Source organism: Camelus bactrianus, chromosome 21 (genome assembly GCF_048773025.1).
Source record: "Camelus bactrianus isolate YW-2024 breed Bactrian camel chromosome 21, ASM4877302v1, whole genome shotgun sequence".
NCBI lineage: Eukaryota > Metazoa > Chordata > Mammalia > Artiodactyla > Camelidae > Camelus > Camelus bactrianus.
In genome coordinates, this window is record NC_133559.1 from 29205046 (window position 1) to 29270798 (window position 65753).

Consider the following 65753-nt stretch of genomic DNA (forward strand, 5'->3'; position numbering starts at 1 on the left):
ATAAACCCTCAGAAATCATTATTAATGAATCTCAGATTTCATTAGGTGGTTCTTCAAAACTGTACATAAGACGTCAGCCATGGTAGACTAACCGGGGTGGGATTAGCTCACCTTCGGTTAACAACCATAAAACTGTATACAATGTATGAGGCAACTGTCTTCAGACACTGGGCAACAGGCAGCACAAGACTGAAATCCCTGAGGAAAGAAACCTCACGAGATGGCCCCACAACTGCCATCGCTCTCTGCCTGGGGGCAACTTCAGAGTTTGAAGAGACTGGACGGGTTAGAATCTTTAGGGCAAAGCAGGACACTAGAGAGGAAGGAGCTGCACTGAAAGGAGACTCAAAAGTCTGGGTGAGGGTTCTTCTTGAGACCTTGGCTAAGGACTGGGCTGTGTAAGTTCCAGGTGGGACCACGCTGGGTTTAACAGGGAGTGGCTGCTTATGGGATTGAGAGGGGAAGGGGGTCTTGGAGACCAAGCAGTACTGAGAAATATTAAAGAGTTGGCCAGCCAGGGTGTAGAGACCTCATTAATACCATGGGTATCCTGCTGAGACACCAGAAAGGCCACACTTTCAGAGTAAGGACCATGCTACAGAAAGGCCTACAATAGCCCACTCTAACAAAACCTAAAAACCAGACTTCAAAAGGTCTGTAGGGATAGCTGAGCTTGGAAGCTGACTCTACCCAGGTTAGAGAGTCTTAGAAAATGCCTAGCACCTTCCACATATCCACCACAGTAAAGGATAAAACAAGTCCACGTAGATTCAAGGCGTTCAGTTCATAATTGAACTACCTCTTGGAACAAAAACCAACACTCTTGAGTGGAATAAAATAGAAGCCCAAGAATCTACAATATATTACCCACAATGTCTATCGTAACATTAAAAATTACTGAAAATGCAAAGAAATAGGAAAATGTCAATCATAGTCCAGGAAAAAAGAAGCCAATAAAATTGACTACAGGATGGTCCAAATATTTGATTGGCAAAGACCTAAAGCAGCAATTATAAATATTTTCAAAGATTTAAATTACACTATGGTCTTAATGAGTGATCAGTTAGGGAATCTCAAGAGAAAAATGAAAACTATAAAAAAAAATTCTAGAACTAACATATACAATACCTGAAATGGAGAAATGTTTACTTGGAAAAGATTCATAGCTGAGTGGAGGTGGCAGAAGAAATAATCAGTGAACGTGAACACAGATTAACAGAAATTATCAAATAATGAGAACATTAAGTAAAAATATTAAAGAAAAAAATGGAGACTCAAGGATGCACAGGATAACTTAAAACAGTCTAACATATGTATAATTGAAATAGCAAAAGGAAAAAACAAGTGAGAAAGGTATACTAGAAATAATCTAAAGAAGTTAACAGTCTGAATTTTTCCAGTTTTGATGATTAACATTGACTTACAGATCCTGGAAGCAAAGTAAATTCCCAAGCAGGATGATTAGAAAGAAAACCACACTTAGACCCATTGTGGTCAAATGACTGGGTCTGATCTGTGAAAAGACAAAGCTAATGATTAGTGTTAGGAAACAGACAAGTGTTTCCCTGGAGCTGGGGGTGTGAGAGAGGGTTGAATGGAAAGGAGAACGAGAAAACTGTTGTAAAAGGATAGAAATGTGCTGATTGTAAAGGTGGTTAAATGCATCTGCCAAAGCTCACCACACCACAGGCACCTGTCAGAACTCACTTAAAATGAGTATATTTATTGTATGTAAGTTATTTGTATACAAAGTTGACTCACAACACTAGAGGTAATACTTAAGATAGCACTTCAAGTACCCTAAATTAATTATTTTCTGTCTTATTTTCCTGCCTTTGGTCTTTATATTTTTATTCAAATAAGTCTGAGGCTTGCTGCTTTCTGTAAAAGAATGAACTGGACTACAAGTGAAAATTGTAGACACTTGAGTGACATATGTTGTTTGCCTTTTTCTCCTTATTAAATAGCAGACCTCAGAGTCAAGTTTGCTCACACAAAATCCACCCTACTACTCTTTTTCTCCTGTCACTGAATATTCTATCTCTTAATAGAATGCCTTAGTTTCTGCATGTAGTCATTGGATGTTATATATTACTGTTACTATATGTTAAAGGCAGATTAAATAAAATTTCAATTGAAAACTATTCATACCTTATAAATGAATATGAAAGTGCTAGAAAAACAACATGTATTTATAATTTGCCACTTTATTTCCTGCAGAATTATTTAAAAAATTAAAACTTCAATGTTTTGGATGTGATGTAATCTTTCATCTTATTTTTTAAACACATGCTGAGAATATTATTCAATACAGACAAATTTAAGGTAATTCATGTGAGAGTGAAATGCTTTAAATTACTTAACAGCTGTAATTGTTTCTTCCCTTCCAAAGGAATGCTTTAGCTGTAGATGAAGGCAAATTCTGGTTGAGGTTTTGTGATGTAAAATTAATGTTTAGTAAAATACTAGGGGGAAAAAAAGAGGAGATATGGTCTCAATACACAAAACAATGGTGGCAACTATGCCTGTGCAGTTATTTTGGTTAGTTCTAAAAAAATTTTTTAAAGGATGACCCTATAGGAATGAGGCAAGTGATAAAGAAAGAGAAGAATAGTACATTTGATAAAGTATCTGCTGAGGTAAAGATATTTTATATTAAAAAATATAGAGCAGGAGAAGAATGATGATAAACTCAAACCATAAGGCTTACAGTAGACTGGAGGGTCTTTTTTAGCCTGGGATTTGGAACCAGGCAGGCACACTTTAAATCTTGGTTTTATTGCTTAGCACCTATTTGACTTCTCCAAGTCTCAGTTTCAAGTTTGAAAAACAGCTGTAGGAATAGCCCTTGCTGCCTAGAATTATTGTGAAAATTAAATTAAATGAGATATTACATGCAAATTGCTTAACATGATACATGACACATAGATACATCCCTCAATAGCAGACTCAAAGAAAATGACCAGTATCCTGTTAATAGATTAAATCTTGGTACATGATGTGGCAAAGGATTTTCTTTCTGTCTTCTGCAAACTTGTAAAAGTCAAGATAAATGGAAAAGATCTGTCCTTGTGCTTGTTATGCTTCAAGTGGCCCAGATGCACCAGAGGGAAGCTTATATTCTAGATTTTCTGCAATCCAACCATTTATGCCATAGAAGGAAGCTGGAGCAAGGCAAGCATCCTCTGAATAACAGACAAAATGTCTTTCTGTGCGATGATGATGATAAACAGGGGCAGCCATGTCTCTAACCAAGTTGATTCTTGATCCAAAAGTGAGATAAAAATATATACTTTTTCCTGAGTCCTGAAAAGCCTGAAGAAAGGACTAGAGGAAGGAACAGGCTTGAGACCTGGATGGTGTCCAGATCAGTGGCTACAGAATGCCCTTCTCATTGTTATGTCACTACAAACTTAATGCCCACAGTATGCCAGTGTCTGCACATCTTATTTCAGATATGACAGGCAATTAAAAATGCTGACTCTCGTTTTCTGTTTAGCAACCTGAATAGACCAATACTCAGGAGGAGGTTGAATCAGCAATCAAAAACCTCCCAACAAACAAAACTCTAGGACCAGACAGCTTCACTGGTGAATTCTACCAAATATTCAAAGAATAACTAATAGCAAAATTTCTCAAACTTGTCCCAAAAATAGGAGAGGAGGGAACTCTTGCAAACTCATTTTACAAGGCCAGTGTTATAGCCTTATACTAAAATCAAACTAGGATTCCACAAGAAAATAAAATTACAGGCCAGTCTCCCTGATGAACATAGATGCAAAATCCTCAACAAAATATTAGCAAACCAAATTCACCTACCCATGGATCATACACCACGATCAAGTGGGACTGATTCAGGGATGCAAGGATGGTTCAACATCCACAAATCAGCCAATGTGATACACCACAGTAACGAAATGAAGGATGAAAATTGTATGATCATCTTAATAGACACAGAAAAAGCATGTGACAAAATTCAACATCCATTTATGATAAAAACTCTCAACAAAGCAGGTACAGAGGGAAATTTTCTCAACAGAATAAGGACTATATATGACAAGCCCACAGCTAATGTCATTCTCAATGGTGAAATGCTGAAAGCTTTTCTTCTAAGGTCAGGAACAAGCCAAGGATGTCTAGACTCTCTACTTTTACTCAGCATAGTATTGGAAGTCCTAGCTGGAGCAATTAGGCAAGAAAAAGAAATAAAAAGCATCAAGGTTGGAAAGGAAAAAGTAAAACTGTCAGTATTTGCAGGTAACATAATATTATATATAGGAAGCCCTAAAGGTTTCCATCGAAACACTGTCAAACTAATAAATGAATTCAATTCAGTAAAGTTGCAGGGCACAAAATCAATATGCAAAAATCTGCTGCATTTCTATACACAAATAGTGAACTGTCAGAAAGAGAAATTAAGAAAACAATCCCATTTACAGTTGCATCAAAAAGAGCAGAACACCTAGAAATAAATTCAACCAACAAGGTAAAAGACTCATATGTTGAAAACTATGAGACATTAAAGAAAAATAATGAAGAAGATACAAGTAAATGAAAAGATATTCCATGCTCATGTATTGGAATAATTAACATTGTGAAAATGTCTGTACTATCCAAGACAACATACAGATTCATGTATTCCTTATCAAAGTCCCAATGACATTTTTCACAGAAATAGAACAAACAATCCCCAGATTTGTGTGAAACCATAAAAGACCCCAAATAGCCAGAGCAATCTTGAGAAAAATAAACATGGAGGCATCACAGACCCTGATTTCAAACCATGTTACAAAGACACAGTAACTAACACAGTATGGTATTAGCATAAAAACAGACACGAAGATCAGTGGAACAGAATAGAGAGCCCAGAAATAAACCCATACACACCTGGTCAATTAATTTATGACAAAAGAAGCAAGAATATACAATGGGGAACGAATAGTCTCTTCAATAAATGTTGTTGGGAAAATTGGATACCCACATGCAAAAGAATGAAACTGGACAACTATCTTATGACATAAGCAAAAATTAATTCAAACAAGGTTAAAGACTTGAACATAAGACCTGAAAAACCATAATAAAGCTCCTTGAGGAAAACATAGGTGGTAAGCTCCTTGACATAGGTCTTGAGATAATTTTTAAAATGTAACAGCAAAAGCAACAAAAGCAAAAATAAACAGGTGGGACTACCTTATACTAAAGAGCTGCTTCACAGCAACAGAGCTCATCAGAATGAAAAGGCCACCTACTGAACGGGAGAAAATATTTCCAAATCATGTATCTGATAAGGAGTTAATATTTGAAATACATAAAGAACACATACAGCTCAATAGCAAAAAAAAAAATCCAATTAAAAAATGGACAGTAGATCTGAAGTGACATTTTTCCAAAGAAGGCAAAGAGGTACATGAAAAGATGCTCTACAGCATTAATCATCAGGGAAATGCAAATTGAAACCACAGTGAGATACTACCTCACCCTGTTCTAATGGCTATTATCAAAAAGAAGAGAAATAACAAGTTTTGGCAAGAATTTGGAGAAAAGAGAACCCTTGTGCACAGTTGCTGGGAATGTAAATTGGTACAGCCACTATGGAAAACAGTATGGAGGTTCTTCAAAAATTAAAAATAGAACTACCATATGATTCAGGAATTCCACTTTGGGGTATTTATCCAAAGAAAAAAACACCCTGCTAACTTGAAAAGCTATATGCACCACCATGTTCATTGCAGCATTATTTACAATAGCTAAAGTATGGGAAAAAATCCAAATCTCTATCAATGGATGAATGGATAAAGAAGATGAGCTCTCTTTATATATACAATGGCATATTATTCAGCCACAAACATGAATGAAATCTTGCCATTTGCAACAGCGTGAATGATCTCAAGGGCATTATGCTAAGTGAAATACATCAGAAAGAGAAAGATAAATACCATATAATCTCTCTTATATGCAGAAGCTAAGAAACAGATATATCAATAGATCGATCAATAGATAGATAGATAGATTGATAGATAACTCATGTCAGAGGTAAAGACAACAGATTGGCAGTTGCCAAAGGCAGGGAGTTGGGGGGGTAAACTTTTTTTTCAGTTGAAGTAAACTGAATTTTTAAAATAAATAAATAAACCAAGGAGAATAAAAAATAATATATTTAGTACAAAATGATATGAAAAAAACACATATATGAAAATAATCAACAGAGGTGAAGAGAGCCGCCTATCTAAGTGTGAGCATCAGCATAACAACTGCCTAATGTGTATAACTTTATCCTGTGTGTATGCAGAAAAATAACATTCTTTTAGTTTGTGCCTCCTCCTTTTATTACCATATGATTTTTTAAAAACATGCATAATATATACAAATCTAGTTTAATAAATAAAAGAATGTGTGAAGGTGCAATTGAGACACTAGCAACATAAAGGAGGTGAGAAGGTATAAATGTGCTGAGACTTAATGTCCAATTTGAATTAAGTTGGAATGTGAAAAAAAGTGGTGCCTACTATATTTATATCTCCTTAAGAAATCTGCCAATTTTCTTATCCATTCTGGCAGATTGTGTGTGTGTGTGTGTGTGTGTGTGTGTGTGTAGAGAGAGAGAGAGAGAAAGAGAAAGAGAGGGGGAGAGAGAGAGAGAGAGAGAAAGAAAAGGGGGGGGGGAGATGAGGAGGAGGGTGCAGCAAGGGAAGAATTGAATGTGAATCAGGCAACCTTCTGCCCCACCGAAGGGATAGACAACCTAACGGAGTTTAAAATCTACTCTTCTAGGAACTACATGTTACAAAATCGCTGTGACAACCACCGTTGCCTTAAACAATACGAGTTTAAGGATTTTCTTCTATTTTTAATCTTAAGTTTTTTAATCGAAAGAATACTTATACTTGGTAAAAATCAAGTAATACAGAAAAACTCCCAAACAGTGATCGTTTCCCAGCCAGCTCTCGATCTATCCTCATCTCTCTTAATTGTTTCTGGGCTGAGTTCTTTGGCTAGTAATTTCTACAAGAACAGTTAACTCTAATTAGAACTCTATCCTGATTATCATTTATAGTCATTATCAATTAACTCATGAGAAACGAAAATTTATCTCACATTAACTTCTTTCCCATCATCTTCCCAATATTTAGTATTTGTGTTACTTTTAATTATTCCATTAGTTTCTTTTATAACAGTAAATAATATGATTACACACGGGATTCCATCAACTTTCTATGGCATCATTCCGATTTGGAAAATGACCTTACCCTTCCTCTGCATATCTCCCCGCACCCCACAGCCCATCTTCCACAGCTATGTATTATTTTATATTGTCAAGTGTTTATTGACAATTACATGTTGTCCTGAAATTTCACCAATATACCTGCTCTGCCCACAGACTGACTCTGAAATTTGAGGATAGATAAATAGCATTTACATTAGTATAACAATGTAAATATTGTCTACTGCTCGGCCAAGCAATATATTAGGATCACTTCTCATTCTCTATAGGTTCAATAGTTCTAGGGTTGAACCACTTTCCGGAGGCTGTTTGTAGCATCAAAACCAAATAGATTTTCCTTTTTTTTCACTCTGTCATTTGCCTAAATCGACACCACATTTTAGTTTGCTTACTTCACCACACTTTTCTTACAGAGTTTTCATTTTTCCCAGAGTCCTTTTTCCCCTCTCTTACTTGCTAGGAGGGGGCCATTTCAGCCTTTTCTTACATCCTCAATTATTTCCATCACATTTTATTCCATTGACACGTCCCTCCTGGTCCTGTCTGGCCTCTTGCCCCAAGGACGACTGGGGCTTTCTAGATCTGCTGCAAATATCCTGAAAATTCCCATCTTGGTTCACTTGGTTGAGCTGACTGTTTCTTGAATCCTGTATCTTCCCTTTTTCTTTTTCATTCTAATTATGCTGGAGTACATCCTCCAGTAACCAAGACAAGTTGCTTACAGATTACATTTTCTGAGTGCTTTCAGGCTTTAATCGGCTCTCTTCATTGGCCAGGCAGAGAATTTTAGGATGAAAATGACTTTCATCTTTAAAGCACTGCATCTTTTGTTTTCCAGCATCCAGCTGCTCTTTAGGAGTCTGCTGGCAGTCTGATTCTCATCCCTTTGCCCGTGCACTGCTGTGTCTCTGAAAGCTTTGGAGCTCTTCTCTTCTGAGTGTTTGATAATTTTACGGGGCTCCATCCAGGTGCAGGTCATTTTTTATTCACTGTGCTGTACACTCACCTAGTTTCCACTTCCAGGGATTTCTCTTCTCTTTGTCATATAATTTCCTTTCTAATCTCTCCTCCCTTTTTTCCGAAGCTCTTCTCAACAGGACAATGGCTTTCTCAGATTGCTCTTCTAACGTCTCATTTTAAAATTTTGTATATTCTGTATCTCTTTGACTTAGTCTATGTTTTGAGACATTTTCTCAAGTTTGATTTTCAGTCTTTCAATTGGATGTCTAATTCCATTAATCACTTTTAACCTCTGAGAGCTCTTTCTTCTTCTCTGACTGTTCCATTTTGTAGACCATCTGGGGCAGCCATGGCGGGGCAGGGCTCAGATCTCCCTTTCAGGAGAACCTGCTGGCAGGAGTGCGGTTGGCTCAGAGCCCCAGGCGCAGCACCTCTGGAATCTACTGCAGCACTCCGCCTGAGGCTCCCGCTCCCTGGGACGCTCCCAGGCCATGACCAAGCACAGTGGGGACTAAATCCTGCTCATCTCTGCTGGTTGGGAACGCCCCGGTGGGCTGGCTGAGACCTTCTCAGACTGCACTGCAGTCTGGAAGGAAAGCCCTTCCTTTCCAGTCCTCTCTTCCTTCCCCCTCTCCTTTCAAAGCTGTTAGACCTCCATCACGGACTGACGGCTCTCTGTCTGCTCCTGGCCCCACTCCCCTTTACCTTTCATAGCTGTTACCCCCAATACATCCCTTTCACGTCTTACTTTATCCTGTCTTCTGCTTCCCAAAGGACTAGAACCGACTGAGCATCCTACCTCCGATGAGTGTTCTATCTTCTCACGCTCCTCTAAATACATGTTACTTCTTCTCATAATGCCCAGCACATCTAAGAGTGCGTTTTACCTGCTAGAGTGACCTAGGAGGCTCAAATCACATTGCAGTGAACTGGAACTGACTAGGAAGAAAAGATGCCACGAACATATCAAAAAAAAGTAAAGACGGGGATTATGTGCACCACCCCCTACATTTCCAGAGGGTGCAACATTGCTAATAACTCTAAGAGATGGAATAAAATAACGATAGCATATGCAAGCATGGTCCTGCTTCACCTGCTACTGCAGATCGTTTTCATGTTTTGCGGCAAGATATGCAAGCTACGCCTCATTCAGATAATCCACAGCGGAGTTTTGTGGTGCCTGGCACACGTGGCTATCTTAGCACTCGCCTAAGTCTTCTCTTGCTGCTGGACTTTAGGATCGTTGAGGGCAGGAGCCCTGCCTTGCCCTCAGTGCCCTGTGGTACTAAGTCATAACAGCTGCTGTCTGTGGTATGCGAACTCTACGCCAGGTAAGGGGGTAATACTTTACAGCCATTGTTTCATTTAATCCGCGCAAACAATCCAGTTTTGCAGAGGGAAACACTAACTCCTGGGGAGGTTACGTAAGTGGCCCAAGTTCCCGTAGTTAGAAGATGCACATCCATGCATTGCGTCTGCCTGTGCCAAACACATCGACGCCACTCAGTAGCTCAGCAGCTAAGCTATACATACAGATAGAGGATCAAAACCTCATTTAATGCTGTGTCATATGTACTCTGTAGACTCATGATGGGGAAGGAATGGATGGTCAGGGTTGGGGAAGCCTCGTGCCTTTTGAAATGATCTTCCTGGGAGGAGGCACGCTGTTTATCAACATCAAACTGTATGTCATCTGAAGTTCCCTGAGCCTGCGGAGCTACAATAAGGAGGCACGTTTTAATCTTTGAAACACAGGCGCTGGTTAGAAGGCAGAACATAGCATGTTCTTCACTTCCCTCTTCTGTCGTGTGGGGCCTCTGTGGGAGGGGAGGTGACGTGTTAACATATGCATGACATACTCTCTTGTAGAAACCATCTCTCTGTTTATCTTGGCTTCTCCTCATGCCTCTTGGGAAGTAATTAAACCAAATCATTCACCTCTTTCAGAGGAGTTAATGAGTCAGTTTTCTTTATATGAAAGAAAGATTTACAGAAAAAGAAAATGTCATTGGTCCAGAATCAGAGCAAATAAGTTTATACAGAAAACATGCACAGGATATTTGGCAGCAACTTTCGTGAACTTTTTCCCCCCAATATTCAGAAATATGAATTTTTATGCCAATAAATATCAGCCTGTTTTGTTCTTGGAATTGCTTTGTGCATCTCACATGGCTCCGCAGGGGTTGCTTGCCGTGACAGGTGCAGCTCTGCATTCTGCTGCCTGTTGGAAGGTTGGGATTTGCCCGGGAGGTGAATATGTGCCTCCTCTCTCTCTCTCTCTCCTGGAGACAGCATAGCTATTTGGAGGCAAAATTGCTTCTGCTTTTCCTCCTGATCTTTGTTACCACCAGCCCGCAACACCATAACGTGTGGCTCCACCTCCCTGAGCTCATCCCTTCAGAAGTCACCAGGGATTAGCAGCCATAAGCCCAGAACATGAAATGGTGGCCCCAGTCTTCGGAACTGAGTTGTGACATGGACAAGAGACTGGTGTGCAAAGGGTATTTGGGAACTAAGGCTGGCTAGTGTCCAGGTATGATTTCAATTGGTGGTCATCCTGAGGGTCCATGGAGAATGTATACACTGATGCATTCTTGACTGTAACTGCTGGTGTTTACCTGGTCTGTTTCAAATGATCGTGTCCCCTAATCCAGGGTCCATTTTTCTCAAAATGGATTTAATGCCACCAAAACTTTAAACATTTAAAACATTTTTATGAAAGATGAAATTCATCTGAAGAACAAGGAGACAGCCGCCTAACAGTTTGAAGTTTATTTCTTCTACAAATATTTATCAATTACTTACCACCTTTTCAGCCAGTGGGCCAGATGCCAGGGCCGCGGTGGAATAAGACAGACCTGGTCACTGCCATCGTGGAGCAATGGCAGACAGAGCGTCATATAAATTACACATGAATTGGGGTCACTGCAAGTCCTGCAAAGGCAAGGTCGAGGGAGCCATGAGAATGAGTCTCAGAGGGAAGCAATATTGCTGAGGGGGGATCTGCTCTGAGAAGGTGGCCTTTAGGCTGTGGTGAGCAGGAGTTTCAGCCCAGGAAAGAGTGAGAGCCAAGAAGCCCAGCCTGTGTGAAAGCCCAAAGTAAGAAGGAACCAGAAAGTCCGTGTCTTCAAAGCAGTATCTGAAGTTCTTATTTTGGGGTCTCCAGGTTGTCAGTGAAAAGCAGAGACTTCTTTGACCACAGAGAGCTAGCCTTCAGTTACGAACTCCTGCAGCCCACACACTGTTAGGCCTGCAGCAGATAAGGAGCCACTCGTCAGGGTGCTGCGGCACCGCATGGAGGTGGAGTGTGGGCTCTCTTCCACGGACACACCTGCGCCCGCAGCAAACCACGTGCACGCAGGGTTACTCATCACACCATTGTCTGTCCTGACAAAAGGTCCGAAATCACCCGCTGTCTCTCAGCAAGGGACTGGCTAAATAAATCAAGATACAGCCACACCATGGAATAGTATGCAACCGAAAAAAAGACTGATAAACTGTTTACATACTCAAATGAAAAGATCTCTAACATATAACATTAAGTGAAAAAGGAAGACCCAGAAAAACATGTCCCAAGTGCTACCATTTACATTTTAAAAGGTAAAAATTTAAAGAATATTCACAAAAATCAGGAGACAAGAATCAGGAGATAAGCCACAGACCTGGAGAAAATATTTACAAAAAGACATATGTGATAAAGGACTCATCCAAAATATACAAAGAACTATAAAAACTCAACAATAAGAAAGGGAGCAATTCAACTGAAAAATGGGCAGATGATCTGAACAAACACAGCATTAACATGGATAGACAGATGGCAAGTAAACATATGAAAAGTTATTTTAAATGTCATATGTCATTAGGGAATTGCAAATTAAAGCAATAATTGACAGAATCATATAAAAAATAAAGATGCTAAAAGTACAAGTAGATTTCCATAAGGAATTGGAAGCAAGATTTTGTAGCAAATGCTATATTTTAAAAACAAGATAGGCTGTGAATATATTTCCTATAGAAATCCTTTCCCTTTGCTGTTATCCTGTTGCATCTGACTAATTTAAAAGTAAGTAAATAAATAAGTAAAGAAATAAATAAGTAATGAGATACCACTACATAACTGTTAGAATGGGACAAAATGGGACAGCTACTTTTTTTTGAGTATATATGGTAAATTTTTAATTCCTTAAAGTGTGGGTAAGGAAGCTATGCTGGTACGTGAGGACTGACCATGATTTGCACCCCTGAACCATACAGAATTATGTATCTCCTATACATGAACTCATTTCTTTGCAAAGCAGGCAAAGTTCTGATAGCTTCTATGAGAGTTACCATATACGTATTCACGTTAACTCATAAAACTAATCAGCAGGAAAATCATGTTATCAATTCCGGCATTTCTGCCTTAGGAAATTACACTGTGTCAGTTGGTGTGGCCAGGAGATAGAACGGAATGTAAGGGACAGTTGAGATCCGAAGTTGGTAACACTGAGTTAATCACAAAGACAGCAACTGCAGAAAGCAGCTACTAATTCGGGCTGGGGAGAAAAAGGAAGTGGTTGAAATTATTAAAATGTAGGAACTTAGAGAAGGGTTGCTCCTGGAATGAAGCCTGGTTGCCAAAGTTAAGGGCAGCTGGATAGCTACTCACAGGAGTAGCCGTCAGCCAGGAAGGAGTTCCTTCTCACTGATCCAGCTTCGCGGTGGGACAGCTGCTTTGGAAGAGAATCTGGCAGTCTGGTTAACTATAGGCACACCACTGTACAGCAGGGCCCTACAACTTAATTACCTTGAGTAGCTGAAACTTCGTACTCACTGAATACCAGCTCCCCCTTTCCCCAACCCCCAGTTCTGACAGCCACCATTCTGCTCTCTGCTTCCATATGTTGGACTATTTTAGACATCTTCTGTACGTGGAATCATGCGGTATTTGTCCTTCTGTGATTGCCTTATTTCACTTAGCACAGTGTCCTCAAGGTACAACCGTGTGGTCACATATGGCAGAATCCCCTCCTTTTTAATGGCTATATAATATTTCACTGTGTGTATATATTTCATTTTCTTTATTCGTTCATCTGTTGATGGACACTTCCACGTGTCAACCATTGTGGCTAATGCGACCGTGAACATGGGGGTGCAACTATTTCTTTATGATCCTGATGTCAATTCTTTTAGATAAACATGCAGAAATGGAATGGCTGGATCATATGGTGGTTCTATTTTAATTTTTTAGGGACCTCCACACTGTTTTCCATAGTGGCTGCACCATTCCCCATTCCTACCAACAACAGTGTACAAGGGTTCCCTTCTTTCTACATCCCCATCTATAATTGTTATCTTTTTTTTTTATAGGAGCCATCTTGACAGGTGTGAGGTGGCAGCTCATTGTGGTTTTCATCTGCATTTCTCTGATGATTAGTGGTGTTGAGCATCTTTTCACATAATTATTGGTTATTTGTATGTTTTCTTTGAAAAATGGCTTTTCGAGTCTTTTTGCTCATTTTTTAAAGCAGGTTCTTTGTTTTTATGCTTTTGAATTGAAGAAGTTCCCTGAATATTTTGGATAATGACCCCTTGTCATCTGTATGGCTTGCGAAGATCTTCTCCCATTCCATAGGCTGCCTCTCCACTCTGTTGTACCCTGTGTGGTACAGAAACTTTTCAGTTTGATGTGATCCCACTGGTCTATTTTTGCTTTTATCCTCTTCGGTGTCATGTCCTCATGGCCAAGAAATCACTCCCAAGACCAGCGTCTTGAAGTTTCTCCCTTATGTTCTCTTTTAGGAGTTTTACAGTCTTCCATTTAAGTCTTTAATTCATGTTGTATGGTGTTCAATAACCTCCTTTAAAAAAAAAAAAAAAAACTAAAAACTGCCCATCCTCAATCATAAACACTGCCCAGCTTTCACCTTTGCCCTGCTTCTGGCCCTTTGAGATAGTCTGACCCACTCTCTCACCAACATTTACATTCTCTAGTTTTTGAGATAAACACCTTGTCCAGCCACATTTCTCTCCTTGGTTCACTGCTGCTTTACATAAGTCCCACTCCTGGCTATAGGATCTAACTTCATCCCTACCTCTGACCTTTAGGACTAATGTTTGCATTTGTTTACTATTTGAACCTTGATTGTACTTGAACTTTGGTATGAATCCCACCCCAGCTTTGTCCCCAGGAAGTCGCCCCTGACAAAACATACCTGGCTTTTCCCATGGCTACACCAACCCTGGCTCCCCCCTAAGCTGGGGAGAGGTTGGGAGGTGGGGAGCTAAGATGGCTCGTATTTTATACAGAGGATGTATTTGTTGGCATGGTGAAAGGGCTGGCATCTGGGCGTGATTTCCGGCCAAAGTACAGAATTTGTAAAAGAGCCATTTGACTTTCTAATGTGACATGATAAGCATGTCTTCTTGTAGAAGCATTTTACAGAAAAACAGAAGGGCACACTGCCAGGCTGGCAGTAAAGACAATTCTGTCAACAATGGCCAGAGCTGTTCCATGCAGCATTCAAGAACTGCTTAATTCAGACAAACAAATGATAAGAAACAAGCTATATGAAAGCGTAAGGAGGAGAAAGCCAGACAGTGCTTGGAGCTCTAAGAAGGGAAGGGCAATGGAGGAGCTTTTCCAGCCTAAGGGGCACAGTGGATTTGACAGCCAGAGGTAACTCGTCCTGATACGTGGTCCTGCCCGGCGTCTATGTATTCTGTGCGTTCTCTGCGTTTCCAAGAGGCCAGGAAAATGAAGTGTCATTACTGTGTTTTATGTTAACTATCAACAGGCAGAATTTGTGCACCAGGACATGCTTACCATTCAAAATAATTCCCTTTACACAGACATAGCAAAGGGGCAGAACCCACAAAGGGACCAGCAAGACCTCCAGGCGGGGCCACTGCCTTCCTGCTTTTGCTCTTCTGTAAAACGGCTTGCTTCTAGGAAAATGAAACTTACCCCTAAAATTCCATTGGTTCCCAAAAGCTCACTCCTGATTGGCCCATTTCTAACACCTCATTTGCATACAGTTCAAATTTAATCGAAACCTAAAACTCTATAAATGCCTGTGTAAACCTACAGACGGGGTCCAGAGCTTGGAGTGTTAACTCCTCTGGGCCCGCCGGCGTAATAAACCTGAGTTCTCCAACCCTCTGAGTGTCGCTTGGTCTCTCAACAGGATTCAGCTTTCTGTAACATTTCAAAAGAGAAAAGAAAAGGTAAAACAAAAAGTGAATATTTCTGCAGGCTTGAAAACGTCTATAGACTGATATTTGTAGCCCCTAGCAGGGAAACATCTACCTGGGTGTTCCTCTATATCATTTTTATGCTTATAGAGTTTCCTAGAGAATGCGTAACTTCAAACTGGTGATGTAATTTCCCTTCCCTAAAGGTATATTTCCCCCTGGTATATATGTAAACCCAGACATTAGGAAAGCGAAAATATACATTTTCATTTCTTCTACTTTCCCTCCTCCTCCTCCTTCTTTGTCATGAGTTGTAGAAAGGGCAGCAGAAAGTGTGCCTAATGTAGAGAAATCAAGATCAAGAGAATGCGGTCACATGAATTCCGTTTTGATACTCAGCTAGTGACAGTAGCCACAATGAAGCAACAGTTCCGAAGTGCTCTGTCAGTGGCCTTCCATGACGCTTCTGTGTGCACTGAGCAGTTTGTTCTGCTTTACAGCTGAGTCATGAGGGTCCCCCATAAGCAAGGAGCAAAATGCAAAGCCACAGAAGAGGGAAGGACATAGCATTTCCCAAGCACTTCATATATATATAGCTTCCCTGTGCGACATGCATTGTGCACTTTAACACTTCTCTTCTCCTCAGGGCCCTGTAAGAGGGGCGCTGGTGTCCCAGTGACGCTGAAGACACTGACGCTGACAGTGACCATGGCGGTGGTGGTGGTGGCATTGATGGCTGTGATTGCTGAGACTTTCCTCTGCTCTCCTCAGCGAGCTGTCACTCATCTGTGGAGTGCCCACACTATGTACCAGGCACCGTCTTAGGCACTTAAGACACATCAATGTACAAAAATACACAGAAACCCAGGCTGCTGTGAAGCTATATTTTGGGGTGAGAGTGGCACTGGAGACTTCCGGGCAAGACACAGAGGTACAGGGAAGTAGAAAATAACGTTCGAAGGGGATAAGCGCTTTGGAAAAATAATAGATCAGAGTCCAATGGACCGAGAATGAGAGCATGGGGTTCAAGCTGCACTTTTAAATCAGGTGTCGGTATTGGTGGCTGTGGTGGCAGGCTTACTGCGAACGTGACACTTGAAGCAGCTGATGGGTTTGGCCACGTGAGTATCTTGGCGAAGAGGACTCCATGCAGAGGGAACAGCCAATGGAAGAAGGATGCTTGGGGTGTCCAGTGAGCAGCAAGGAGGCCAGCGTGGCGGGACCGAGGAGCATGGTACCGAAGGCTGGATCCTGTAGGGCCTTGCAGGCCGATGCAAAGACTTTGACTTTTACAAGGAATGAATTGATAAGTCATTGGAGAGATCTGAGCAGGTGACATGGTCCAACGTGTATTTGTAAAGAATCGTTACAGTTGTGCCGAGAATAACACTCCACCTTGCAACGGCTCTCCGAGGTTTCTAGAATTCCCATCTTACCAGTGAGAAGCCGAGGAGTGAAAAACATCAAGGAACCTTTGAGTGGTGGAGCCAGGAATCAGCCCCAAATCAAACAGCGGCTGTCTTCCAAACCTGGGCTCATTTTATGACCACACTGAAGGAAGAGCTTCTAGGTCCATGTCAGTTCAAGTTCACGATGATGGAAATGCAGGCTTCAGGTACAGGAAAAAGCCATCTGTTCTATCTTGCTTGGTAGAGAGAAGAAAAAAAAGGAAAAAAAAAGAAACTTATGTATTAATTCAGCAAATGACTATTGAGTTCCTATGTTTGTAACCACCCCATGAAGGACTGGTGGCAAAAGCACATCCCTTAGGTGACTTATGGTCTAAAAGAGCAGAGACAAACATTACAAAAACTTGCAAAAAAAAAAAAAAGTACTATAGGAATTGTCTAAAAAGAATCTACAAGCTTCAGTGGGGGCCAGGGTGGGAGTGGTCAGTTCTAAGACGGCTGGGGGAGCGCAGCGGGAACTCCAGGCAGCTGGAAAAACCCTTTATCTTATTCAATACTTTGCATTGTCTGGTTGTTCACTGGCTCTGAGTTTGGTTCAAATGGCTTGAAAAGAAAGATTTTTTATTTTTTTCTCTTGAGGTCCTTTCCAGGAAAAAAAAGCAAAGGTTTTCTCATTTGAAGCTTCCCCTCTGAGTCTTGCCACTGACTAGTTTTGCGATTTCAGTCTGTTGAGTTCTCCTGTCTGGGACACACTGCAGACTGCTGGGACCCCAGAAGACACAGGGCAACAGAAGGCTGCCTGTGCCTTTGATGCAGTGAACTCTGTCTCGTGGGGTGTGCATGTGTGTCTGTGTGTGTGTGTCTGCGTGTGTGTGCGCATGCACACGCGTAGGTGCACACGCAACTCAGACTCCCGGGAGCGCCTGCCAGGGCCGGTCAGCTCGTCCACGGGCCTCCCCAAGGAAATTTTTTTTGTTTGAGAACTTACTCAGTATCACGTCACCATGCTGGAGCTGGCGCCTTTGTTGGATAAAGCATTGATGTCACCTTTCCAGTTTTCCCCAAGTGAACTCTGGACTCTCTGCTGCTTTTCCATCCAGCTGTCTTGGTGTTTCCTTTGGACGTGCCTCTTCCAAGGCTCCCTCGCCAACCGTCAGAGAGGCAGTGCCAGGAAATAGAGACAGGATGGCCTGTGGACCCCTGGTCTGCGCTGGGTTAGAATTCCCAGTTCTGAAATTTACCAAACTGTGGAAATCCACGTGCCCTCGTCCTCTGAACCTCAGACAAAAAGGTACCTACATCACAGGGATGTCTTAAATAAGATAACCCATGTGATGGGCCTGGCCGGGAACAACTGCTCGAGGGTTAGCTGGTCCTGGGATCATCTGAGCGGCACTGTCTTCTCACATATGAACTGGCGGCAGTTCTCAGCACTGGGTCATGGCCTCGGCCAACAGTAACAACCATCTGTCCCTTTGAGGAGGACCTCCAGAGGGCCGGCCACTGGCTTTACTCACATCCTTGCTGGAAGAGAGGAGGCAGAAGGCTGCAGAATCACAGCCCCTGCCAAGATTTCACCTCGGCTGCTTCCACCAGTAGCTTCACCCCGGGGATTGTGGAAATATTTTGTGTTCCCGGAACCTTGCTCTGGGCACCATCCCAAGAGAGCTCAGTGTTTAGAAGGCTGTGTCCTCAGCAGTCTGGTCTCAGACTTTACGAGGAAAGAGAGACTGCAGCAGCAGACGGCAGACCCCCTCGGAGGGTTTCTCGGGAGGCCACGGGGAGACCCACCCACAGTCACCAGTGAGCGCCGTCTGAGCGTGGCCTCCCCCACGGCAGTTTGCTGGGTGCTCACATCATCCAGTCCCTGGAGTCCGCTTAGTGCCTGCTTGCTCCCCGCTCCACTCTATGGTCACAGTTGCTTAATATTCCATCTCTTTGACATGCGACAGCAGGGACAGACATCAGCCCCAAATGTCTGAGACGGCTGCTCCTTGAAAGAGTCGACCACCGGTTCACGGGGTTGAGGATGAAGCAGAATCCAAACTCCGCAGCAGGACCCACGAGCTCCACACGGGGAGTGTCTTGCTGGGATGCACTCAGGAAAGCAGCATCGAGGCACCTAGAGGTGGGGGCAGGGGCCTGCCAAGGGGGCTTTCTTGGGGTGTAATCCATTCCACAAACAAGCACAGACCCTCCCGTATGCACACCTGCCAGCTATGGAGCTCCTGGCCTGGAGGGGGGAGCGCGGGGCTGGAGGGAGGGGGAGGGCAGCAGGGGAGGCAGGTGAGTAAAGCACAGGACAGTGGGATCCATGCAGTGATGCTGTACAAATGCTCAGGGAGGCGGCCGTTTATCCTAACCCCCTGAAAGGGCTTTATAGGCATGTGGCTTGGGAGGAGCTAGAAAGCAAGCAGATCCCCCGATGATTTAAAACTTGCTGACTTCCAACTTCCTGCAAGGGCAAGGCTTAGGCAGCTTTGATTTGCTTTGCATCTTTTCCGCCATGGAATCGAAAGCATGAGAACCATGAATATGGAGGAACTGCTGACATAGTAAAGAAGGAGCGGGGGGGGGGGGCGGGGGGGGCGGGCTGGGGGAGGGGCGCCCTAAGACTGGGCTAATCGGCCCCATGCTGACTAGAGATAAAGTCACCTCTCTGCCCTCCAGAATAATTTTCATCCATCTGCATAGGTGATTCAGGCTAAATCAATTACGCTTTGGACTTGAATCTCTCTGCCCACCAAGTTGGAATTTGGCAACCGACCCTCCCTTAAGAAGCAGCAAGGAGGCTGGTGTTCTTAGAAAGGCACTTTGTGTTTCCAGAAAGCAAGATGTTTTGAACATTTGAGGTTTTATCATTTGCAGGGTGTGCTCAGCAAGGGCATTGTTACATTTGGGGAAGAAAACCAGACCTGAGACACGTGAGACGGGACCGCATGTTCCCGCAGGTCAGAAATAGACCACAGGGTCACCGTCAGAAATAACCCTGGGAGCAAGCACTGCATTGGCGTGGACACCTAGAATGTAGGAACTCTGAAGCAATCTTCTATTTATGCTCAGATAAAATTGGACCCCTCCGGGGTCATGTGTCTTAATTCCGGGAGCTTCAATCCAGAAAGGGCAGCAGAATTTGGACAGGCTTCAGAGGAAAGTTCTCAAGATGATTGAAGGGCTGGAAAAGAATAGCTACCAGAAAGGTTAAAGAGGTAGGATCTGGCACCTACGAGCGGGATGACTTCAGACAAGACACATTAACCACGGGAGCTCCGCTCCCTCTTCTGTCAGGCGAGGATCGTGGTCCCGCTGAGGGCCCAGGACCTCCCAGGTCTCACAGCACTCTTGTGGTCCAAAAAGAGAGGAAGCTAAGGCAGTAACTTTATCATTTTCATTACAAGCCTATCTGTTACAGCCTCTGTTTTCCTTCCTGGAGACTGAGTAAGACAATAAAGGCTGAGGCTGCCCATTAAGATATTTCGTTGAAGAAAAAGGGATGTAGTAGAGGGCTTTCCCCAAACAAGCAGAAATCAGAAAAATAAATGGAGGTAATCTTTGTTTGACGTTTTTGTTTAAAAGGACGTTTCAGAAATTCATATCTTCAGAAATTATAAGCCAACTCTCCCACCTGGAGTCCCTTCCCCCTGCCCCGTCCATGCTGTCCTGAGAGCTTCTGGTTTTCTTCGCTTGGGTCAGATAAGATGAGAATGAAGACTTACCTGCTCCCTAAGAGATGCCAAGAATCTGTGCCTGCCGGCGCCGACTACCAGTCACCCTCAGGTACGAAATCCATGTGAAAACAGGAGGGGAGAAACCCCTGCAGGAAAGCCTCGCCCTTCCTTTCACGATGTTCCCTTAGTCAGAGGCTGCCTGCCAGCTGCAGGCATCCTGTCTCCAAGAAGCCCAAAAGGGGGACTGGCCCTGATGGCACCAGCCTCGGAATCCTACCTCCGATCTCACCGGAGGAACCACGGATTGGGAGCGAGAGTAGGAGACGCGTGGAACCATCCGAGACAGCAGTTGGAAAACTAAACCCTAGAGCCCACAGTCCCCATCCGTCACTGCACGGGGCGTGAGTGACTCAACCTGGCCCGAGGGCACAGGGCCACGTTGGCTGAAGCATGGGAGCCCAGGATCGGGGCCGCGCTGCCCGGGGCAAACACCCCAGGTCCCAGCGTCCACCTGCTAGCCGTGCTCTTGGGCAGAACCAATTCGCAACCTTGGCTTCACTTTGCAATTGGCTGGAAGCTTTTTTAAAAAAATGCTGACGTCCAGGCCTCACCTGAGATGAATTCACTCAGGATCTCTCGGGTTCCAGGGGGGGATTTCCTTACACTAGAGACTCTACAGTGAACCTCCATGTGCTTCCAGGGGCAAATGAGCATAAAACACACAAAACATCAGAAGAATCACAAAGGAATAGAAAAACCCCACTTTACAATATCCTGTCCCCAGCGTATGTAACAGTCCCTTAAAAACCCCCTTCCCGTGGAGATGCGGTGTTACGCCTAGGGGAAGCGTGCTAGCACACCTAGGACCCCGCCGTTAGCTTTAACTGCCCGATGCGCCTGGGCCACATCTGCCCTCAGTGTTGTCTGTATCAAAACCTGCTGTGGGTCAGTCGTGATAGCCGTTTCCTCTACTGCTGTTTCTCCCAGCATAGTGCCTGGGACTTAGGAGAAGTCCAGTATGTTTTTGATAACGGACGGGCCATCCGTGATCAGGCCCCTGACCATTTCAGCTCACCAGGTGCTTAGATGCTCTGAGGGTAATTTATTCAGAACTTAGCATGGTGGTGGCGCTAAATCAATATTTCATATCCACAGGGGCACTGGCTGTGGTGTAGGTGTACGGAATTTCACTTCCAGCTACAGTTTTCCAGACCCCCTCTCCTGGCAGACACAGGGCTCACATCTACATTCTCACTGCGGGATATTTTCACCTTGCCCGTGTCTGCGTCAGTGACTAGTTCAAGATCAATTGCAGGAGAGATAAATAGCAATCCTTCTTGTTGCTCACGGCGCATCTCAGAGCTGGAGTCTTTGATTCCACTTAGACGGGTTTCTGTGTGTTGCCATCGATACTTAACATTCCTTAGCAGGTCTCCTGCAGGTGCTGGATGATGGATGGGGCGGGAGTACCATCTGTCAGAGCGTCGGGCTGGCACACAGATTGCAAAACCTATTATGCCAATCGTCAGTGCCCACTTGGAACCCCTGTTCCTCAGCCCTGTTCATTTTTGTTTAAGCTTCTGTGTCTTGAAAGCCTTCATTCACAAGTGCCATCTTTGACTCATCATCTCCCGGTCATTCTTCAAGGCACCTCCTCTCAAAAAGCCTTCCTTAAAAGGCTTCCTGATAATGTCTACCAGTGCTCCCTGTTACCAACTACCACTGTATTTGAAACTCTTGAGGACAGAAATTGTGTTTATTCACATCTGAATTTACTGCACTTAGCAGATTATAGACATTTGATAAGTTTTTGATTAATATATATATGCAATTTATAACTGTCCAGCCATCGTCCAAAAATACCATCTTCTAAGAGAAAACATTTTCTCTCTATCCCCTAAAACTACAAACAAATCACTGTTCTTTGCTACAAAAGTTCCCAGGCTGGAATGGTGGTTCCTCTTCGACTCCCTGCTCTTCCTAGAGCGAGTCCATCCTTCCTCTGGAGCATCTTGAAATTGTCCCCAGCTCACCACACGATTCCCCACCAGCCTCGACCTTGACCTCCTCGCCTTCCTCCCACAAGCTCTGCTCAGCACTGGCCTCCGCACCCGCCTCCCAGTTGGCAGTTTCTCTCACCTCCGGCCAACTTGCAGTCTGCTTTCAGCCAGTCTTCACCAAGGGAAAGGCTTGCTTGTGCTTTGCCCTTGCTCAAGAACCTACAACGGCTCCCTATTCGTGTTTGTTTTTCCCTAAAACGCTTCTTCTAGTCATTGTCTGACTTCATCCAAGTGACTTACCCTACATCTGCCTGCTCCTCTCCTTTCTGCTCCACCCACCTGACATAGATTGTCCCCTCCTGTTCAGCGGGTTGCTTTCCTTGCCCTCCCATCATCAGGCCCTCCTGCTCCTGCCCCGCTCACGCCGGCCGGCCGGCCTGCCGCGGAGCTCTGTTCAGCTCCTCACTTGGCAGACCGTGCCCTCAATCTCCCCTGCATGCCTGCCATCCCACCTGCCCTCCAGGCCTGCCCCAGCCCCGTCTCCTCCAGGACGCCCACCCTCGCCACTCCAGTCCCCACTCATCTCTTCTCTCCCTGGTTTCCTTTCCCATTATCAGCTGGTACCACGACTGCTCAGCGTTCTCTAAATGTTACGTGTTTTTAGTGTCTTTCCCCGGCTTGATCGTAAGCTTCTGAGATCACGTATAACATTTCCTTTGTACGCTTCACTTGGCTATCTCTTGCTCACTGGGACTGATGGGAATGCTGTGAGAGGTCAGATCGAAAGGGTAACAAACACCAAAAACCAGACCCTGAGCTTGTGTGGGGAAAATAACATTGGTCTGGGCAGAAGGATCAGGTATAGGATTTTATTTTACATAATCAAGATACTTGTTAGACCAATTGTTTTGATGGTGCGAATCATCATTACCATCATCACAGTAAGCTGTGACCATTATTTCAATTTAACTGAACAAACATGAGAGCATTTAATGAGTATATACTGTGTGCCAGGCTTGTGGGGGACACAGCGAAGGGATCCCCAAGATGAATAAACTGTAAGCAGATGATAATATACTAGGTAGACTATGGGGAAAATTATAATAGTGGTAAAAAAAATTTTTGTGAAATGTATTTTGGCTTATAGTTTATGGAAAAACTCATGGACTCAGAACATTGACATATAGGATATAGGAATTTTAAAGGAAGAGGGTAGAGCCTTGCATGATATTGGGGTCTGAGGGGAAGAATGGAGTAGAAATAATAGTGCCAAGAGGACCAAAACTGCATGGAATTTGAAAGTGCAGGCGGTTTTCAGAAAGTAATTGGTTATATGCCACTTAGTTGGAGTGTAAGGGAGAAGGAGGGAGTGGCAGACAATTTGGAAGGGAGAAAAATTCATCAGTACCGGGTTGTGTGGGCCTCAAGGGTTTGGGCTTTTAATGTAAGAAAAAAGAAGCCATTGAAAGTTTTTGAGCGAAGTCCTGATTGAAAATTCTTGCAGAATTCTGTGGCATAATTCCCTTTAGGATGTTGGAGAAGTAAACGCTTGGCCTAAGGCAACCAATTTCCTTTTCTGCTTAAAATGCTAGACTTGAAAGGAATATGTCAAATAAAACTGAAAATTGTCGAACATCCCAGACAGCCAGGAGTTTGCTCTCTCGTGTGTGGGATTTTGCTAAATGTATAATATTTGCATGTTTCCAGCGTTGTCATAGAAGCAAATGGCATGTTTCTGAGAATGGAGCTCTCCTGTGGTGTTTCCTGGCTGGTACAGGATGTGCTTTTAATTGGAGGGTTGGGTGTCTGGAGCCGAAACTGGGGTGGCCTTGCACCTTCCAGAGTTGAAATGATTGGAGTTGAAAGGTGGCCTCATCTCCAGCACAAAACATTCTTTCAGTCTTTAGCAAGAGGGCCCACTGATGTAAAAGTACATGGCGGGGTCGGGGGGCGGCGAAATCCAAAGGAATTCATTTCCACCAACAATCCCATTTGCATTTATGTATTCAGAATTAATATCTGCTGGAAGTGGAAACTTGTGTTCATTTTCTTTGGATCGTTCGAACGTGCTCATCTGAGCCATCAGCAGAGCCAGCCGTGCCCAGATACCCGCTAGAACAACTCGGTCAGTGGTGACTGCACCGCAGCTCTCCTGTAGCATCTCACGGAGGCTCATCTGGTCAGTTACTAAAGACGATCCTGGCAGGTGGAGAGGATTAGATGAGTGGTCCTCAGTGGTTTCCACTCTCCGACACAAGTGACCAGGAAAGGGTGCGACCGTACAGCGGTTCACCCTCAAAAGCCTTTCGACGCTTCATCTACACTGACAGGGAGAACAGAGTAATAGTGTAATGGTGGCAACATTTTTTAACATTTATTTTAGCTGCAGTTTATGGAGATACTCCTAAAATCAGAGCCTGGAAACAAGATACAGAATTTGGACAGGAAGAGGGAGGACCCTGTAGAATGTTGGGGGAGGAGGAAAAAGGTGGCACAGAGGAATGACGCTTAAAGGAGCATGCTGCATGGGACTTGAAAGCACAGGATAAAATAAGCAATTATATCTTGAGAAAATGTATAGTTTCTGTCTGACTTTAAGCACAAACATTTTAAGTTTTAAGGAACAGGTCTTAACAATCGGAGTCCCATGAATTATATCAATTTATCAGATAATTGATAAGTGATTATAAGATTGACAAGTTCTCATAAGGGAAGGAGAGGTGGAGGAACGGGGCAGACGGCCCAAGGGCATGTTCTGGGGCCAGCCAGCCCGAAGGGTCCACGTGTGCAATGCTGCTGGGAATTGAGCCATTTTGAAATTTTGAATTTCAGATTCTTGGCTGTAAATGCCTCCATTTGGAGCCCCTCAGATTCAGACCTGACCTAAGACACAGACTCTTCTTCTGTGATGGCTGAACCCTTCACTGTTGGTGCTCAGATATCCTTTGCTGAACAAATGCTCACAGATTCTTCAACATCGCACGTTTTAGACATGAATAATGACATCTCCACGTCAGGACAGGGTCCCCGCTCTGTTTTTAAGGGGGACAAATGTGGAATTTCTCTCTTGGTTCAAAGTAGTTATGTTTTTTGAACACTAGTTTGTTCCCCCATGTTTTGATAAAGCCGAACTGATTGCAGAGGTAAAATAAGAACTTCCTTTCCCCCAGGGCTCTATTCATTCTTCGAAATTGAGCTGGAAAACACTATTGTTAGTCTTAGCAACACTTGCAAGAACTTCTTCCCCATATATTGCTTCTAGGGGACATTCTTAAGCCTGGGTAACCAGTATGAAAGCTGTGGAAAGAATCGGGTATAATGAGAATAACTGAAAGAATTTGTTCTCTTGAGCAAACTAGCCTGTTTCCAATAATGTCATTATTTTTATTAAAATTTTTTTTTGACTTATGAAATAAATTTGTACAGTAGCAGTCTCCTCTCCTTAGGGCTTTGGAAGTAATGTCCACCATCTATGGAGAATGTATTATGTTCTGGTCACCCGGCACATACTCAAAGGCCATAGGATCAGAGGAATTAAATAAATTCATCACACCTACTAGGGTCCAGAGCGGGGATTTGAACTCAGGGCAGAAGAAGGCTAAAGTCCATTTTCCCACCTGACTGTGCTGCTTCTCTGAGACACCAGCAAGCTGCTCTGTATCCCAACATGAAGCTGAGCTCAGTTAAAAATAAGCACATGGGCCAAAGACTTATTATCTCTCCCAGGGGCGACTGCTTGGTGCCTCAGAAAATTTCAGCTTAACGCCCCGAGCTTCATTAGCCTTGCGTCTCTGACCCGTGGAGTTCTGCTTAATGCAAGTCACATGTGGGCATTTCCCCTCCAAGCATAACGTCAGTTCTAAATCTGGTGGCATGTCACAGAGGCACAAGTTAAAACCCAGGAAAGAACTTGAGCTGTTGCTGTTCCCAAGCAGAAACATCCCTGGAAGCTTATCTGAACAGAAGGCCTATCTGAAAGCCTGGAGGCTTGCCCAGCCTTGGTTTCCTGTCTAACCAAAAGCAGAGAGACCCAGACACAGAGCCAAGAGGTTCGCGCTTGCGGGATCAGCAGCTCACATTTGAGGATCTGGCCCAGTAAGGCCGCGTGCAGCCTGCAGCCAGGGCCTGCCAGCGACACCACTCCCATGGGCCCGACAGCACGGCGAGACCCTGGAGGAGGAAGATAAGTGTTATAAACGTAACAGTACAACAAGCCACACCAGCTTCCCAACTGGCAGAGAAGGGGAGGCCCATCCCCGCCCCCCGGGATTATTTTTGTCGGGTATTCTACTGTCCTTGGCGTCCAGGAAGGACCCTTTGCCATCTGCAGTGATGCTGGTGGTCAACGTGCACTGAACACTTGCCCTGCCTGTGGTGCTGTATCAGCACCTTCCACGTGTTATCTCAGTGGTGAGTGATTATAGTGAGCGTGGCTGAAAAGGCAAGTGTGCAGCTTTCAGGGTTTCTACAGAGGGGGTCGTTTTGGGCATAGTCTTTCTACAGCTGCACCACCTCACCTGCCTGCACTGCTTCCCACAGCCCAGCACAAGGTCGCCGGGAGGCAGGATGCTCTGTCGTTGCGGTGCCACAGCCGGGGCTGTGAGAATAACCCGGCACCTGCTTTGGGAAACAGAACCCCAGGTGCATCCAAGACCCTCCAGCAGATACATCCGGCCACCTCCCCATGATGCTTCCTGCTCTGGCTGAACTCAGCCCCAGTCAGACCGTATCTCCTCCCTGCGGAAAGCCCTCCCCCACTCAGAGGAGAAGGGGCAACAGCCGTGGGAGAAAGGGGAGCCTTCCTTCAAGAGTCGCTCTCTTAGGAGGGAGGACGCGTTCCTGCACATCCCCAGCAGACTTGCTCTCATTGGCCCAAATGTTCTAGTCAGGTACCCATTTCTACATCTAAGTTTTGCAGGAATGTGACTGCCGGGATTATCTTAGGCTCACCGGGATCTGCCCCAGAGCTGGGGATGGGGCTGAGTTCCCCGGAGTCACGTGAGCAGACGGAGCCAGGGGTTAGGAAGGGAGAGTTGGGGAAGTGGACGCTGTGCAGACGCCCTCAGTGTCCCCTGCAGGCTGGGAAGTCCTTCCTACCTCTGAGCCAGACGAAGTCTTACCTGCCCTCAAGCCTCACCGCCCAAGGGCTGGGTCCTGCTATTAAGGAAAAGGAATTCTTTCCTCTTCGTGTTTCCTCTATACCCACCTCTATTATAGCACCTACACACCTACATCTTCTTTTTTTTTTTAAACAGACATCTTCTTTTTATACACATCTCTTCAGGTGGACTAGGAGCTCTCTGATCAGAAAGGCCATGTGTTAGTCAGTGTTGTACTTTCAGCACCTAGCTGGACTAACATCGGTGCTCCATAAATGCTGGATTAAAATGACTTCTGAATTTCTTTGATGAAAGTCTATTTCATCATTACGTAGGCTGGAGGGCGGGGTGCAGCTTTGGTTTAAAAAGTGGGAGAGAACAGAGGATGATTCTGTGGTTGGTTGGTTGGTTGGTTGGTTGGTTGGTTTGAATTAATTTTTAACCTGCCTAATTCACAAAAAGGACGTCAGGGAGCAGGGGTGCTGGGCGTAATGCACTGTGCGTGGCGTCACTATTCCTGTACACCCCATGGCCCACAAGAGGGAGAGGGAGGCAGCGATTCAGACCCCATCCGTCTGTGCTCCGATTCAAAGAATGACATATTTCCCAACCTGCCCAAGGCTCTGGCAGGGAAAACTCAGATCCCCAAACTCAGGTCATTCTAGTGCAGCAATAACCAGCTGGGTTTTCAGCAACTTGGATGGAGCCATCTGTTTTCCCAGCCCACATAAAAATATGCACAAGAAGGGTGCAAATCAGCAAATCTACAGTATCCGGGGGACCCAGCTGGGATGCACCCTCCCTTTGGGGACCACTGAAAGGTAGATCCAGCTCTGGGAAGACAGAAGGCCAGCAGCAAGGCTAAGGGGCTAAGCAAATCCAGGCTCTGTCATCCATTTTCTGCCTTTGCCTAGAATAGAGTCCATCTGGCTCCCTGGCCACATGGCCATTGTGCTCGTGCGAGGGGCATCGCGGGGCATGCTGAGTGCCGGAAAATTACCAGCAGCCTCACGCAGCTCCCGCTGGGCCACCAGGAGCTGGCCACATAGCAACTCCCTTCTCTGACACTCCTGGGTCCTCAGACTGTCTGGTCAACCCCCATGTTCTCACAGAACGAGTGTGGTGAGCCCAGGTGGTCAGGAACAGAGGGGATTTTTGTGTCCTGGTCTTAGAGAAGAGAGCCCCTTAGCTTTTCCCACATCCCCCCCTTCTGTGGCGGCAGCCTCTCCTTCCCTACCACACCACATCACAGAAGGGAATTTGCAGCCGTCTCAGCTCTCCAGCGAAGACAGAGGACAGTGGATTCCACACGATAAATGGAATAAAATGGGGGTGCTGTTAGCCAGCCACCCAAGTGCAGGCGGCTTTTGGCAACCCAGGATGGGGCGGTGATTTAGAAGGGTATTTCTCAAAGTCATTACAGTTAATTGTCACAGAGTTACAGACTCATCAGCAGGCGAGGAGCCAGCTCCAGGTCCCCAGGGAATTTCAGATGGCTTAATAAGCAAAGTGGCACACATGTAAGGCAGCTGATTCTCTATAAAGAAATGATTCCATTATTTCTTTATTCCTCACTCCTGGGGCCTGTGACTATTATAAACTCACCACACCTTGGAAGGCATCTGTCTGACAGGGCTCTGGGTCAGGGAAATTACTGTGTTCCTTGTTTTTCATTTAGTGACACAGTTTCACCGCAGGACCAGTGCGTTTTTCACAACTCCTGACTCATCTTAGAAAGATGCATTTCAACCTAGTCATCTTCTAGACTCTGTGGTATTCTCTGTTGAACCAAAATTCTGCATAGAGACACCGATGCAGTCTTGACAATGACAGCACGGTGGCATCACCACCAGTTACCTGCAGGAAGCCTTGTGCATCTGGAACATCACACACAGAAACAGGGGATCTGTTCATTAGAGCTGGTGCTGAACAAAAAAAGAAACATACTGGGCTTTGAACGTTATCCTCTTCCACTTTCTTTTTCTTTGACTTTTGTGCTAAGGTCTCCATCATTACTCCTGGGAAGCAGGAATCGTCTCAGAAAGTATACTGCTCTTTGGCAGAAGCCCCTGCTGGCTCATCGTGCCCCACAAAACCTGCTAGTCCAGTGCAGAGGGAGCGAGCCGTGTGTCTGCTAAAACCTGCTCTCTCACAAACCGGGTGCCCGGGTTCGCCCTTGTTGTGAACTTCCACTTCCTCTCAGCCTTCTCTGCTTCACGTAGCCCTAAGAAGCACAGGTTAATGAAAAAAGTAAAAGCTTGACTTTATAAACAATGTGGAAAATACATTCTCTAAAAAGGCAGAAACTAAATGAACTAGTATGTGTGCAGGATTAAGAGAAGTTTCTCTGAGCTAAGTAAGAGCAATGATTTAATTACCATGTTGCTACTTGAAGATATTCTTAGTTTGCTCATTATTGCCATTTCCTATTTAAATGTTTCAGTATGACTAAAAAAGTCTACCATACCAAGTCTAAGCTTCCAGTATTTAAAATTGCATGAAAATAATGCAGAAAATAATTGACTTGCTCCCAGCACATCAGCTTGTCAGGCAAGACCTGGGTGGAACAACACTTTGCAGCAGGAGTTGGCGAACTTTTTCTGTAGAGAGCCAGAGAGTAGATAGCATACGTTTTGTGGTCCATGTGGGTTCTGTTGAAACTATTCAACTCTGTCCTTGTTAACACAGAAGTAGCCGTACCCAGTATATAAATGAATGTGTGTCCTTGTTCCAATAAAACTTTATTTATTAAAAACAAGCCACAGACCAGATTTGGCCCTTTGGTCATTGTTTGCCAACCTCTGCTTCCTAGCAAAGCCCTAATAAATTTTCTTCTTTGGCTAAGCAATGAATGGGAGCTTGCAAAACCAAAGCCATTCTGTGAGGAGGACACAGCCCCATGTGAGGCAGCAGCCACACACAGTAACTGGGTTTCTTTCTTCTACTTTCTAACAATAATAATAACTGACAATTTAACAGCTATTTGCAGCTTAGAAAGTACACATTATCTACTTGAACTGCAAATTCTGTGAGCTGATACCATCACAATGCAGATTATTTATTATCTTGGGCCTCCAGGTTCTGGGGATAGCAGGTAGGTCATCCAGACCAAATATCCTACTGAAAACAATGGAAAATGTTGAACGTAGTACAACAACCATCTCCCTAAAAGCATCTGAGCGCTAACAGGGTAGGAAGAAGCTACCAGACCTCAATAGTGAGAAAATATTAAGCAGGCACGGAAGCAACTTTTGCCCTGATGCTAATTGCTGATCCTGGCAAAAGTGAACTTCCCTTTTGGTAATTTCATGGGGTGATCTGGGCAGAAATCAAAGCCGAGGGCCTGTACAGGCTAGAAAATCCTTAAGAAATTCCCACCACTATATCCTTGAACCTCAAAGGAATAACCCCTGGGGTAAAATAGAGCCAGAAGTGAAGCAGCCTTCCTGCAAATCAGCAGGTAGGTTTCACATCCCCAGGTGGATCAAGGACCCTCTCGCCTTGAACTTGGTTGAAGGTGACAGCTCCTCCAGACATCTTTCAGAAGCAAAGATATGTCATATTTGGATGAAGGCATGTTTAATTTATCCTGAGCCTCAGGTGACTCCTATAAATGATTTCCCAAGCACGAGGACCTAGCACATCGCAAGAAAATGAATTACATAGTTAACCACAGCACCAGGGTGTCAACAAAAACAGATCTGCAAATACTTGGGCTGTTACAAGGGGCAGAGACAGGTGAGAGAGCTAGAGTGTTTGCTCTTCTTAAAGCAAAACAAAGAGCAGGCGTGATGGCAGAAAGCCATAAAAATGACACAGCAAATTTTTCTTTAAAGAAACAATAGAGCATCTAAAAAGGGAAAAATGAAACAACCCAAAATTTAAAACTTAGCAGAAGTTTTTAATAGCAGATTAGACATCCTAAAAGAGAGAATTAGGTATCAGGAGCCCCATATTTGGAGAAAAGGTGCCCAGTATCCCACAAGGAGCAAGGGCCCCAAATGATAAGTTTATTTCTTTGGATTTGAAAGTCCCACTCACTTCTCAGGACGTGGCCAGCTTTCAGGACGTGGTAATATGTGTGTACATTGCTAAGGGAGAGGGGGAAACTTACCATCTTCTCCTGCCCGTGTTAAACAGATGATTTGCAGTCCAGTTTTGGTGATTCTTTCTGCCTCCTTAAAACAAACTCCCCGCCAGGCCACCAAGACGTTCTGTCCTATCTAAGAATTTTGGTCTTGTTATCAAATTCACTTGATCTGCCACAAGGGAATTCAAGTTCTTACCTTTGGTTTCAGCTTGTTCTAGATAATGAAATGAAAAAAGAACAGCCTGCTGCTCAACAAAGGGCCCTTGTGTTTAATAACCAAACATAAATAAAGTTGGGGATTGAGAGTGGAAAACCAATGGAAGAAGTATCAATAAAAATATTTCTTCATGTAAAAGTATTTAAAAGTCTACACATAGAGAAATGCAAATCAAAACTGCAATGAGGTTTCACCCCACACCAGTCAGAATGGCCATCATTCAAAAGTCTACAAATGATAAATGCTGGAGAGGCTGTGGAGAAAAGGGAACCCTCCTACACTGCTGGTGGGAATGCAGTTTGGTGCAGCCATTGTGGAAAACAGTGTGGAGATCCCTCAAAAGACTAGGAATAGACTTACCCTATGACACAGGAATCCCGCTCCTTGGCATGTATCCAGAAGGAACCCTACTTCAAAAAGACACCTGAACCCCAATGTTCATATTTACAATAGCCAAGACATGGAAACAGCCTAAATGTCCATCAACAGATGAATGGATAAAGAAATTGTGGTATATTTATATAATGGAATACTATTCAGCCATAAAAAGACAACATAACGCCATTTGCAGCAACAAAGATGTCCCTGGAGAATGTCATTCTAAGTGAAGTCAGCCAGAAAGAGAAAGAAAAATACCATATCAGATCACTCATATGTGAAATCTAAAAAGAAAAAAAGAAAAGAAAAAGACAAATGAACATAAATACAAAACAGAAACAGACTCACAGACATGGAATACAAACTTGTGGTTGCCAGGGGGGAGGAGGGTGGGAAGGGACAGACTGGGAGTTTGAAATTTGTAGATACTGACAGGCATATGCAGAATAAATAAACAAGATTATACTGTACAGCACAGGGCAATATATACAAGAATTTGTGGTGGCTCACAGAGAAAAAGAATGCGACAATGAATATACGTATGTTCATGTATAACTGAAAAATTGTGCTCTACACTGGAATTTGACACAACATTGTAAACTGACTATAACTCATTAAATAAAATTTTAAACAAACACACATGGGAGTGTTACGTACACTGGTGGCCCCGCTGCTCAGAGGCAGGGCCGCGTAATCCTGTTCCCCATCAGCCCCGGGCGCTGCCCTTGGTCTGACGCTCCCAAGGTCCCCGACCCCTTTTGTAACTAGCTCCCCTGGGACTGGACTCTGCCCAGGCGCCCTCAGGGGGTCACAAAGACCTGACCAGTTCATATGACTGAAGTTTCTTTGGCTTCCAAGAACAGACAACAATCCAAATGAGTCCCCACCTTAATTTCGTGTTATGGTTTTCATGAACTGTAATTCTCTGTGTATTTCAAGCCCTGCAAAACTAACAATAGCATTGCGTTTACCATCTACTCTTTCTCTTGCTCTTCATTCCTTTTTGGATTTCCGGGATAACTTTCCTCCTGTCCAGAGAATTCCCTTTAGCATTTATCTTAGTGTGGGTCTCCTGGTAATGAATTTCTCTGTTTCTGTTTGTCTAGAAAACTGTTTATTTGGCTTTCACATTTTGAAAAATCTTGCCGCTGGATAATCAATTCCAGGTTGACATTTTTGGTTTTTTCTCTTGCATTTTGGAGGCATCATCACATTGTCTTCTGGTTTTTATTTGTCTTTTGAGAAAATAGCTATCAGTCTGATTGATGCTCCTTTAAAGGTAATGTGTCAGTTTTCTCTGGATGCTCTTAAGATTTTGGCTTGCAAAAATTTTACCATCATGAGCCTAATTGTGGCTTCTTTAGTACTTACGCAGCTTGGAGTTTGCAGCACTTCTTTGACATCTTTTATCAGTTTTGGAGAAAAAAAAAATCTCAGCTATTATTTTTTCAAATCCTGCTTCTGCACTATTATCTCTCCCAATTTCTCCTCTGATTCCACTGGATATATGTTGGATCTTTTCTCCGTGTTGCATGCATCTCTCATGTGACTTTTCTGCCTTCTTCGACCTCCTGCTCTCTGTCCAACAATTTGAATATTTTAACTGACTTATCATCCAGTTAACAAGTCCTCTCTTTTGTTATGTATAATATGGGTTTAAACCTTCTATTTAAACCCTCACTTCAGTTGTTACATTCTTCAGTTGTTACATTCTTCAGTTGTAGAAATTCCATCTGGTGCTTTTATTTCTTTAGTTTCTTTATAACTTTAGTTCTCTGGTATAATTCCCCTCTTGACATCTATTTTTCTTGAATATGTTAATCAGGTTTTTTAAAAAATTCATGTCTCCTAACCCTAACATCTAGCTCAACTATAGGTCTGTTTCTGTCGTCAGTTTTTGTTGAGAAGGCTGTTTCCTGGCATGTCTTGTACTAGTTTACTGCATGTGTAACATTGTTCATGAAAAACTGTAGATGTTCAGGATGGTGTTACCTTTCTTCGAAGGAAATTTATCCCATCCTCCGACAAACTGCGATAGTAAACAAGAGACTGGGTTGATTCAAGCAGCTTGTAATCTCTGTAAGGCTTTAACACGTCTGGCAGATCAACTGAGAGCCGAGGGTACTTACAGGTGAGACTGAGGGCAGTCATCAGTTAGGTCCATTAAACTATAGCCTGGTTAATAAACAGTACACTGTAACCTGCCTTCAGGGATCAAGCTTGCTCTGTGTTTACAGAAACTCCCATATCCATCACGCAGCCTAAACAATATTTGGCCAAGTTGCTTTTCAGGAACTTGGAGTCAACTGTTTCCAAGTTTAAACTCCAGCCAGTTTAAGATTAGTTGAGACCACTGACCCACCAACTGCGTCATGCACCTAGTGAGCAATCCATGACCTGTTGGCATCAGAGGGTCAAAAATCTGCACCCTCAGAACATGCTAACGCTGCCATTTCCCAAACACGCACCCCCTGAAGAAGCGTGTACCTCTTTTTCTTACCTCCAATCGCCTTTCCCCACCATGCCTCAGGCCGTCCTGCTTCTTTATCCCATAAATATCCCAAGCCCCTCACCTTTGGGGACACAGATTTGAGATTTGTTCTCCCATCTCATCTCCTCACTTGGCTGCTTCAAGAATAAGCGTTGTTTTTTTTTTTTAATATATATTTTGTTGAAGTCTAGTCAGTTTACGATGTTGCGTCGGTTTCCAGTGCACAGCACAGTGGTTCGGTCATGCGTATACACATACATTCATTTTCATATTGGTTTTCCACCATGGGTTACTACAAGATATCGAATATAGCTCCCTGTGCCACACAGTATGAACTTGTTGTTTATCTATTTTATATATATATTCATCAGTATCCACAAATCTCAAACTCCCAATTTATCCCTTCCCACCCTCTTCCCGCCCTGGTACCATAAGTTTGTTTTCTGTGTCTGTGAGTCAGTTTCTGTTTTGTAAATAAGTCCATTTGTCTTTTTTTTTTTTAGATTCCACATATAAGTGATATCATATGGTATTTTTCTTTCTCTTTCTGGCTTAACTTCACTTAAAATGACAACTTCCAGGTCCATCCATGTTGCTTCTCTGCAGCAAAACTCAGTGTTCCAGCATTCCAAAGCGAGCCTGGTTCCCAGGTCCTCCTGAGCAGACCCTGAGCTCCAGTTTTTACCGCCTCACCCTCCTGAGATTCCCCCAAACTCCTTCTTTTAACCTGCTTTCAGCTTGACTTTTTAGCCTCTTGCCTGTACACCTTAAGAACTTAACAAATGCCTCTAGATGGAAACCAAAGCATCCTCCACACCTCTTGTCTCAGAGGTCTTGGGCTCAGCTCCTGTCTCCCCAGGCAGCCCTGAGCTCCAATTTCTGTCTCCCTTGCTGGGTGAGATACTGAAAGTTCTGATGGATTCTTGCCTCTTAGCATCCACCTTCTTTCTGCCCAATTCCCAGCCTTCCCTTCTATGCCAAGAATTGGCAGGTACCCTGAATGTGGCACAGAGAATATTGAACTTAATGAGTTTCTCTCCTCCTGTGATCTTGACTCTTCAAGTCCTGGATATCTTGGCTTCTCTTCAATGTCAGAAAAAATGTGTATTTTGTGTTCTATATACATTATCTAGGTGTTTCAACAGGAGGCTTGGTCTGCTGTGAGGTACGCCGTTATGCCCGGAAGTAAGATAAGCTTCCTGTAATAGAAACATACAATTTTTATCTCTCTGCTTTCATCTTTCCTCTTTGTCAGGCACAAGAAAAGTAGGTGTCTTCTCAGATACATTAGAATCTTCTTCCAATACCAGTTAGATGTCTTATGGCTTCATTACTTTAGGGCTAAGTCTACCTACTTTGTACGTATGAATATGTCCAGACCTTTTAGTAAAAGAATGTGTCTGTCACATGTTGCCTGAGGTGTGGGCTTCTGGTCCAATGTCTGGGAACAGGTACTTCCCTAATCTGTGTTTTCAAGCTTCAGGTTAACCTCTGCTAACTCCTGAATGTCTCTAACTCAGTGAGGTTCTCCTTGTTTAGAGATGGAGTTTCCTTATTTATCTTGCCCCAATAATTTCCCGGTCTTTTGCTTTTTGAGCCTATACTTTCATTACAAAATGCTTCAAAATAAGGACAATAGGAGACAATTCTATGTAGATCCATTCATGTGAGCATTGCTACTCTCCCCTTTCTTTTGTGACTCTTAAAAAATATCTTTTAACTATATTTAGACTCCATCCAGTGAGACCCATTTATTATAATCCCATTAGACATTATTAAATCAATTAAAGTATATCATTTAGTAGACACTGTATTGAGCCTAATTTAAAATGCGTATGTTGGAACGATAATGGATCACTGTGTTGTCAGATATGGTGGTTCTTCATCTGTTGCCGATAAAGATGAAACTGTTTTTTGACAAGTGAAAGCCATCTGCAGCTGCTTGGAAAGTCAACTGACATTTTGTTAATTAGCATTTATTTACAGTAGTTGAACAACAATATCAAACTACAATAAGGAATGAGCAGTTAACATTAAAAAAAAGCTGGTGACATTAACTTTTATCATTTGGCATCAAGTGAAAAGCACAAATTCTTTTAGAGACTAAAATGGGATTCATTGAAGTCTGCTTAAATATGAAATAAACTAGAGAAGGGAATGAGAGGTCCCAGAGGTGGGGTTAAGGAGTGGCCTTGGGTCTTAGAAAGTCAGAGATAAGAAAACCATTAGTTGAGTAGCTAGTTAAGCAAAAGGGGAGGGGAACAAGTAAGTGAAATTATTTCCTTATTTAGTGGCTTTTGATCGCATGCCAAAATATCACTGGAATTTTGGCAGTGAGCAGATTCCAAATGACTTGATGGTCAAATTAAGACGCCACGGTCAACTCAGGTCCTGGACTGTTACCGTCAGCTGGGGAGTTGGGGGGGGGGGGAGAGGGGCTGATTTTACTGGAACATTTTGACATTAAAATTTGACATCAGAAAAAGCATGCCGAGAGTTTTGACCCCTTGCTTGCTTTCTTCCCTCCCTATGACTCCTAGGAAATAAGAAAGTCAAAACTGAAAGGGACCAAGATATTTTCATAAAAAGTAGCCGATGCTGTCACCAAACTTCCAGTTGATCTTCAGCGATGTTATCAATAAACAAATAAATCACAACTTCACCGTGATCTGTAGAGAAACACATTTGCCATCTCTGTATTCATCCTCTGTAACTGGCGCCAGTTGCTAAATGTTCACTGACGAAGGAGAAAAGATCAATTATTCTGCTCTTTTGTCTTTTAAGAACGTTCATGCACTTTCTCACACAGGAGGTCCGCTGCGTCATAAACTTTCGCAAGAAACTTCCTTCTTAAAAACGCTGGCAAGCTGGCTTTGCCTCACAGTTACGATACTCTGTGGCAAAGAAGGCAAAACATATTGCTAGTAAACAGCTAACGATTTCCATGCCTGTAAGTATGCAAACAGCTATGCATTTATGAAACTAGGTACCCATTCTCTCATGTCTCTGCAGGCTTGGTATGATTTTCCTACCCAGCCATAATTCCCACTCCATGAAGTAGGGCAGATAATTAGCGATCTGGGAGACCGCCTGTCAGTACTGGACGGAATCTGCAATTCCGCCGATCTTAGTGGTTATGTACAAATTAGGAATATGGACATAGAATATTTTAACAGGAAAAAAAAAAATGCATCAACTTTTTCATTCTCCAGCTCACTCCAGCTAAGTGACACCAATGGGCCAGCTCTGACCAACCAATAGCTCAAAACTAATTTTTTAAAACACTCTCATTTACTGAAAAGCAATTGATGAGAGACTATAATGGCCAGTTACTCAGAGAATTTTCACTCCACTGAAGCCAATAATTGTAGCTTAAAAATGGTGGCTTCATATTTTAATTATTAATCTCCCTTTCAGCAGAGTGTTCTGGGTCTGCAGCTACCCGGTGACTTCAGTTAAATGAACTGTTTCCTTTGTTGTATATGCAGGATGCTAGTAAAAAAAAAAAAAATGCCTCTATAAAGTATTTCTTTTATAAATATGATTAGCTAAGACACATTAGTTTTCCTAAAGATTTCAGATAGGGAGTTTATTTTTGTTTTATTGTGTTTTTTGTTTTGTAGGTTTTTAACAGCCAGCCTAAAGTGTGACATGACAACAGAGCACCATGTTATTTTGTTCATTGGATCTCCATTTGGTCTTTTTTTAAAAATTGAAGTAGAGTCAGTTACAATGTGTCAATTTCTGGTGTGCAGCACAGTGTCCCAGTCATGCATATACGTACATATATTCGTTTTCATATTCTTTTTCATTGAAGGTTATTACAAGATTTTGAGCATAGTTCCCTGTGCTATACAAGAAACATGTTTTTTTAATCTATTTTTATATTTAGTAGCTAACATTTGCAAAGCTCAAACTCCCAAATTTATCCCCTCCCACCCTGTTTCCCTTGTAACCATAAGATTGTTTACTATGTCTACTTCTGTTTTGTAGATGAGTTCATAGTGTCCTTCTTTTTCAGATTCCACATATGAGTGATATAATATGGTATTTTTCTTTCTCTTTCTGGCTTACTTCACTTAGAATGACGGTCTCTAGGTCCATCCATGTTGCTGTAAATGGAATTATTTTATTCTTTTTATGGCTGAGTAGTATTCCATTGTATAAATATATCACAGCTTCTTTATCCAGTCATCTGTCGATGAATGTTTAGGTTGCTTCCATGTCTTGGCTGTTATAAATAGTGCTGCTGTGAACACTGGGGTGCATGTAACTTTTCGAGTTAGAGTTCCCTCTGGATATATGCCCAGGAGTGGGATTGCTGAATCATATGGTTCTATTTGGTCTTAATATGATTCCAGTTACATTTACATCAAAGCATGGAAAGGTTTAATTTTTTTATTAAACGTTTCCCTTCCTTACCAGTAACTTTATATGAGATCTAGATAAGCCTGAATTTGTCTACCCTTGTTCTCATATAGGGGACCAGTTACTTGAAAAATAAAGCATCTTTTTCTCATGGTGAATTAACAACCATTTCCTGTCACATCAAACTTGCCAGGCACTCTAATATATATCTTCTTTAATGTGATTCAGTCCTTCGATAACCTTGTAAGTTAGGCATTATTATTCCTGTACATGTGTTAGGAAACTGAGGCTCACAGAGGTTAAGAGGGGAGTTCAAAGTGACATGACTGAAAGCAGCTGATGACGGACGGAGCCTCCTCCTATGACTCGCCCCGTGCCAGGGCTCTTCCCGCTGCAGAACGTTTTGCTCATTTCGCAAAGACCATCAGAAAGACATCTGATATTATTAAGATGGTGCCCTTACCCCTAAGGTTTTAATTCAGTTTTGAGCTCTGCTGTCTTTGATTTGGATTGGTTCTCTTTTCTCTTAAAAATCAAAACTAATGCCAAACTCTCCATTATTGTTAAAACATCCAGAAAAGGCTGGCTTAGTCTCCTGTGGCACCTTTCCCAGTTTAGGGATGAAGTAGGCATACCTACTATTGAGCTTTCAAATTCAGAGGTCAAAGGAGGTAAGAAAGCCAAAACGGTCTCTGGAAGTTAACGGCAACTTTCACATCCTGCCATGGATTCTCCGTTGCTCTTGTTTTGTTAGAGACCATTTCTTCCTGCTTTCTCTTCTCACAACCGAGCAGTTGTTTGCATTTTCTTAAATGGAGTTATCTTCAGTTTTTCAAGCTCATTGAAAACTAGCCCTTTAAAGAATGTCCAGCGTAGGAGAGAATGTGGGCTTGGTCACAGACAGACTTGGCATCAAACTCCTTTACGTGACCCGCCCCCACGCTGTAAGACTAGGCGAGCTAGTGACCTCTGAGCCCTGGTTTCCTGATGCTTGCCCTGCAGAGTTTTTGCTGAATAAGATAACATTAACATCGCGCCTGAGACAGCAGGAAGCTTTTACAGTAAAAATTACTCCCTTTCTCTCCATTTCCCTGGGTTAGTTCATCCAGAGGCCACTCGTTTTCTATAAAGCGACTTTCCCCGTTGCTGCTCTTTCCGGGCTGCACAGTAATTTTTTTATTACTGTTGTTGTGGTGGTGGTGGTAAAACACACATAACATAAAATTTACTATTTTTACACCTTTTAAGGATACAGTTCACGTTGTTCTGTAACCATTACCACCATCCGCCTCCAGAACGGCTTCATCTTCCCAGAGAACATCTGTACCCAGCAAACATTAACGCCCCATTGCTTCCTCCCATCAGCCACTGGCAACCACCATTCTACTTTCCATCTCCACCAATCTGACTACTAAGCTCCTCACGTAAGTGGAATCTCACCATATTTGTCCTTATTTCCCGCAGCATCATGTCCTCAAGGTTCATCCATGTTATAGCACGTGTCAGGATTTCCTACCTTCCTGAGAATGAATAATATTCCATTGCATGTCTGCACCATGTTCCGCTTGGACATTCACCTGGATGGTGATTTTGATCTTATGGATGCTTGGGCAAGGACATAGCTGGGACCGACTTCCTTCAGAAAGGACTCCTTTCTGTAGCCCATTCTGGGAAGTTGAGTAGGTTAAGTCACCAAGGAGCCCGCAGGAAAACCAGCGCTGGGTGGGCTGTCCTCGGCAGCCCCCTCCCCACTGTCTCCTCTCTGTGATCCAGGACTTTTTGCTTCCTGTCCTTTCCTTCCTCTGTATGGGGTGCACCATTTCAATAGCAATGGCTTAACTCAAACCCTAAGCCCAAGCTTTCATTCTGCCAGTAAACTAGGCAGTCAACCAGTGTGAGGACAAGATAGATACGTTACTGTGAATTTCAAAATCTTCCAGAAATGAAGCTTGGATTGATGCTCAGGATTTTTATGCCTATGAGATTAGGAGATAATGTTTTTGTTCATCTGTTTCTCTGTCTCCTTTCTCCCCTCCCTCTCTTTCTGTCTCTCCCTTGCACTTTTTTTATTTCTCATGCTTGTGGTACTTCTTTGGCTATCATGATACATTTGAGTCTACGTTCCTTCCCTGAAATGGGTGCAAAGAAATATAGTATTAACCTAGCTAAATGACTTTCTAATTCAAAAATATTCCTAGGAAATTCTCCCCTTTTGGTCCATTTCATTTTGCATCTCTAGGTCGCCAAATCTTAGGGGGAAGAGAAGAGTGAAATGCTCAACACCACAGCAAAATATTACGTAGTTTAATGAGAATTTGAAATAATGGAAAGTCTGGTACAAATACAATCCACCGACACCAAACTTCCAGGTTAGCCCTCAAAGCACCTATCTTTTTAAAGTATTGTTTCAGCCCCAAACCCTCTGTAGGTAAAAAGAGCACGTGGAACATTCATCTTTCTCTTTAGAAAATGAAGAAATATATGTCACTCTTGATTTCTTGTCTTCCAAACACTGAAAAGTCATCAGGGGAAAATGTATATTCTTCCCAACCAAGGAAGCTCTCTCATTCTTTCTTTAAAAATGGGAATGAGTAATTTCTTATCAGAAGCACTTTAAAGCCCAAGTCCCAAAGCAAACACTTTTATAATCAAACTGCCCCTGGAAGGACTTCTGCCACAAACACTGGATGGTTTGGTGCCATAAAAAGAACTGTGGGGATTTAGACTTGGAAGGATCTTGGTCCAAAACTCTAGATGGATGCTTCTCTTCTAGTGCACAAAATGCAAGAGGTGGCCCCAAAAGAGTGGGGACTGTGGCGTGTGTGACCCATGACCATTGTAGGATGCTGGGGCGTAGGACCAATGTATCTGGGCAGCATGAAGGTGGAGGAAAGAAACGGAGAGGGAGGAAGGAGGGGGAATAACAGAGAAAATAAAGGGAGGGAGGAAGGAGGCAGGGAGGAGGGACAGGAAGGTAAGTAGCCCTCATTACATATATATATTATTTTTGTTCAATAGCTTTTACTATTTAGATTAAATTATCTCAGCAGAGCACAGATAAAGATATTAGTAGCCCACATTTAGAGTTGAAGAAGTTTAAGTTCAAAGAATGTGGACTCATATTTTTAGCTCATTGGAGAAAAGAGGCATTGACAGGGGAAGCAGAATCCCCCTGAAGGGGGCGTAAGGCGGAGGAAGGCAGAACGGGCGTGGGTGGCAGAGCCGCGCCTGTTAGCTGCTTCCCGCGTCCGCCAGCGGGACTGCGGTGAAGAGCCCGCAGCCGTGCCCGGAGTTACGGAGACCCTGAACCAGCACTGACTGAAATGAATTTCCCCCCTTGTCAGATGTGGCAAAAGAAAAGACGATGATAGGATTCACGTTGTTTTTCTTTCTACAAGTCCTAGGACACCACCAATGTCTCCGTTAACCCCTCACCGATTGCTGTACACAGTACCTTCCAGAAACATGGCAGGAAATGCCTCATACACAGGTGCAATGCTGAAAAGGAGGAAAGCATCGCTTTGATCCAGGAGGAATTTGTACCCCAAGAAGTGAGCTCTGCTTATTCTGGTTTCAGCTCCGAGAACCATGAGTGTTGGGACCGACTGGGCTAGTGGCTGATTTCAGGAGAAGAGAGGAGGCTCCTGGAGCGCATTGCGTCTGACGCGTAAGCAGGACTTTGCTGACATATTATTTAAATAATTTAGGAAAAGTGAGGGGCTCACCAATTCACCAGCATCTCTGGCATCCAGGCATGCAAGTCCTTTTTTTCAACATCTCAAATGTAATGTTCTGAAGCTTCAGGCCGACTTCCCTGGCAAATCATTTAACATCCATGTGTCTCAGTTTCTTCCGCAATAAAATGTGAATGCGAGGCTGGCCTCCAGGGCGCCTGCCAGCTGCAGCTTTCCGGGCCCCTCCCTGCGTGTGAGCTGATGTCTGTTGGATTCACTCTTGATTTTTCTGCACCGGTGCAAAGATTCAGACACAGATTTTCATCACCATCACCACCATCATCATCATCACAGTGAGTTTTACAGAGTGTGTGAAGAATTGTTCCCATTTCTATTTGTCGTTCTCACTATATTCCTTAGTATAGGCATTATTACCTCCAACAAACTGATGAAGAAACAGCACTGGTTCAAGAGTGACCCAATACTGGTGATAAATTTGGGGTTGCTCTAGGAGCACTGCACTGATGTAGGATATTTTCAAAGTTGATTCACCCAAAAAGGCTTTTGTTCATTTGCTTGTTTTGTTTTGTTTTTTGCTTAATTCTTTTTCTTTATTGAAGATTACTTCCTCAGGCTAGATTCCCAAGAGATTAATTCTATTTTTTTCAAAGATAGGAGGGTTCAACTGCTTTTCAAGGCAACACAAATCTCACTGCATCCAGCAGGTAGCTCCCGAACTTCCCTTCCCACACACAGAATGGACCACTCCTTCCCTGGTGTCCTTTCTGGACCCTGAACACATTTCTGTCACAGCACCTCTAACACTTTCTGAATCACTACGTGCCTATCTCTCCTTACCAGATTCTACTTGCAAATCCCTAAGCTGATTACTTTTATATTTACTGAAAGAGAATTTTTTAATCTTTATTGCTCCATCAGTTCAAAAGCACTTGATATATAATAAGCACATAAAAAAATCTTGACTGAATGAATGAACCATTGATAAACTAGCTTTCACAGTATTGTGTGCATTTAAACTACAAGCAAAAGATGGGTGTGTTTTATCTTTTCTACATTTGCATCAGAGTGGAGGGCTGCCCAGGAAGATGCCCTCGGGCTCTCTTTCCTTCGTGGGACCCACACTCTAGGAAACGTTCCTGTAGTTCAGGAAACTCTCTCTGGTCTACTCACCCTCAACCATCTAGCCCGGATACAACTTCCAGAGTTTCTGCTTCATCCCGGTCCTGTGTCCTTGTTCTTCACCCACCTCCTCTCTCCTGACGGCTAGTTGGATGAGTTGGATGGCTAAGCCTTGCTCTGTAGGTTCCAATGACAAGAGGTGGAGTTGATTACCATGCTCTCTGGGTTTATACCATTATTTCTCGATGGATCAACATTAGCATTAGATGAGTTATTGGCTCTAAAACATACTTTGTGTCCATCCTTTTCCCTACGTACTTCTGATGGCTAATTTTACATGTCAACTTGACTGGGCCATGGGATATCCAGATATCTGACTAAACATTATTTCTAAGTGTGTCTATGAGGGTGTTTCTGGAAGACATTAGCATTTGAGTTGGTGGATTGAGTAAAGCAGATGGCCCTCCCCAATGTGGGTGGCCATCGTCCAATCTGTTGAGGGCCTGAATAGAACAAAAGGCAGAGGAAGGCTGGATGTGCCCTCCCTCCGCCTGAGGGCTTGAGCTGAGACACTGATTTTCTCCTGCTCTCAGTTCTCCCAGTTCTCAGGCCTTAAGACTAGGCCACCAACTTCCCTGGGTCTCCCACTTGCAGACAGCAGATTGTGGGACCTCTCAGCCTCCATAATTGAGCCAATAAATCTCCTTCTAGGATATATATATGTATATACATGTAATCAGAAACAGAGCCAATAGGACCATAGATATATAATTTCCCTGGAGAACCCTATTAGAATTAGAATACCTATTTTTATTTCCTCGATTGGAGTCATCTAAACTTATCTTTCCATCAGTACTTTTTTTTAGTTTATACCCTCCATTTGTTAAGGAGCACAACTTCAAGGAACTTCCTAAGAAGGGTGCATGGGGGGGTAGATTTTCAATATACTGGTATATTTGAATATGTTTATTATTGTATTGGCTACTTGACTGAACATTCTGTTCCTGATTGAAAATAATTTCCCTCATACTTCAGAGACATTGATCCACTTCCTTTTAGCATCACTGTTATTGTTGAGAAATCTGATGTCAATCTGGATCTCATCCATTTGTATGTGACCTCCGCCCGCCCCCTCCAGTCCTGCTCCCATGGCTGGAAACTTCATGATCTCACATCCAGAACTTCAACACAAGAATATCATTCTGTGTATAATCTAGGTGTGTATCGTCACTCACTAACCCTGCTTGGCAAACAATAGGCTGTTTTTTTTTAATGGGAAATTTGTGAGTCTGTGGTGTCTCAAATGTCACTGTCAGAGTGAGGCTTTCCCTGACCACCCAACTGAAGTCACAGGCCTGCCCCGGGAGTCAGCCTGCCTTCCTTCCCTGCCTTGTTTTTGTCCAGAGCACACATCAATCTCTAAGACATTTAGTCATTCCTTTACCTTTTTTTCCCTCTTCCATCACTAGAATGTAAACTCCAATAGGGCACACATTTTGGCCTTCTTTATTCATTAATATATGCCAAGCAGTCTGCCCAGCATCGAGTGGGCATTTAACAAACACTTGCTAAATAAATGTTTGTTTCATATTTAAGAAAGAAGCATAAAAGCTTGACCGGCATAGGGATGGCTTGTCAACTGGCTTTCCCAGTTTAGATTGAGTGTATGGGCTGCTGTCCATGAGGAGAGCCACCCTTTACCCTGGGAACTCTCAGAGGGGAGGTTAGAGGAGAAGTTACACTGGGGAGCAGACACCCAGCTTCTTTCCAGAGGGTTGAATCTGAAAAGCAACTGAGGAACAAATTTTTATTTTGAGTTCTGAATAAATGTCTTTAAAACTAGTATGTGTCAGGGGAGGCTGCAGAGAGAGACGAAGGGAACAGAAATCAGAAGTAACTCCACTTAAATCGATGGTAGGATTATTGGCGATAAGTTTTGATCTCTGTATTTTTTGATGCCTTTCAGATTTTTCTATATATTATAGAACTTACAAAAATTAATAAAACACGCTGGTGAGATGCCCTAGTGAGGCTCGACCTGTGATTGGTGTGTAATGTGACCTGTGTGCATGTCTGTTCAGGACATCCTCCTCATTCCAAGCTTCATCCCAAGCTGATTCCTCTTCCTTCCTCTTCATCCCAAGCTGACTCTTCCCTTCAGCTTTCTCCGTGTCCTTTTACCTCTTCAACCACTTGGAAATAGCATTTTAATTTAGACATAGGTTTATTTAGAACTCTTCTATTTGATAGAGTTGTTAGCATTTCTGCTACCTAGGCAACGAAGCCTGATTCTGTCACTAACATCTTTTCATTTTTAGCAAAGTGAAATCTTAAACTCTTTTAATAAACTTGTAAAAATAAAATACATAAAATACAAACTTAAATATATTCCTTTCTCTTAAAGGAAAAAAAATGGGGAGTAGGGATAAGTGTAAGGAACTGCATATATGACTCTGTTCCTTGGAGAAAGCAGAGCGAATTTGGAAACAGAGAGAAGGGTGCATGTTTCAAAATGAAAGAAAAAACATCCTGAAATATCAATAAAATCCACTTCTAATTTCCAAAGTTTGATCAATTTCTTGAGGAGCGTACTGACTGACTACATATATTGCACCTTAAACACACAGGGACCCACTTACACGAGTTTTTTAAATTATGGAAACAATGCATCTTACTATAAAAAAAAAGAGGTATTAAAAACACAAATAAAGATTCCAACTGAAATACTCTGCCCTAAAGTCTAGAGGTAAGTTCTCAAGGATGCAATTCTGAATTCTACCCTTTGACTGAAAAACTCTATGGTGAACATTTACACATCATTTAAGTTCTTTAAAATCAGATTTTCTTTTCAGAATCATCAATGTACCATAACCTACCATTCCAATGCAATTTTTCATTTAACTTATTTCCAGTTTTTGAAATTATAAATGGAAAGTAAAGAACATCTTGTGCAAAAAGCATTGTCCACATCTCTTTTCCATTTCTAATGACAGAATTCTAGAAAAATAACCTCTGGCCAAACGACCAGAGGTTTTTAGTCTCCTGAAACATACAACCAAATACCTCCCCAGGAAAACAGTGACTGGACATGCTCCCTGGTTGTCTGACAGTAGCCACCACCTGACCCTCTCTCACCACGAGCTGGCAATTAAATCGGGTTTAAGTGATGCTGAGATTTGTGAGATTATCAGGAATTTGAAATTTCCCCCACTTTATTGACCATTGGTAACTCCTCCATAAATGACCTGTCTTTTTATCCATTTTTTTCTATAGCAGTGTTGGTATTTTTCTTACAGATTTATTAAAACTCTAAAAACAAAGGTTACGTCTTGCTTTTCATCAGTGGCAAACATTTTCCCAGCTTTTTCATTTTAATGTTTCCCATGGTATTTTCTTTTTAGCTTAAGAAATGAAAGCTTTAATATACAGTGTTTAAAACTGTATGTCACCAATTCTATTGATTTTGTCCTATGCTCAAAGGTTCCTTCTCCTAACCTGAAAAAGAATAGATAGTTATATATAGATATAGATATATAAAGATATGCATATATGTATGTGTATATATATATACATATATATAACTGAATCACTTTGCTGTACACTTAAAACATTGTAAATATACTATACTTCAATAAAAAAATAATTAAAAAAGGACCCTTCTGAGAGTCATTTTTATTTGTTTCTAGTATTTGTGTTGTTTTATTTGCTAAATATATCGTTGTGTACAGACATCCCTGGAACTGATTAGTGTGTGTGACATATGGGATAAGCTAAGGACCTAGCCTAGTATTTCCCATATTCCATTTATTGAGTAATCCAGCCCTTTCTTTGTTTTGTAATGTGGCTTTTGCAGTACCTCAAGCCACGGTACAGAGCAGGGCGCTTCCCTTCCTGAGGGCCAGCCTCTGTTATTGATCCACACGTGTACAAACTCCACCCTTCACGGTCGCTTTGCAATGTATCTTCTAACTGGTCAAATGAGTTCCCCCTCACCCGTCCTATTTAGCCTTCCTTTCTAATTTTTCTTTTGCTATTTGTATGTATTTATTCTTTGAGCAAAACTCCCAATGAAAAATCCCTCGGAGAGTGTATTGGATTGCATTAAACCTGAAAATTAATGTGGGTAAAATGGACATATTTATAATGGTCCACACAGACCCACTGTATGGCTTCCTATTTATTTAAGCCTTAGTTTATGTTTCTTGGTAGAGTCTTACGGTGTTTTTCACAAAAGTCTGACACATCTTTTATTAAGCTTGTATTTCTAGGTGCTTTATATTTCTGTTGCTACTGTGGAAGAGATTTTTCCCCCTCATTATATTTCCTGATTTGTGGCTGGTGTGTTTGAAATCCTCTGATATTTATATTCATTCATCTTGCTGAACTCACTTCTGATGTTTTTTAGCTGATTCTCTGGAGTTTTTCTATGTATATGATGATATTATCTACAAACAATGATAATTTTGTTTTTTTTTTTCTAATAGTCACACTTTCTATCCTTGTTTTCTGCTGTAAACAAAACACAAAATAACTACAGGGTGGATAGTAGACACCTTTGTTTTTTTCCTGATGTTGATGGAAATGTCTCCATTGGTCTTTTCACAATAAATTATGATATGAGCTGTCTGTGTATAATATTCCTCAATGTGTTAAGGGATTATTCTTGTATTCATAAGTAACAAAACGATTTTTCTCATTAGAAATAATTGTAATACTTAATTATGCCTTTCAAAATGTAATGACCATATGGTTTCTCTTACTTAGTCTCTCAATACGATATAACAGTGAATTTTCTAATATTAAACCAAACTGACAGTTTCTGCTTGGTTGTGGTAGCTTATTCTTTTCAAACATGATTTAGTTCCATTGGCTATTAAATTATTTAGAATTTTGAAATATGTGTTTTTTTCTTTTTATCCTATCTTTGTTAGGTTTTATTATCAACAGTAACCATGGCCGTTGTGATAAGCTTGTACCATGTTCCAAACACCACATTTTCTTGTATAATTCTTTCAACAATTATAAATTAGATACAGCATCATCTATATTTTGCAGATAAGGGACTGAGGCTGAGATCATACAGCTTGATGGGGAGCCTGTCTGTCCAGGCTGTGCTGTGTGGTTCTGAGAGTTAAAACTGAGTTGGGTAGCTTTCCATGCTCTGGAATAGATTGTATAGAACAGAAAGACTCTGTTCCTTGAGAGAATGACAAGACTGATCCATACATGCACAGGAGGCAAAATGACGCTGTGGAAGCTGGTTTGAATTCCAGCTCTGCCCCCTACTTAGCAGCACTCTGTGAAGAGAGACTGCGGTCATCATAAAAACACCTCGTCCCAAAGCCTTTGACAACGGTTTCCATTTATGCCTGCATCTTCTTCTAATATTTTTCCCCCAAGACACCCTGTTGCCCCAGGAAATCACGTATTTCATATGGATAATGACATGCATTATTTAATAGTCAAATGTGTTACTCTCTTACAGAATTTAAATCTCCATATTTTTGGGTTTATTTCTGTCGGTCTTTGGTATTTAACTGTGTGCCCCCATTTTGTCTCAGCTAGATTTTTGAAATATTAGCCTGTTTTTTTTTTTATCAATAAACTTTTAATTTTAGACTAGGGCAGTGAGCTGTGTAATAGCCCCACAAATCCATGTCCTAATCTCCAGAACCTGTGAATGCTCTCTTAGACCATAATAGGTACTTTCCAAATGTCATTGAGAATTTTTGAATGGAGAGATTACTCTGGATTCTCTGAGTGGACTCTGTGTGATCACAGGGTCCTTATAAGAGGGACACTGGAAGGTCAGAGAGAGGAGAAGGCAATATGACAACAGCAGGAGAGACTGGAGTGTTGTGGTCACAGTCAATGAATGCTGGTGGTCTCTAGAAGCTAGTGAAGATGGGACAGAATCACTTCTCAGCCTCCGGAAGGAACAAGCCCTGCCAGCACCATGATTTTAGCCCTTTAAACCTCATTTTGGACTTCTGACCTCCAAAACTTCTAAAATTTTCAGTATCTTAAGCCAATAAATCTGTGATGATTTGTTACAGCAGCAAAAGAATGCTAACACAAATAGTTTTAGAGTAACAGAAAAGCAGCAAAGATACTACAGAATCTCCATATGCCCAGTACCCAGCTTCCCCTATGTTACTACCTTACATTAGGATGGCACATTTGTCACAGTTAATGAAGCAATGTTGATACATTGTTACTATTAACTGAGTCCATACTTTTTTTCAGAAGTGTCCTTGTTCTGCTGCAGGAATGCATCCAGGACACCACATTACATTTAGTTGTCATGTCTCCTTAGGCTCTTATTGGCTGTGACAGTTTCTCAGACTGCCCGTGTTTTTGATGACCTTGACAGTCTGGAGATTGCTGATCAGGCATTTTTTAGAATGCCCCCCAACTGGGATTTGGCTGATGGTTTTCCCTTGATGAGGCTGAGATTATGAGTTTGGGGGATGAGAACCACAGACAGAAAGTGCCATTCTCATCACATCATTCCAGGGTACACGTTGTCAACATGACTCATCGCCGTTGACGGTGACCTTGATCACCTGGCTGCAGCAGTGTTTGTCAGTTTCTCTACCATAAAGTTACACTTTTCCCTTCCTTTGCTTAGTGTTTTTCAAATAAGAAGCTTTTAAAATTTGCCAATTCCTCAGATTTTTTGTTTTATAAGTAACTAATGCCTCCTTTCATGTTGACTAATTGCTTCTGTCATCCTTGTGGCTCCTTTTTTATTCTTCTTCTAACTTCTTAAGCCTTAGGTTGATGCATTTTTACTCTTTTTAAAAAAAATACATAAATCATCTAAGGATACATGATCTCCAGTTGGCAAAGGGTTGTTTGCTTCTTTGTCTAAACATTTATTGTTAATTTCTATGTTTATAGCATAGTGGTAAAAGTGTGTTTTATATAACTTGGCCTTTTCGGAATTTGTCAGGTTTTATTTTGTTCTATTATAGGATCACCTTCTGTGCTTTCTGTATTTCCGTGAATACTTTGAAAGTTGTGTTTTCTGTTTGCAAGGTATAAACTAGACTCTAAATTTTGCGGTGGATAGGAACATATCTGTTTTGATTACCACTGAATACCCTGCTTCTCAAACAGGGCCTGATACACAGAAAGACTTCACTAAATTATTATTCGATAAATGACTACAAAATTTTGACACCTCAGTTGTGACCCAAAAACGTCTCCGGACATGACCAACTGTCCCCTTGTGAACAAAATCACTGTGTGAACCACTGCTCTAAGATAATTTAATTGTCCACATAGAGAATCTGAGAGAACTTGCTCAAAACATATCAGAAATAATAATTGAATTCAGCAGAGTTAGTTGATAGGTAAAAATCAATATTATAAATTACTTTCCTATATAGCAATAATAAACCTTTAGAAAATGTAGTTTTAAAATAAATAACATCCGTGATAGTAATAAAAATTAGAAACAATAAATCTAATAAAAGGTGTGCAAGGACTGTAGAAGAAAATTATAAAAATGTAATGAAGGATATTAAAGACATGAGAACAGAGAACTTTACAATAATCCTGTATAAGATTCATTATCACTGAGGTGCCATTTCTTCCCAAACTAATCTATAAATGCAGTGCGATTCCAATCAAACCCAACAGGGAATTTTCATGGGATTTGACAAGCTGATTCTAAAAGTCATTCTGAGGACCATGGAATAAAGACGGCCAAGGCACTTTTGCAGGAAACTAATTTGGGAGCCTGGCTATATTGTATATCAAAGTTTCCTCTGAAGCTATAGTAATCGAGGACAGAGGCACAGATGGGCAGTTAGAATCAGGGCGCAGGGTAGATATTTTGTTTAATGACCTACACACAGATGGAAACTTGATCTGTGGCAGAGGAGGCTTTGAAAACAGTAGGCAAAGGGGATAACCTGCTGAGAAAACTGACCTTATATTTTGAAAATTTATTTTTTTTTTTTGCTTGTTTGTTTGTTTGTTTATCCGCCCTTCCCCACCACAAAGGAAACTCAGTGAGGGCAGGGCTGTGGTCTGTTTCCTTCACAGTCACATTTCAATGTTGCCTTGGATAATTACTGTTCAGTTACATTGTGACTCATCAACATAAATATTTGGGTTTTGATTTTGAGTCTTTGTGGCTTCTATTCTCAAATATCCCCTTACACGGTGCGGATCTCAAGGACCAAAGCGGTCCAGGTTTGGCTCTCCTCCGCCGCCGTCTGCCTGGGCGCGCCCCGGTTCCTGTGATCCTTGAGCAGCGGTGTTACTTCTTGCTCCTGAGCACTTACACCCCCGCCAGCAGGTCTCTGGCTAAGCTGCACTGGGCTGAGCCCCCGAAGGGCCACTGAGCACAGGTGAAGCCCAGTGACAACCACACACGGCACCCTCACCGGGGTCTAAGAGAGTTTGCCTAAGAGAATCAGGTGATTTTGGTAGCTCAGGGCAAATCCACTAACCCTCCGGGAAAACAATAGATCTTCACGCCTCTCGGACGTTATTCACTCATTTACGATGAGTTTTTGAGCTCTATTATCCGTCCGGCAACACCAGTGTTTCTGAATCCAACAGTGAGTTATCTTTTCTGTTGTAGGATCAGAGCTTCTCAGCCAGGTGATTTATCAAGTTCAAGATCTGAAGCAGTAAGCAGTGGCACGGGGATTTGGCAGAAGTCTTGAAATGTCTCTCTGAACCTCTCAAGTTGGGTACAAACACCTAATATTCAACATCCTCCTTCATCTTTACCCAACAGCCCCTTCCCCAGAGTAATACACTAGAAAGAGGAGATGCTTCAGCAGAGTGGAAATTACTTGGTTCTCTAAAGTTAGAAATAGCCGGCTGTGAATCCTGCTTTGGCAACTTCCTAGCGAAGTGGCCCCAGGCAAGTCACCTCCTCTTCTTGAGCCACTTCTCCTTACACGTAAATCGGGGGGATAAGGTTTTCTGTATAAGATTGTCGTGCAGATAAGAGCTAAAGTGCATAAAACGTCCGACAGGTACCGCATTTAACTGTAGCTTTCCATTCTTTCTTAACTTTATTTCGCTGCCTCTTTCTACAAGACTAATTCCCTTGAAAGTAGGATCGATGTTCTATCAGAGCCCTGTATTTTCCAGACCCCCCCCCAGCCCAGTTCAGAGCCTACAGTGGGACCTTCAGAAATATATTTTTAAATTAAAAAAGGTTATTTTCTGAAAGGACAGTATTCACTTACATGAACAATGACTTTAAATCCACTGCCTTGTTTTTTTTCCATTCTTATTGCTCTGTTATACTCTTTCTTTTATCTATATTCCCATCTTTGACAAAATATTGTTAGTAATGAATGAGATTTATAGCCTATAAGAGGGTAATATTCTTGAACAAGATTTAGGGGCTGATATAGTTTTAATCCATGAAAAATAATTAATTATTCCCAATGTTAATTTATATTTTGGTACAAAAACTCCGGATACCTGGAAGTCTGAAAAGATTTCCAGAACCATGCCAGTGGGTAGCTTCTAAGTTGACTCTGGCCCAGTGCCACTGACAGGGCGAGAAAAAGTTAGTGATTTCCCATTGTGCGAAGTCACATGCACAAAGTCCTTTTCTCCAAGTGGCCTTGTCATGTGATGTCACTAAATATTTTTCACTTGGCCCTCTAATCACATCCCAAATGTCATACCCCTAGACGCAATTTGATGTATGAATAAATGGAAATTTGAGGTGAAGCTTTAAGAGGTCATAGGTTGGTAAGAATTGGACTGTGACTAGTGAACCAAACATCGACATCCCCAAGTTTACTTAGAACATGGACAAGGTGAAGGGAATTCAAATTAAGAGCCAAAGTCATATCAGGGCTAAGAAGCAAAAATAGAAGGCTGGTCAGGTTATTGGAGGACAAAGAGTGAACGAGGTCCTTTTGTTGGAGAACAGAGTTTGAATCGGGATGGAGCTCATAGCATTTTCAGACTTGTTCACTTTACTAAAAGGAAATGAAAGCACACTGACAATTTACTGGAAAATAGAAGATACAAGAATTGTGGTTTAATTTCTCACATGACACGAAGAGAAACACGCAACATTTTTCTCGTTTGGAAAAAGAATCAAAGGCTTATTTGCCAGGGACGTTATGTTAAGTCCCTGCTTCAAGCTGCTCACTCTCGCCCTCTGACGCGGTCTTTGTCTTTTACACCAGACCCTGTTCCCCTGTGGCTGTTTAACCACATGAACCCACAAGCCTGTGTCTGCTCCTTTCATTCTGTGGATTCTCAATCCACCTCATGAATGTTTGTTTTGACACCGTCCTGTTAGCAATTCTCTGTGCACTCCCCGAGTGGCTCCTCTCCTTCAATAACAAACCTTCATTAAACTTCGATTTTTCGGCCATTTAAACCCTGACTACACATTTCAGAATATTATCTAACTCATCTATTTGCCAAAATGATACAGTAACTTTTTTCAGTAAGAGATACAATTGTTGTGATGTGGCTTCCCTATCTGTACATGTTAAAACAATGTTCTTCTAATGACAATATCAGAGTGCATTTGTAAATGACTGGGCGGGACGAGTGTTACTTTCTTTAAGGATTTCTTGAGAAGGAGCCGTGTTCCAAGTCCGTATTACACTCTGTAGCAGAAATAAGATAAAAAGAAATCATAAGTGGATGAGATAGTCCTCCAGTGGTGTTAATTATGGAAACGAATTCTGGGGCCCCTGATGAAATCTGCTCTTTTTTGCTTGCTTTGGGCAGAGTGGAAATTACTTGGTTCTCTAAAGTTGTAGATATCCGACTATGAATCCTGCTGTGGCAACTTCCTAGCTAAGTGACAGGAAACTGGCTAAAGGGTCAACAGGTCTGAGGCCACTTTAAGAGCTGAGCAAAGGAAACACAGCACAGGTCTTCCACAAATCTCTAAAAGGCTTCCAGCATCCTGAATTACCTAGTTCTTTGCCATTACCCAGGAGTCTCAGGGAACCCTCATGCTCTTTCGTGGTGCCCTTCTGAATACCAATCAAATTGATTTAAAAACAATGGCTCTAGAATTTCTGAAGAAAGTGGTGATCTGCATAGGGAAGGTGATACTTTTTGAAGCTGCACAAAATTCAAAGAAGATTAAGAAAACATCAGTTGACCATCTTAAAAAATGATGTTTAAGAAGTTTATGGAGATTACTGGGGGAACCAGAGACCCCAGGACCTCTCACATTTGCATACACCGGCTTTTATTCCTCTTTACATATTTCTCCTTGATAATAAATCTCCCACCTCCCTGGCAATCAACCAAACTGAAAGAACCTATTGCACCACAGTTTGAAGAACAGGTCATACTGTGTTTATGCAGGGTAAAATTCCAGGAATCATATATTTTTGCAGAGTTCCATTTTCCTTAACTTAAAAAAAAAAAACAGAACTTTTTTTTTCTCCTTAGATTCATTATGTGAAGCTAAGACCAATGTGATGCTTTCAATATTTTATATTTGAATCTAATAATATGAATTTTCATTGCCCATTATAGTTTACAACGTGCTTCCTTTTATATAATGTTGTTTTTCAAACAGAGATCATCAGAGATGTGATGGGGGGGTGTACAAAATCAAAGAATAAGAGTGTCAGTTCATTGTTCCTGCTGGTAAGACATTTAAAATGTTATTTTGTATTAAAACACACACACATCTATTATTAAATATAATGCATAATTCACATGAACTTCTCAGATAAAATATGAGACTTCAAAGAAATGTCATATCTAAAATTTGCGGCTATGAGCTTTGCCTGTGGTCTGCTTAGAGCATCAAGGGAGCATGGTGGGAATGTGAGTAGGACAGTTAAGCATTTTTTAAATTTTATTTCCCCCCCAAGAATGTACAGTAGATAACGTATTTATCCTTTTACTAAACTAAACTTAGTTTAGAAAACTAAGTCTTGGGGGGGTTCATAAATTCTTCAAGTCACTTTGCCACTTTCCTGACAGGGCCCTTTCTGGTGGCTCCTCCATGAGTAAGACCTTGGTCTACAGTGGTGTCCTTGGTGTGGAAGGCTGAATGGTAGGTAGTCTTCCCAAAACTTCTACATTCATTCCCCAGAACCTGTGAATACATCACCTTTTGTGGCAAAAGGGGTTTTGCAGATGGGATGAAGTGCAGCATTCTGAGATGGGGAAATGACCTTGGGTGATCCAGGCGAACCCAGCATAGTCACAAGGCCCTTATGAGAGGGTGGCAGGAGGATCAGTTTCTGCAAGAAGAGATGTGAAGATGGAGAGGGTAAGAGAGGACAGAAGACGCTGCACTGCTCGCTCTGAATATGCTGACAATCTCCAGAAGCTGAAGAAGGTGAGGAAGTCGAGGCAAGAAAACAGATTCTCCCTGAGGCCTCCAGAAAGGAGCACGGCCTTACCAGCGTCTTGATATGAGCCCAGTGGGACCTGTTTGTATTTCTGACCTCCAGAGGGCAAGTTTCTGTTGGTTTAAGACATTAAGTTTGTGGTGGTTTGTTACAGCAGCAGTAAGAAATTAACATGCCCGACAAGGCTCGGACAGGTCCCCGATTTCTCTCTCATCCTTACGTCTGTTATTAATGACATCACCTTGTGATATCACTTTTTATTTTAAATTTTATTTTATCACATTTATTTTAATAATTTTAATTTATAACAGTGCTATATACACAGAGTTGCTAGTTCTATTAAGAGTTTTATAAATTTTTAGTTCCATTAAAAGACAAATGGACAAGTGTGGGTGAAAAGGCGGAGGTAGAACCTTTGTACATTGCTGGCTGGAATGTAAAATGGTGCAGCCAAGATGGAAAACAGTTTGGTGGCTTGCATTAAGTTAAATGTGGAATTACCAGTGACCTGGGAATTGCACTCCTAAGTATGTACCCAAAGGAATTAAAAACAGGCATTCACCTCACAGAAAAAAAATGCAACAATGAATACACATATGTTCATGTATAACTGAAAAATTGTTCTCTACCCTGAAAATTGACACAACATTGTAAAGTGACTGTAACTCAATAAAATAAACACTAAAAGAAAACAGGTATTCACCACAAAAACCTGTACACAAATGTTCACAGCAGCTCTACACACAATGGCTAAAATGTGGAAACAACTCAAACGGCCATCAGCGAACGCACGGATAAACAAAATGTGGTCTATCAATACAGTGGAATATTACGTAGTCATGAGAAGAACTGGAGTGCCAATACGCACTATAGGATGCATGAACCTTGAAAACACATATTAGGGAAAGAAGCCACTTGCGAAAGGCCATACATTGTTCAACTCCACTTGTATGAACTACTCAGAATCAGCAAGTTCACAGAGACAGAAAGCCGATTAACAGTTACCAGGGGCCACAAGGAGTGGGGCCTGGGGAGGGATTGTGTGATGGGTGCAAGGCTTCCTTTTAGATGATAAAAACATTCTGAGAATGAACTAGCAGTGATGGAACCACCTTGTGATGGACTAAATGTCGTTATTGGTAAATTTTATGTTATATATATTTACCGTGATATTTTTATTAAAAAAAGGCAAATGGAACTAAAAAAAATTTTTTTAAATCAAAGTGTAATAAACGTTCAGACCCCTGCCCCACTGATCTGCAGTCCAGGACCTTCTAGTGAAATCTCTTTGATTTGGGGGTAATGAGTATTCGGATATTTGCTGCGTATTTCCAAACAGCATGCTTATTGTGTACTGTCACTTGTTGATTTATAAATTTCGACATCATGTGTTGACTTCCAATTATAGTAGGTGAGCGTTTCGCTCTATTTCTGGCGATCATATATTTAATATCCGAGAGCTCTTTCGTGTTCTCTGACTTTGTGTTTTTGCAGCGTCTTTACTCTTCTTCCTGAGCAATGCAGTAGCTCCTTTCTCTCTCCGAGAATGTATAATTATTTTAAATGTTATTCTGCTCTCTGCCTTGCCTCTGTTTCATCAAACGTCTTTCTTCCTATTAACTTGTTTTCTTCTCTGTCCTTCCTGTTGAAGACTTTCTTCAAGCGTCTATGACCCTTGACTGTCTGCTCGCATTTAGGAGGGAGGCACTGCCAAGGTGGCCGGCAGTTCACACCACTGCAGAGTCCTGGGGCCACTTGGAACTTTTGTTAGGGAAACTCATGTCAGTATCTTAAAGCCTTTTCTCTGGGGATACTTGGTTTCTGCTTGGAAAAATTCTTTAAATTCTGGCCTGGTTTGTATCCCTGTGTGCGGAGAAGGTGGGGGTATATACCTGCCTGCTCAGCTTCCAGGTCTCCCATCATTATTTGCTTTGCCCTCCACAGTGCACTTGTCCGGTTCAATTTCTCCAGGTAATAAACTACTGGTCTCTGTGGTCTCCTGGCTGCTCACAGGCCTGAGGAGGGCCTAGGAGTTGAACACATTTTCCCCCAGTTGGTCCCCTATTTCCAGCCTGTGGCTTCCTCCCCACCTTCCCCAGCCCCGGTGCCTCTCAGCCTCCCCCTTCTCAGAGGTCTGCCAGGAAAACGGGTGTGTTGCTCAGCGGCATTCCCTCTGCCAGGACGTAGGGCAGCTCTCCCTTGTCTCCTTTAGCCTCCATCTACCAACAGTGTGCTGGCATTTTCTGCTCACGTTTTTATTTTTTCACTTTAGTGGGGTTCCTATAGCGAGATAAGATAACTCTGTACATTTAATTTGCCATTTTTAACTGGGAATCGGATTTGTTTGCTTTGGATGGGATATACAGCGTTCTCACTTACCCTGCCTCATGTATTCCTCACAGAAGTTCTGTAAAGATGGCTCCGGAATTTCACAGCCAAGCAAATGGAACTTCAAGAAGGAAATTAACTTACTTAGCACCACACAGCTGGTAAGTGGGGAACCCAGGACTTGAATACAAGTCTTGAACTCTGTCTTTAAGGAACTTTAGGAATAATAAGAATAATTCAAGGAGGGCCAACACCTGTCTAGCTCTCCATGTGGAAGGCAGAATCTGGCCCTCAAAGATGCCCGGATCCTAATTCCTGGAACTTGTGAATGTGTTATGTTGCCTGGTGAAGAATTAAGATTGCAGATGGATGGAATTAAGTTTGCTTATCAGATAATCAGCAAGGGAGATTATCGTGGATTCTTTGGGCCCAACGTAAGCACAGGATTTCCTAAAAGTGGAAGAGGGAGGTAGAAAAGAGGAGTGTCAAAGGGAGGCAAGACAGTAGAAGAAACACAAAGAGAGAGGCATTGTTGGCTTTGAAGATGGAGGAAGGTGGCCCATGAGCCAAGAAATGTAAATGCCTTCTAGAAGCTAGAAAACTCCACCCCGTCCCTGAGAGCCTCCAGAAGAGAACACAGCCTCACCAACAGCTCAGTGTTAACCCAGGGGCACCTGTGCTGAACATATGACCTAAAGAACTGGAAGTCAGTACGTCTGTGGTGTTCACGCCCTGAAGCTTTTGATGATTTGCTGTAGCTGCAACAGCAAACTGACACACTACATGCCAGGAGTTGCTCGAGCTGCTTACATGTGTATTAACTTGTTTAGTCTTCATAAAGATGCCGTGAGGTGTGGACAATAACCTTATTTTTCTAGTAAGCAAACTGAGGCATGAAAAAATCTTAAAAACGTATCCAAAATATTTGAACAGACATTTTACGGAAGAAGATTAAAGTCAGCAGACACGTGGAAACACCCTCTGCATCGCGGGTCATCGGAGCTGTGCAAATTAGAGATAAATCTAGTCTGCAGTGACAGAAACCGGACCAGTGGTTGCTTGGGTGGCAGGTTTCCAGACTAACTGGAAAGGACTACAAGCCAGCACTTAAGGGGGATGGAAGTGTTCTTTATCTTGATCGCATTGGTGGTTACACAGGTACAGAGGCTTGTTTAAATTCATAGAAATGAACATTTAGGTTGAGTACAATTCACTGCATATGGATCATATCTCAATAAAACTGACTTTTTTTTTAAATGTACAAATTAGCACAGCTGAAACCTTGGACCGGCTAGGCTTGGATTTGAAACTAGGCAGTCCGACACTCGAGTCTGTGTTCTCACCCTGTCTGCCAGTGCTATTTGGGGACTGTAATCATACAATTAATTGTCCCTAATTGTGGGGGTTAAAATTCTTTGATCCTCCCCCCCCACCAAAAGGTGGGGTCTAATTCCCCCTTCACTGGAGTCTGGGCGGGCCTGTGAGCACCTTGCCCAGCAGGTAAAGCAGAAATGGAGCTATGCCAGTCCAGTGGATCTTATATACCCTTTAAGAGGCAGCCGGCTTCTTCACTGGTCTCTGTGAGCCCTGGAATGTCTCACAAGAAGCCAAATGACCCTGCCCGAGAGACCACATGGAGAGGCCCTGAGACTTCATTGAGTGAAGGAGGAATCCAGCCGAGCCCAGCGTCCTGCCATTCTCCAAAAGACACCACGTATGTGAGTGAAAATGCTTTAGACCCTCCAGACCAGACGTCCCCTGTGTGAGCACCACTGCGAGACCCACACAGCACGCGTGGCGTGGTTCAGCTGCCCAGCGGAGCCCTGCCTGAACTCGTGACCCACAAAATCGTTAGATAAATAAATTAAATCGTTGTTACTTTAAAACACCACGTTTGGGGGCCCTCTGTTACGCAACTGTAGTTAACTGGAAAACTGATCAAAGGCCATTCCCGTTTCTGCCGCTGCTGGAATTTTTCAGTGCTTCATGGAAACCTTTCTCTCTCATATTCCAGATGTGGCACTATCATTGTCCCACCCGTGGGCTGAATAAAGGAGGAACAGCTGGAGGAATTATGGGGGCCCATCATCACTTATTACATCAGGTCTATAAATAAAGAGAAATGTGAAATTAGAACCATCAGGACCCCCTGCTAGTCCACTGCCTCTAGGCTGCTGTGAGGTTGCCTCGCTGGAGTTAAGGCATAGGTGAGCCACAGCCCTCTTGATCCAAAAATCAAACAATCCTTTGTGCAGTACCTAGATATTTATATAATTCTTCTATGAAAGGTAACATTTTCTGAAATGCTGCATCGTTTACTGGACACAGAGGAGCCACTGGATGCAGCAGAATGACGGTATTTTCTGAAGTGTGAGCAATGTCTGACTTCAGCATCTTAATTAATGCAGTATGATAAGTGGAGGGCACGGATGCTTCTCTCTGTGGATCTGGAACTCTGCTCAGCTGCGAAATGCCAGCTGTCCCTGAGCTCCGACTGCTTACCGCTCACCAACACTCAATGTACAAAATCAAACTATGCCCAGACTGGCGGAGAAGCCCTGACAACACTACACATTCGAGAACTGTCAGGACTGTTCTAGTGCCTCTCAGCTAAAAATGCTTCCATTTGTTCTCATTCCTGAGTGTATTCTTATAGGATCAAAGGTTTAAATTTGTTTAGTTTTGTGTGTGTGCATGTGTTTACAACAATCCAGGCTCTTTATGTACAGTCTGAACAAACAATATTGAATTCTCATGCCTCAGTGACCTGCCAATGTGATTAGTAATGCCGGGTCACGTCCCTCCTGGCATAGAAGCCCCTAATAGCCACTCACTGAAGACTGTTTACCACGGCGGAAAACTTCTGACATGATCCCCCCGCTGCCAACCTCTTCCTCCTGAGGTTGACCTTCCCTTCCCTGTCCTCCAGTCACAGGGGCCTTTATCAAGCACTTACTATGTGCTCTGTGCCAAGTTCTTTACATGTACTGTCTTATTTAATGCTCGTAACAGCCCTAGAAAACAGACATTATTGTCATTTTATAGATAAATAAATTCAGGCCCAGAAATGATGCACCTTGATTGAGGTGACATAAATACTGAGTGCTGGGGCCAGATATTTAACTCTCCATGTGCTGGTTCAACCCCCAGATGCGTAGCTTCCCTGAATTCAGACGGTACATCCAACTGCCTTATTGCTGTCTTCACTTGAATGTCAAATAGGCACCTCAAACTTAACACGCTAAATAATGCAAATCAGAAATTTTGTGGTGGTGAGAATGTGGAGAAAAAGAAACCCTAGAACACTGCTGGTGGGAATGTAAATTGGTGCAGCCACTGTAGAAAGAGAGGGTCCTCAAAAAACTAAAAATAGGGCTACCATATGATCCAGCAATCCCACTCCTGGGTATATACCCAGAAGAAACAAAAACACTAATTTGAAAAGATACATGCATCCCAATGTTCATAGCAGCACTATTTACAGTAGCCAAGACATGGAAGCAACCCAAATGCCCATCAGCATACGAATGGATAGAGAAGATGTGGTACATACATATAATGGAATATTACTTAGTCAGAAAAAGGAATAAAATGTTACCATTTGTAGCAATGTGGATGGACCTAGAGAATATTATTCTTAGTGAAATAAGTCAGAGAAAGACAAATATGACATGATACCACTTATATATGGAATCTGAAAAAATAATACAAATGAACGTATATACAAAACAGAAAGACTCACAGACAGGAAAAAAACTTGTGGTTACCAAAGGGGCAGGGGAGGACAAATTAGGATTACAGGATTAATGGATACAAAGTACTGTACATAAAATAGACAAGCTACAAGGATTTACTGTGTAGCACCCCATATTTTGAGAATTACACCCCACATTTTGTAGTAGCCTATAATGGACTATAATTTACAAAAATTAACTAAATCACTTAGCTGTACATCTGAAACTAACACAATATTGTAAATCAATCATATTTCAATTTTTCAAAAAAGCACATGGACCAAAAGAAAAAGAGAAAAGAATTTGATCTCCCCTTTTTATCCCCATCTTCCCAGCATCAGTCAACGGTACCACCCAGTTGCTGAAGACAAAAGCTTGGGTGTCATCTTTCGTTTCTCGCCTTTCCTCAACGCCAACACCCAGGTTCTCAGCACCTCCTGTCAGGGTTCTCTCCAAAACATAACCTGAATCTGCCCACTTTTCTCATCTCCATTGCTACTAGCCTAATCCGAGCCATCTTCAACTCCCACCTGAGACAAAAGCCTCCAGATCCGCTTCCCTACATCCTCTCACCTGTCCATCTCACGGTGTCCATCACCAACTCTATGAAGAGGTACCAGTCACTCCATAAACCCACCCCAGGACTTCTTCCCATTACACTTAGCTCCAAACTCCACCATAGCCTTCAAAATTACACTTGATCAGGCACCCCGCCAGTGTTCTACCTCTCACTGTTTGTTATTGTCTTTGTTGTTATTCTTGCTGATGTTGTTAGGGAAGGGGAACTCAACAACGGCACTGTGTCACTCACACTCCTTAATACGTGGAGCCGGATCCTCTTTGCTCCACATAGATCCACACACGTTTGTTAGTTGGTTGGCTTAGTTCCTTTTGCCCAAATTCCCCCCTTGCACTTCCCTTGCACTTCCTCTCCCCAAGGGAGGCAACTATTCTAATGTGGTTCTTTTCTGTTATTATAAATTGCATATTGCCATTTTGTCTGCATATATTCTTAATTTATGTAAATGATACTGTGTAATAAATCATATTCTGCTTCATATTTTTTTCGCTCGGTGTCATGTTTTGAAGATCCATTTATGTTGCATGTTGCCTCTAGTCCGTGTCTTCTAACTGCTGTGTAGTACTCTCCGGTGCACCCGTCACCTTTTGGAAAATCATCCCCTGAGAAGTGGACCCCCAGTCGAGCCTGGCTCCTACTCCCCACCGCCACAAACAATACACATCCCATTATTGGGGACGTAGCTGAGAATTGCTTTGCAGCAGGTATCAGAGTGGAGTTTCTGGTAATCTTGTATATTTGATTTGAAAATGCACTGCCAAATAGCTCTCCAGAATGCCCACAGCCTTTGTCCACCCCCCCAGCAATGCATAGCAAGGCCATAAAGCCCCTGCCCAGTGTCCCTGCCAGCCTAGGTGTGATCTTGCCTCAAGTAGAGGAAGGTTTATAATAGCTTATGACTTTGAGCATCTTTTGTGTGTTATAGCACTTTAGGTTTCCTCTTCTGTAAATTGCCTGTTCATGGCCTTCACCTATTTTTTTCCACTAGGATTATGTGTTTTTCTTGCTGATTTTGCAAGAGCTCCCTGTAAATTCTGGGTATAGCCCCTTGATCAATGTTAGACAATGAAAATATTTTCTCACAAACTGTCACCTGTCTGTTAACTTTATCAGTGTTATTTCCTGTTGAACAGCAATTCTCTACTTTGATGAAATTGAATTTACTTTTTTTTTTCTTTCTGGCTGGTGCTTCTGAATGTTTTAGGAACTCCTTTCCTATGACCAAGATGCAGGTAATAAGGGCTTTTTGTTTTTCCTTTCTAATGCTTGCAGCTCCTTTTTTACCCTTTTTTAAAAAAAAACTTTTTTTTATTGAATTATAGTTATTTTACAATGTTGTGTCAAATTCCAGTGTAGAGCACAATTTTTCAATTATACATGAACATATGCATATATTCATTGTCACATTTTTTTTTTTTGCTGTGAGCTACCACAAGATCTTGTATATATTTCCCTGTGCTATACAGTGTATAATCTTGTTTATCTATTCTGCATATGCCTGTCAGTATCTACAAATTTTGAACTCCCAGTCTGTCCCTTCCCACTCCCCTTCCCCTTGGCAGCCACAAGTTTGTATTCTATGTCTGTGAGTCTGTTTCTGTTTTGTATTTATGTTCTTTTTCCTTTTTTTTTTTTAGATTCCACATATGAGCAATCTCATATGGTATTTTTCTTTCTCTTTCTGGCTTACTTCACTTAGAATGATATTCTCCAGGGACATCCATGTTGTTGCAAATGGCGTTATGTTGTCATTTTATGGCTGAATAGTATTCCATTGTATAAATATACCACCTCTTCTTTATCCAGTCATCTGTTGATGGACACTTAGGCTGTCTCCATGTCTTGGCTATTGCGAATAGTGCTGCTATGAACATGGGGGTGCAGGTGTCATCCTGAAGTAGGGTTCCTTCCGGATCCCCTTTCTTATTCCTTGGAAAAGACCTCCAGTTTATGTCACACAGTAGCAATGATAGTGAGTATCCTTCCCTTGTTCCCAATTATAAAGAAACTGCATCTTCAGTTTTCCCATAAACATAGTGTTTATTCTGGGTTTTCAGTTAAAGTGAGTCTCTTCTGTCCTTGTTTCCTGATAGATTTGCCATAAATATGTATTGACTTCTTTATGTTTTATTAAGTGATGTTTCTTCATCAATTGAGATTAATAATATTTTATTATTATTAAATTATTATTAAATATTTATAAATATTTTAACATTTTTACATTATTTTGATGCGATGAATTAAGCTGATAAACTTTTCTCATGTTAAACCACCCCTTCACTCCAGGATAAAAGGAATAACGAATCTTTCAGATAGAGCTTGGCATGTATCATCACAAGTGAAACAGACCTACCATTTCCTTTTGAGTACTTTGTGCATCATCCTTATGTGCCCATGAAGTCATCGCACTGGCCTCATAGAATGACCTGGGCAACTCCTTCCCTGTACTCTATAAGTACTTTTATAAGATAGAAACGGACTATTCCTTGAAATGTTAGTAACACTAATGTGTAAAACAGTCTGTACTTGAAATCTGAGGGGATGGTTTGTCTATTAGACATCATTTCAGCTAGTAATTGTTGATATTTAAGTCTTAAATATTATTGGTATTTAACTGGAATATTTAAGTTCTCCATTTCTTCTCACATCAATTTTGACAGCCTGTAATTTCTTGACATTTGTCTATTGCATGTAGGTTTTCTAATGCTATTAGGTAATTTTTTTTATTATTTTTAAAAATCTTCACTAAGGCTGACATTTCTGCTTTTTAGTTTTGACTTTTATTTATATTCTCTCTCTTTTATCTTGTATTAAGTAAACATTTTACTGAAGTATGACATATGTACAGAAGATTATATATCATAGGTGTGTGGCTCTATGAATTTTTGTA

General features: G+C 42.2%; 1 long non-coding RNA gene across 3 annotated transcripts; it reads right to left on the bottom strand.

The window, feature by feature from the left end:
* Nucleotides 1–10939: 10939 nt before the first annotated feature.
* On the bottom strand, nucleotides 10940–20839 carry LOC141574394 (uncharacterized). Of its 3 annotated transcripts, XR_012501445.1 has the most exons (3): nucleotides 20481–20839; nucleotides 17753–19953; nucleotides 10940–16996 (listed from the first exon to the last, which is right to left on the bottom strand). It is a non-coding gene; the product is annotated as an uncharacterized LOC141574394 (long non-coding RNA). The 3 variants fall into 3 exon arrangements; XR_012501443.1 differs by having other exon boundaries at nucleotides 17753–20839; XR_012501444.1 differs by having other exon boundaries at nucleotides 10940–17000; nucleotides 17753–20839.
* Between the last annotated feature and the right edge of the window lie 44914 nt (nucleotides 20840–65753).